This window comes from Eublepharis macularius, chromosome 4 (assembly GCF_028583425.1).
Source record: "Eublepharis macularius isolate TG4126 chromosome 4, MPM_Emac_v1.0, whole genome shotgun sequence".
Classification (NCBI taxonomy): domain Eukaryota; kingdom Metazoa; phylum Chordata; class Lepidosauria; order Squamata; family Eublepharidae; genus Eublepharis; species Eublepharis macularius.
In genome coordinates this window covers 87,330,773-87,402,861 of record NC_072793.1, presented here as the reverse complement: position 1 = coordinate 87,402,861, position 72,089 = coordinate 87,330,773, and positions in this window count along the sequence as shown.

The following is a 72,089-nucleotide window of genomic DNA, read 5'->3' as shown; positions in this document are numbered from 1 at the left end:
TTCACCTCTGGATACTTGGAGCTTTTAGAGTTCCAGCTTCCATTTCATTTAAACGTAGGAGGCCATCCGAAGTTTCAAAGATGGAATGGACAAACTACAGTACGCTGAGCACTTCTCAGTGGCTTGTTTATAGATCCAACATGTACAAACTATACAACCTATTTTTACTGTATACACTTTCAGGAATGCAGAAAAAGGCAAGATCCCAGTTCATGCAACATACACTGTATCAGTGTAGGGCCTATACATTGGTTGGGAACCTACAGAGTGTGTATCAGTGTAGGGCATACATTGGCTGGGGACAGACTATCTGACCCCCAATTGATCAGTATACCCAACATAATTGTTAAAAATTGACCCAATGAACAACAATGGATTTCTTTAAAAACTGTCATAAAAGAGGAGCAAGGCATTTTTTCTCTTCTTTTTCTTCCTTTAGCAGTTTTCTTACCTTACATGTTTCTTACCTAAATTCAGTCAAGAAGATCTATGTGTGCCAAGGCAGCCTTTCCCTAATATCAGCCCCTTGCAGGAACAGAAACCACAACTGTGGATACAAGCTTTCCACATAATATTGCTTTCCACAGGATGAACATTTGGATAGCCAATATTCCATAAGCAATAGAGTGTGGCTAAACAACATATAGAAGTGCTAGGATTGAACAGAAGAGCTGCAGTGGGTCTCCCCAGAATTGCTTCCAGGAAGCCAGTTCAGGACGGTAAATGCAAACCAGGAGGTGTAAGGTTTGAGGCAATGATAGCAAGACCTTTCCCAATAATGTTTTCCAGAGTAAAAATGTGTGTCTATGAGATTGTACCATCCCTTCAGCTTCAAAAGCATTATGGAATTTTGACATGGGCTCAGCAAGACACATTCATCCCATAAGCTAAAACCTGTAAAAAATACATTGAGGGAGAGGTAACCCTCCCAAGTGTTTTCTGTGTATGCACAGAAAACACAGTCTATGTCATTGAGGCAGTAGAGCTTCCATAAGGAGAGGCAAGATGGTGGTGCACAGGGAACTTTCATGTTTGAGGCTGGGGAAAGCCAGTTGAGCAGCCGTTATAACAGTAGAAAAGCTAGGGGTGTGGACACTGCCGGCGCCAGGGTTTCTGGCGCCTGCGGCAACCCCTCCACGCGAGCTGCCACGGACTGCACGATGACATCATCATGCGATGACGTCATCGTGCAGTGCAAGCCAGGGGCATTCGCTGGCAGATGGCTGGGGTGGCGGGAGGAGGCTGCTCCATGCTCCACACACCACCCCAGCAGCGGCTCCTGGCTGCTGCACCCAGCTGGGTCGTGTGGCAGCGGCGGCAGCAGCGGCATGGGGCTGGCTGGCTGCAGCAGCTGCAGGTCAGCCACACCAGCTCCGCAGCATGCACCTCCACCCCCGATACCCCCTCAGGCGCCTCTCCAGTGCCCTCGCGCCTGCGCCGGCCCTGGGTGTGGAAAATGGTTACAGCCATGTTAAAGCTGGAGGGCTAGGCTGGGGGTGGGGAACCAACACCACTGCGGCAGTGGCAAAAGCAGTAAAGGTGGGCTTGAGCAGGGAGGATGAAGCACTCACAACCACAGTGACAAGCTCCAGAAAGCCTCCAACATTTTCCCTGTAGGAGCCAAAAGGAGGCAGATGGGCTTTAAGACCATCTTAGGTGTTTTCCACACAGTCACTTTACAGTGACGGCTTTTGTCCATCTTTTCCCTGTTTTTTTCCCTTGCGCGCATTCTGTGATTTTTTTTAAAAATTTATTCCACATTAACTTAAAACATAACCATACAAAACCAATTCCACATAAACATAATCATACAAAACCCAAAATATAACAATTCCTAAGGAGTTCCATACATCTAGAAATTCAATAGTTCTTGACAATGAATGTTAGAAGAAACAATATCTTTTTTCTGCAAACATTGCACAATAGGGAACCATATTGCTTGGAAATTTTTTCGATAGGCTTCCAAATTTTGAATGCCTGTAGAACAATCCACTTTACCCAATATAAAATGGTTCCAGATGGAATCATACCCATTTTGTAGTGAGGGCCCTTTCTTATTTCTCCATTTCTTGGCAATCTCTATCCTAGCAATTGCTAACAAAGTTGTTATTTGTAACCAGCTTGTTTTTATCTACTTGTTTTAACAAATCTATTTCTAGAAAAATATTTTCTGGATTTCTTGGAATCTGTTGGCCCACTATACTTTCTATTTGCAATAATACTTTATTCCAGAACCTTTTAATGGTGGGGCAAAGCCAAAAACAATGTAAAAAGTCTCCTGTCTGTCCACACATGATTTTTTTAAAGACACATTATGTCCATGCAGAATCAAAAACTCCCCATTCTACTTCTCATGCCCCCCCACTCCTCAGCTCTTTGAACTCCTTTCCCGCCATTTTTATCAGTAAAGCGAGGTAAGGGTAATAAGGCTGTTTCTCCATTTGCTTCCTCCCGAGTACACGCGCACACACTTTTTTCCCCCCAAAGCCAGGAATGAGTCCTAATGTTGCTGCTTATTCCCTGCTGTCTTTAAAAACCAGGAAAGGGTTAAATGGCTGCTTTTCCCTTCCTCCCTTGGGGGTATGTGCCTACTCCTAACTACTGCTCACTCCTCCTGGCTTTAAAACCAGGAAAAGGTTAAATGATTGCTTTTCCCTCCCTCCTCCTAAGCCTTCTCCTAATGCGAAAGCGGGGGGGGGGGCAGTGTTTTGCACAGCCATTTGTGGAAAGGAATGAAGCAGCAGAATTCTAACCCTTTCCTGGCTTGGCTTTAAAAAAATTAATGAGAATGGAACAAGCACAAAAAGTACATGTTTTCCCCCATAACTCTGCCACAAATTGCCTCTCCAGTGCAGCCCAAACAGTAAATACCGGGGCGGGGAGGGGGGGGGAGCTCCAACATTGCAATGTTACAACATATGTGAAATTTTAAAAAATGACATCAGCTCCGACCCCCACAAAATGTGGCTACAAACAGACACATCTCAATTCATCAGCAGACACCAAATCACCTCAAGGTCGTGCAGCATAGAATGATGGGGCCCCAAGCCATTTCAGCACCAATCGGTGTGAATGCTCAGCATTGCCAGCTTAAAGTGTGCCATGTGGAATGGGCCTTAGAGACTGAAAAAAACTGCTGGTCTCTTCAGGTGCCATGGACTCAAATTTTGCCCTAGGGAGTGTGGCTCTGAGATGTCAAGGCTACCCATTGGGAAATTCTTAGTGAGGAGGTAGGAAAATTTTCACACCATGTTGTGATGGATTATCTAACTCCCACCTAATGTAGGGTCTCAGTTCTGTTTTCCTCATTAGCCTAAACAGCTGCAAAATCCCTACGGGATCTGTGGATTATAAACTCTGTGAGAGAGATGTATCTCTTACTGTACAATAAAGTATTAAGGCCTTGTCATCTGATCTTTTGCCTGTGAAACAAAGAACGTCTTTGAGTTAATTATTTTATTTAAAGCAAAGCATAACTTATTTGGCAAGAATTTTATAAATATACACAGACGCTAATTAATCCTACAGTTACATTAAAAAACCCTCATGCAATAAAAATCAGTACTCCTAACATTTCTCAAACGTAGGGCTCATCTCAGCCACTGGCTGCTTAAAAAACTGGTGGACAACGGCTTCTGGTTCCTGAGTGTGGCCATTGTCTCTCTGCAGACTGGCCTGCACAGCTATAAGCCAATGTAGGGTTCTCTGGAGGACTGTGATCAGCCACACCCACCCAAAGTGCCACTTTGAAAAGAAGGAAGAGGAAAGAGAAAGGTTTCTAGGAATGAGGGGGAAAGAGTTTTGGAAAAGGAGGAAGAAGAAAGTTAGATCAGAAGTTTATTTATTGTTGGTCTCAAGTGGAAAAACTTGATTTTCAGAGTGTAAGCTTTTGAGAGACCGAGGTCCCTTCTTCAGACACTAGAGAGCTCTGACTCTCAAAAGCTTGCACCCTGAAAATCTTGTTGGTCTCTAAGGTGCCACTGGACTGATTTTTATTATTATTATTTTATTAGTGCAAAACAGAAAGCAATCAGGAAGGGGATGGGGGGAACAGTCCTGGCTATAAAAACACTATTAGCAAACCTATATATAAATAAAAGATTTTCAAATATCTAAAAATGTCCATATGCAATTGCCTTCTATATGTGATACATTCAAATGTTGCTAAGTTTATAAGATCTTCAATCCAGTGATTTACAGGAAGTGGGCTTTTGTCTTTCCACTGCTGATGTAGAGGTCTTTTAGCAACTGTAAAGGCATGGGGGTCCATTTCCATTGACTATCAGTTAGATTCTAGGAGACAGGCAAGTAGTTTAACGGTACATTAACATCCTCAAAAAGAAATGAGTTTTCTAACAAAAAATTACTATAACTAATAACTTCTTCCCAAAAGGGCTGAATGACTAAACATGTTGTGAGCTGCTGCCCCACCGGTGCTGCCAGCCCCACCCTCAGCCATCTTCCTGGGTGTTGTCGGGAGGGCTTCCCTCCGCCACAGAGCTAGGCAGGGAGGTGGTTGACGTCACCTGCCTCCCTTCTTGCCTGCGGGCTGGGTTTGCTTTCTATCTCTTTCTCTCCTCTCAAGTTACTCCAGCCGTCGTCTCCTCCTTGGCATCCCCGGGAGCCCTCACCTTTATAGCGCCCTCATCCCCCACCCCTTTCCAGGGCAGCCAATCTGCCCTCGTCCCGCTCCGCTCTCTGTGCCTCTCACCCCTGCCACCTGTGCTCTTCCCCATGCACTGGCTCTCTGCCTGCCCATCAAGCCCCTGTCCCGCCCTATTCCTCGGCCGTACCCGGCCGCCCCGGGACTCCACCCCCAGTTCCGGCTTGGCGACTCCGCTGCTCTTCTGGCCGCCAGGGTGCTCTGCTCTGGTCACGGCTCCTCCGCTGCTGTGGAGCCTCTCGCCGGCAGTCCTGCCTCCTCCTCGCCCCGCTGCCTCTGTGCAGGGCCCATCCGAGCGGCAGGCAAGCAGCATGTCGCGTCTCGGCGATGGGGCGGGCACCGACTCTGCCGTCATCGTCCCCGGCTCCTGCCTCCCCCCAGATAAGGGTCCTGGACCCGGGGGGGTCGCTGGCTCCCGGGCCTGTCCCATCACGGGGGGCGGGGTCCCGGGCTGAAGTCCGGAGCGGCAGGGAGCCGTTCCGGACACATGTCCAAAGCACATGCTTAAGAGATGCATCTTGTGAATCACACCCACAGTTAGACATTGCATTTAAGGATACATGTAATCTCTTATTCTATCTCTTGCATTTAAAAGATAAAATACAGTTTCTAAGATAATCACCAAAGTGCTTTCCGAAAAGATCTACGAGATGGGGGAGGTATTAGGGTTTGCCTACCAGCCCAATTACATGATTCAGGACAAACCAAAGAAAATACTTCTTGACTCATCAAGTGATTAAAATGTGGAATTTGCTGCCAGAATTTGCTGCAGTGATGGCCACAGTACAGATGGCATTAAAAAGATATTAGACAGATTAATGGAGGATTGGTCTATTAGTGGCTACTAGACATAGTGGCTAAAGGGAACCTCCACATTCAGAAGCAGTAAACATATGAACACCAGGGGCAGGAGGCAACATCATGAGAAGGCTTTGGCCTCAATGCTCTGTTGCGGGCCCTCCATAGTAACTGGTTGTCCACTAAAGGAGAAAGGATGCTGGACCACCAGTCTGATCCAGCAGAGTTTTTATGTTTATTTAGATAACATTTTTCTTTTTTGATATGCAGAGAGGTTCTGTATATTTCAACAAGTTGATGCTACTCCTATGCAAATTCCTTTATTCAGTGCTATAATATGAAGATCATATTGTCAGGATGATAGCCTCAAGGGTGCTAAACTAGAGGAAATTAACACCTTGTAGTGAAGACTTCAGTGACAGTCAACAACACTGTCACTCTTTTCTAATTCAAACAAGTTCGTTTACTTTTATTGTTATAGTAAAATTTAGGATAGGTATTAAATCTGAATTTCCCAGCCTGTTGACTTATAAAGTGTAAAATATTCAGAGGACAACTATAAAGCTGTTGATGAATGTTATTAATTCACTTTCAACTATTCAGCAGCTTGCTCAATCTAAAAATCATCACATTACGTACTCTGTATACCTTTATATACATGGACATAGAATATTTATTGCATGTGGCCAAAGGTCGTCACAATCAAGTGAATAAAACTAAGGAAAACACATAAGCAAAACATAGACACCAAACAATAAAACTATGATGTTAAAAACATATAAAACTTACTTAAAACTCATAAACACCTTCATTATACATGGGTGCTCAACTATTAAGCAGAGCTTGAGCCCTGATTTTCTTAGCTGGCAGGGCAAACCGTGCTGCTCTCTAGATGTGTAGATCCAGGTCAGAAAAGAGAGTTAGTTTTTCCACCATACGGAAGAATCAATGTTTTTTTAAGATTTCCCCAAGAAATTCATTTCTGGGCTCTGTATTCAAAGGGCAGAACAAAATATAATGGAGAAGATCTTCGGAGACTGAAGCTTCACAAATGAAATGGACATCAGTTGGTATTTGTGTGTAACAAGTCCATCTAGAATGGCATGGTTTGAAACCTTAGAGGTTAAAGCCATTCTAAGACTAGGAAAGGAGACTTTGGTTGAATAAGAGGCTCTGCCATTATGATCCCTCTTGAACAAATTGAGCCAGGGAGAACATTTGGAACGGAGAGTTGTACTTCTGTCCAATGCAGCATCCATCTTAAAGATCCAGTTTCATATACTGAGACAGGGCAAGGGGAGACCCTGAAAGTCATCCACCAGGGAATAATGACGGCGGATATTGTTAAAGCCAGTGGAGCAAATGGCATCTGAATACAGCATTGAGTTGCTTTATCTTAAGAACGGACTCACCAGACTCACCTTTGCTTTCTCTAGAATCTAAATAAGGCCAAGTGCAAATTGTCAGACAGTGGCTTACTAAAAGTTGCAATCCAGACTATCTCTTGCAATTAGACATGAGTCCATTGGTTTCAAAAGACTTTACTGAATATAAACAACCCTTATAGTCCACTATCCAAGATGCAATATCTTGGCTGGTACATGAGTATTGTTACGAATGACAGGCAAAGGTTAAGGTACAGAATAGCATATCCCTGCAGGCCCCATCCTCCCCCCACAGTTCACACAACAAACGGCTTGAGGCTGAGAAAGTGAAAGTTTCCCAAGGCTGGAAAGGTTGTAGTCATAACATTCCTCTTCTCTAAGATAACTGCTACTGAACTGCTTGCCATCTGCAAAAGAAGCACTTAGAATACTGACAGGATTAAAATGGAGTCTCTTTGGTTTGAACATACAAGAAACATAGTCAGAACCTGACATTCTGCCCCCTCTAAAATGCCCTTCCCCCAGGTTTGAGAGGGTAGAGAGTGTGAAAAGATTTTAACAACTTAGGAGCATGAACATGAACAGCCTCCACCCACTCATCAAACCCAGAGTCAAAGTCCTTCCATCTGATGAGGTAAAACAGCTTATTACGTTTGATTTTAGAGTCCAAAATTTGCTGTACTTCGTAATGGACCTGATCATCAATTAAGGTTGGTATGGGAGGAGCACGGGTGTGCCATTGATCTGCTGGGGGGACCTTTTTCAATAAGCTGATGTGAAAAGTAGGATGCACGTGACGGAGATTCTTTGGTAAATCAAGTGCTACAGTCACTTTGTTGATGATTTTACGAACTGGAAAAGGTCCCAAAAACTTTAGTGCCAATTTATGGCTGGTTTGAGCAACTTTCAAATTTTTTGTAGACAAATAAACAAGGTCTCCAGGATGCAATTCCCATTCAGCCACACGATGGCGATCAGCGTACTTTTTGTAGTCCTGTTTGGCTTTGTTAAGATGTTTTTGAATAAGAGTCCATTGTTGAGCTGCCTCCCCCCACCATTCTGAAATGTCTTTAGAAGCTGTTGCGGGGGGAAGAGCTTCAAAAGGAAATGGTTTAAAGTGATAGCCTTAAACTACTTTGAATGGTGTTTCTCCGGTAGAAGCATGCACACTGTTGTAAGAAAATTCTGCTAAAGGCAATAAATCAATCCAATTGTCCTGTTGGAAATTGATGTAGCAACGGAGAAATTGTTCTAATATATGATTAGTTTTTTCTGATTGCCCGTCGCTTTGCGGATGATGGACGGAGCTTAAACCTTGTTCAATGCCCATAAGTTGCATAAGCTCCTGCCAGAAGTTGGCAACGAATTGTCTGCCACGGTCGGATATCACCTTTGATGGAAAAGAATGGAGTTTTACAACATATTTCAGAAAAATATCCACCAACTTTTTTGCCGAAGGCATGGTAGTGCAGGGAACGAAGTGGGTTTCTTTTGAAAATAGATCCACTACAACCAAAATGCAGGTGTGATTTTTGGAGGGGGAAGATCTGTGATGAAATCCATAGAAATAATTTCCCACGGTCTACTTGGGGTTTCAAGGGGTTGTAAGAGTCCAGGAGGCGTGCCTTTTCGCGTTTTGGCGCTGAGGCAAATGGGACATGAAGCCACATATTGTGAAACATCTTTGCGCATGCCCGGCCACCAAAATTGCCTTTGGACCAGATGAAGCGTTTTTAAATATCCGTAATGGCCAGCTGTTGGGGCATCGTGACAGCGTTGTAGTACTTCTTTTCTTAAACTATCTGGTACATAAAATCGATCACCCCAAAGCCATTCCCCTTGTTCAGATTGAATTAATTTCTCTTTGGGTACATTCTCCCCCTCCTTTTCCACTTCGCTTTTCAGTTTTTGTCTCCACCCTTGATCTGACTGAGGAGATTGCTTTGCGCGGCTGCGCATTGTGACCACTCCTCCTAATTGCATAGGCGAAAACACTGTATCCACTGTCTCCTCTCTCCTACTTTTGTGTTGGGGCATGTGCGATAGGGTGTCCGCAAGAAAGTTTGTTTTGCCGGGCAAGAATTAGAGAGTGAAATTGAATTTTGAAAAGTATTCCGCCCATCTCAACTGCTTGGCATTCAGTCTCCTGGGACTACGTAATGCTTCTAAATTTTTGTGATCTGTCCATACTTCAAATGGATGGCGGGCCCCTTCTAACCAATGCCTCCAAGAGGAGAGTGCCGCTTTTACAGCAAAAGCTTCCGTTCCCCAAACATTCCAATTTCTCTCCGGTTCAGAAAAATTTCGAGAAAGATAAGCGCAAGGTTTGAGAATATTGTCCTCCCCACGCTGTAGAAGAACACCCCAAATCGCAGTATCGCTGGCGTCCACCTGTACTATGAATGGGCGATTTTCATCGGGGTGTTGCAGCATTGGTTCGGATATAAATTGCTGCTTTAGAAGATCAAAAGCCAATTGGCATTGAGGAGTCCACAATAGTTTAGCGTTCGGTTTTTTGGCTTGTTCCAATTTGTTTTTGGTTTTTAATAGTTCAGTGAGGGGAAGGGTTATTTGGGCAAAGTCTTGTATAAATTGATGTATTGTCGAAGGCTTTCACGGCCGGAGAACGATGGTTGTTGGGGGTTTTCCGGGCTGTATTGCCGTGGTCTTGGCATTGTAGTTCCTGACGTTTCGCCAGCAGCTGTGGCTGGCATCTTCAGAGGTGTAGCACCAAAAGACAGAGATCTCTCAGTGTTTTTGGTGGCCGGGCAGAGATCTCACACTGAGAGATCTCTGTCTTTTGGTGCTACACCTCTGAAGATGCCAGCCACAGCTGCTGGCGAAACGTCAGGAACTACAATGCCAAGACCACGGCAATACAGCCCGGAAAACCCCCAACAACCATCTTGTATAAATTCTCTGTAGAAGTTGGCAAACCCCAGAAAGGATTGCAGTTCTTTACGGGTTGTGGGAGTTTGCCATTCATGGACTGCTTTCACTTTGCCTGGGTCCATTTTTAGCCCATTTTTGGAAATGCAGTATCCTAAATAACTGAGTTCAGTTTTGTGGAATTCACATTTCGATAATTTGATGGGCAATTTGTTGCACATTAGAGTAGTTAAGACTTTTTGTACTAGGTCTATGTGTTCTTCTTTTGTTTCTGAGTAAATGAGGACATCATCTAGGTAAACAACTACTCCTTTATATAAAAATTCGTGCAATACTTCATTGATCATGGACATGAAAACCGAAGGGGCCCCAGACAAGCCAAAAGGCATAACTAAGTATTCGTACTGCCCTAAGGGCGTATTGATCGCGGTTTTCCATTCATCCCCCTCCCTTATACGAACGTGGAAGTAAGCATCTTTTAAGTCCAGTTTTGTGAAGATCTTACCTTGTGCCATGACGTTGAGGAGATCTCTGATGAGGGGTATAGGATAAGCGTTTGTGGACAAGACTGCATTAAGTCCTCTGAAGTCAGTGCACAGTCTTAATCCTCCATCTTTCTTTTTCACAAACAATACGGGAGCAGCATGAGGACTGTTTGCTGGTCGTATGAATCCCCTTTGAAGATTAGTGTCAATGAACTTGTGGAGCTCCTCTCGTTTGGGCTCATGGGATACAGTCTGCCTTTGGGTAAGGCAGCTCCGCGGATGATTTCTACTGCACAATCTGTCCTCCTATGTGGAGGTAAAGTGTTAGCTTCTTCTTCTGTGAAGGCTTGCAAATAAGCTCTGTATTCTTTAGGTATTTGATTAATTTCTTCTTGGGTTAATAATGCTTGTTCCATGAGGGTAGGATTGTTACCCCAATTTTGGTCCCAACGATGATTTTTGCAGCTATCGTGTTTAAAGCTAATGCTTCCAATTGTCCAGTCTATGTCGGGGTTGTGGTCCCACAACCATCTGCTCCCCAAAATCAGAGGGTATTTAGCTGTGGAGCTAATTACAAACGATCTTGTTTCCCAGTGTTGTCCCATGCCTGTGATCACAGGTATTGTTTCAGTGGTGACTGGGTTCATATTTGTACCATCCATTTGTTCAAAAATAACTGGAGTTTCAAGTTCTTTCATTGGGAGTACTAGTCCATTCACGAGAGCGGGTGCAATAATGTCTCGGGAGCAGCCGGAATCAATAAGGGCTTGTACACGAATATGAGTCTTTCTTTCAGGATTAACCAATGTAACCAGCATGAATAATATGGACCCTCGAGGTCTTTCCACTATGGGAGTCGACTGGGGCTTGATCTGCCGTTTGGGTCCCTTTACGACAGATCCATCTCGTTTCCCGAGTTGGAACTCTCGGGTCCTTCTTCACTAGTTAGGGCAGTTGGATCAAGATCCATAATTTCCTCTAGCTCTAACCCTTTCTTGGGAGGATTTCTCCAGACAGCTCCTCGCCCCCTTGTCGTTCGTGGAGTTGGCGTTGGGCGGTATGGTGGGGGAGGGGTTGTGGAGACTGTTCGCCGTGGTGGGAACGGAGTTCTTTGCACAGGCCTGAATGGACATTGTGCCGCGAAATGACCGCTTTGGCCACATTGGAGGCATAGTCCTTGTTGCCATCTAGCATCTCTCGCTCCTCTGGCTGCGTATCCTGTTCCCCTTCCCCCTCTTGTAATTATTGAAGTCCGCTGGTGCCCAGTCGCTTGCTGTTGCTCTACAAGCCTTACTTCTTGCATGCGGTTTTCTACTTTGCATGCCAATTGAATCCAACCCAAGAGTGTGGGGGGATTATCTTGCATAAGGGCTCGGTCCAGCAATCTGGGATTCATGCCTTGTTTAAACAAAATTATTTTGGTGGATTCCTCACACCTTGGACATTTGGCGGCTAGTTGTCGGAATTTAGTAACATAGTCTCTGGCCGACATACTGCCTTGTCAAATGGTTTGTAACTCTGTTCGGGCTCAACTCTCCTCTAAAGGATCTTCATATTGGGCTCGGAATGCCGCTACTAGTCCCTGTAGGGATTCTAATTCCGGGGCCCCCAATTCATACAACGCTACATACCATTCCGCTGCCTTTCCTTGCAACCGGGATCCCAGATGTTCAATTTGACTAGCTTCGTCCTCAAATAAATGTCCCCAACGATTGAAGAATTGCAGCGCTTGTACGAGAAAAAATCCCAACTTCATAAGATCCCCATTGAACGTAGCTTCTAGCTTTACCCATCCCATCAGTAATTCTTGAGGTCTGGCAACAGGTGCCGGAAGTGGGTAGTACGGCAAATGCGCTGGCTCCTGTCTCGGCTGTAGATCAGGTCGGCGCGGGATGGGTTGCATTGGGAGTGGTTGGGGTCTTGGCTGTGGGGGTCTCTGCGGTCTCAGAGGTGGAGGACCTTGTGGCCTCGGTGGTGGTCCTTGCGGTCTCGGGCCCCCCCTCGTGGAAGTGGAGGGGGGGCTGGCGGCTGCAAAGGTAGAGGACCCTGCGGTACTTGCCTCGGCGCTGGACCCCGTGGGAGAGGTTGAAGGGGCGGTTGTTCTTGTGGTTGGAGAGGCGGTGGGAGGCCCAGAGGAATCTCCTCTGGTTGTATAGGTTGTTCCCCTGGGAGGATTGGCGGCTCTTGCAGCTGAAGAGGAGGTTGATCTGGCTGGCCTCCTCCTCCTTCGTCTCCCGGTGGACCTTCTGGAATGGGCCTTTCTGGCGTCTCATCCTGGAGATCCTGGGGTTGCTCCGGTGGTGGCATCATTGGTTCTTGTTGATCATCAGCCGGCAAGACCGGTCGCTCTTCCGGAGGAATTGGGTCCGGGCGTATCCCCAGTAAAATCCTTTGGAGAGCTGCCACCCCTCTAGTAATCGAAACTCTGGTACTCTCTTCTTGCGGAGGCTCCTCTCCTGAGCCTTTTACGACCAACACCGACAACAAATGAACCGCATGTGCTAAAGTCTCCTCCATGCTACTGATTCTTTCTTCCAATATCTGTACATTTCTTGGAGCTTTAGTGTCTCTGTTCTGCTCGGATGCATCCTGGGGCTGTTCAGTTGGAAATTGTGTAGTCTCTATATATTCCGCACAGGAAGCGGCAGCTTGGGCCACGGCCGAATCTCTCCCATTCCGGTGGCCCCTGTGCCTTCTCCTTCCTCAGATATGCCTGCCAGGATTCCTTTCGTTAGTCCCGTTATTGCTGAAATTCCAGCATCCACTGCTAAAGTTCGGCTTTGTAACTGCTGCCAACTGTGATCACTCGACTCGCGCTGTCCCGTCCACTGAGTGACTTCCGCATAGTCCCAACTCATCAGATCGCGACGGGAGGTTTCCCATACCTGGGTACTTTCAGAACCTCTCAGGTCCCATTGTATTTGGTCAGATTCTCTGTTCCAGTAATACCACGGTTGACTACTGGCCATTTCCATTGATGAACTGACCACTCGATTCCCATCCATTTGTGATCTGGAAAACACCATACTCGCTCTCCTCTCCCTCGTTTCTCTCGGCCTCGAACCCCACTGTCTCGGGGTAGGTAGTGATATCAGGGGTTCCGCCACCGCCCTTGGTCGAGCTCTCGCTCCTTCAGGCACGAGGGTGTACACCGTTGTACGGCTTGCCTGTCATTCGTAACAAAATGTCAGACAGTGGCTTACTAAAAGTTGCAATCCAGACTATCTCTTGCAATTAGACATGAGTCCATTGGTTTCAAAAGACTTTACTGAATATAAACAACCCTTATAGTCCACTATCCAAGATGCAATATCTTGGCTGGTACATGAGTATTGTTACGAATGACAGGCAAAGGTTAAGGTACAGAATAGCATATCCCTGCAGGCCCCATCCTCCCCCCACAGTTCTCACAACAAACGGCTTGAGGCTAAGAAAGTGAAAGTTTCCCAAGGCTGGAAAGGTTGTAGTCATAACATTCCTCTTCTCTAAGATAACTACTACTGAACTGCTTGCCATCTGCAAAAGAAGCACTTAGAATACTGACAGGATTAAAATGGAGTCTCTTTGGTTTGAACATACAAGAAACATAGTCAGAACCTGACACAAATGGGCTCTGATAGAAAGTACCCCAAGTTCAGCCCACTCTAAAGCCACTGGAGTGCCATGAGGAAAAGCTAGAATCATCTCTAAAAAGAGGTTTTGAATTGGTTCCAAGTTCAAGGTCAGATGTTCATTCCAACCCCAAATCTCAGCACCATATAAAAGCTGTAAGATGGCCTTACACTGGAAGTTTCAAGGTTAGCTCAACTAAAAAAACCTCCTTTTGAGGTGTAAAATTTAAAGATGGCCCTAATGTTTTTCAAAACTGAGGCTTTTGTTATGGCCAGGTATGCTTTCTATGAGAGAGTTTCACTAAATGCCACCCATTTAAATACAACATCCCTTCTCACTGCTGTCAGCTAGAGCATCATGATTTCAATAAAATATTTTCTCTGACCCCAGCAAATGCACTTCCACCCAAGGTTGCCAACCTCCAGGGGGTGGCTGGAGATCTCCCAAAACTCCAGGTGACAGAGATCAGTTTCCCTGGAGAAAATGGTTGCCTTGGGTAGTGTACGCTATGGCATTATACCCTGCCAAGGTCTCCCAAATTCTCCAGGCTCCACCCCTCAAATCTCCAGGAATTTTCCAACCTGGAGCTGGCAACCCTACTACCATCCCTTATTCTTTGCCCTTTCCTCTTATTGTACCTGGCTTGTGCCATATTCTATTTGTCTCATCTCTTTAGGCAGAAATCCAAGCAGACCAACTTGGGAAAAAATCTGTTAACCAGAAAAGCACTTCTTGGCAACTGCAACCCATTGAAAAATGATATTTACATCACATAGCTCCTATAATGGCATGCTTGGACTTTTCCATACAAAAACAAAGGCTAAAAACAGAGTTTAAAGAAATGCAGAAATTCACAGTATTATAAGAAATACTCTAGAAAAGCATATAGCTTTGTGATCCAAGTCATTAAAGTACTTGCATGCTTACATCAAATCAATACATTAACTACATTTTACAAATTTCCATTTTCATTAAATTTTAGTGTTGATGGAGGCATTATTAACAATCGTTGGATATTTCCAGTCTAAAGTAGTAGGTATACATGGTTAATTATGACTGTTAATTAGTTAAACGCTTGACAGCTGGTTGACATATAAACCTTTACAATTAGTTAATAAGTTTGAACTTCTGGACCAGACATTTCTATACAACAATAAATATGAACCTGTCAAATACTTGAAGATATTTGGTTCCTAACCTATCCTCCATACCTTTTTCCTCAATAATATATAAAATATATCTGACAGATAAATATACACATGTATACATAATTGGAATTAAATGCATCATAAGATTTAAATGTTCCAAAAGAGGTAGAGTGTAAATTAAAATTAATTCTAATTGCTTGCTTTCTGGCTTTCTCCTGTGGCATAGGAAAACTGCTGCAGGATCATCAAGGTACTTATTTCAAATGGTAATAGACTACAAAAATTTTACAAGATTCTAATACAATGATGACTGTCTGAATATATATCTTTTATGTAGTGTAGTATGGAATAACATGCTGTCAATAATGGCTTTTGAAAGCATGGTTCATAAAATGTATTCATTTAATTAAGTCTGTTGATTTAATTACAACTAACCAACCACTAACTGGCAAGAATGTAACTATGAGCTAAGGCTGAGATTGAGAGAACAAGTTAGGCAGGTCTGATCAGAATCCTACTCAGGTCTACTCAACCAGGCTTACTCTCAGAAGGTGTTTTTAGAATTGCAGTATAAGATATTAAATTCCTGATCCTAAGCACCTATACATTACTTGAGTGTAAGTAAAATATTCCTTATTTATAAGCGGGAATGGAAGATTTGCATACACTTACCGTGAAGCTTCCTTTCTTGGTGGTCCGGAAGTGGGGCAGTCCAAACTAGAGATGGGCACGATCAGCATTATGATAGAAAAATACCCATGATAATGGCGTTCGCGCGATCGGGACCCAGCAGATGGGTGCCGTCCACAGCGACCGATCCAGCGTTCGGGGGGGGGCTTCATCGGGGCTTGATTTGGGCCATCGGGATCTGATCGGGGATGCAGACAGGAGGAATGGCTGTTTTTCTGGCTGTCACTCTGTTTTCAACCTGCTTTTAAAACACTGTATTTTGTGGGAAAACCTCATTCACGGCTCTGTGTGTGTGTTTAAAATATGCTTTTGGATGACTGGCTGCTTGTTTTTAAAATTGGGTGGGGAGCAATGGAGGATTCTGTCCCTGTTTTTTTTTTTAAATCTGGCTGAAACATGTTGACGGGGTGTCTCTCTCTCTCTCTATTTGGAGAGGCAAGGACAGGTTAAAATCTCCCCCCCTCTGCTCTAAGTGTGTGTGTGTGTGTGTGTGTGTGTGTGTGTGTGTGTGTGTGTGTGTGTGTGTGTGTGTGAACAGTCTCCCCATGCCCGCCGGGCCCGGTGGTCGCCGCTACCACCCACCTTCCCACATAGCTGGGAACAGCGGGGCGCCCCTCCACTTTGGCCTCCCCGATCCGATCCACAGATTGGAAATGGGAGATGATCGTGTGGATCGGTGATTTGTGGTAGTCTCCAGTGCGGATCCACGATCAGCTTGATCGGTAATTTTTTTTGGATCGTGCCCACCTCTAGTCCAAACTCCTGGTAGCTCCTCCTCCTTCTCTTACGCAGGGCCGGCCAACTTTGCGATCCTAAGGGGGAGGGGCTTCCCCAGCTCTTCAGTTTGTATCCAAGCCCAGATCACCCCTCCAGTGTTCATTCTCAACTCCAAACTTACAGTTCTACAAGTCTAGAACACTAACATAATAACTTAGAACCAATAAAATACAACCTAGCATAAACCTTCCCCCCCACCTTGTCTTTCTTTTCTGTCTTATGTACACATTCCTGTCTAAGATAAACTGGGTGGGTTTTGTGGACTGCCCCACTTCCAGACCACCGAGAAAGGAAGTAAGTGTATGCAAATCTTCCATTCTCCTGTGGTCTAAAAGTGGAGCAGTCCAAACTCCTGGGATGTATGCATAGCAGTGTACCCTCGAGTGGGTATTTCCTGTTATTTTATTTTATCATTATTTTACAGTACATGGTGGAGCACCCACCTTCCAAATGCTGCCTCTGCAGATGCCATCTGGTCCACCTTGTAGTGCCTAGTGAAGGTATGTACAGATTTCCATGTTGCAGCTCTACATACCCTCTCTAATGATGGGAAGGCCCTATAGGCCGCTGATGTGGCTGCACCCCTTAGTGAGTGAGCTGTTATTCTGTCAGGAAGCTCCACCTTCCTAGCCTTATATGCCAAAATGATACACTCTCGTATCCATCTACTTAACATGGATGTTGTCACTTTCCCTCCCAGGGAACACTTCCTAAAGGAAACAAACATTCTCTCTGTCTTGTGAATGTGTTTGGTTCTGTCTATGTAGTAACTCAGTGCCCTTTTCACATCTAACTTGTGCCATTCCTTCTCCCTATCGTGTTTGGGGTTCGCACAGAAGGCAGGCAAGACTATATCCTCCTCCCGGTGAAAAAGTGAGTTCGCTTTAGGGACAAAGGTAGGGTCTAACCTAAGTACTACTCTATTGTTATGGAAGATACATAAGTCGCTATTAACTGATAGTGCTCCAATTTCTGACACCCTCCAAGCTGATGTAATTCCGACCAGAAAAATTGTCTTTAAAGTCAGCAGTTTCAATGAGCATGTTGCCATAGGCTCAAAGGGCTCTCTTGTAAGTGATGTAAGCACCAGGTTGAGGTTCTATGTGGGAAACCTATGCACTTGTGGGGGGTTTAACAGCATAGTGCCTCTCAGGAATCTCTTGACATGAGGATGTTTCGTGAGTGATGTTCCTTTCTTGGAACCTCTAACTGCTGAAATCGCTGTTATCTGTCTTTTTAGGGTGCTGGTGCTAAGCCGTTTATCCAGCCCTTCTTGTAGGAATAGCAGAATCCTCTTTACCGATGCTGTCATTGGATTTAGACCTTTCTCTGCACACCACGTGTTAAAGACCTGCCATGTGTTATCATAGCTATTGTTTGTTGAATTCCTTCGCGATGCCATCATTGTGGCAATCACCTTCTCGGAATACCCTAGTTCTTGCAGTTGGCCACGCTCAACCTCCAAACTGCTAATCTTAGGGAACCTGGATCCAGATGAAGTATCTTCCCCTGTAATAACAGGCCCTCCCTGTATGGAATCCTCCATGGCTTTTCCAGTGACAGTCTTCCCAGATCTTGGAACCATGGCCTCCTCGGCCAGAAGGGGGCAACCAATACCACTTCCGCCTGTTGTTCCACTACTTTCTGAATTACTCTGTGCAAGATCCGTATTGGTGGAAATGCGTGTCCTCGGCCAGTCTTTGCTCAGTGCATCTGTGCCCAATGCTTTGCATTCCCTCAGTCTGGAAAAGAAGTTCGGGACCTGAGCATTCTGGGGCTTTGCAAACAGGTCCAATTCTCGCTTTCCAAATCTTTGACATATTTGTTGGAATACCTGAGTATTCAATCTCCACTCGGACTGGTCCACTCTGTTCCGGCTTAGCCAGTCCGCCAGGTCATTTAGCTGACCAGCTACGTGTATGGCTTTTATGGACTTCAGATTCAATTCTGCCCAGAGGAAGATCTCCCTTGCCTCTTTGCACAGCGTTTTGAACCTGTTGCCTCCTTACTTGTTTATATAAGCTTTGGCCGTCATATTGTCTGTATGGACCATGATGTGCTGTCTCTTCAGGCAATCCTGGAGTTTCCAAAAACCGTTTTTTATGGCTCTCAACTTCAACATGTTTATACTGAACGTCTTCGTGTCTTTCCAAGAGCCTTGTATCATCCTGCCCTCTATGTGTGCTCCCCATCCTGTCAGGCTTGCATCTGTAGTCAGTACAAGTCTCTTTGGTTCTCTCAGCGGTGATCCCTCCAGGAATCTGCTCGGCTCCGTCCACCAGTCCAACTCCCCGGACAGGGCATCTGGTAATTCCACTATCATGTGCCATTTGTGTGAAATGGCCTTCTGATATGGTCGAAGAAATTGTTGCAGAGGGTGTGTGTGGAACCTCGACCATTGGAGTGTATCCTGGCATGACACCAACATTCCTTGCAGCTTTGCCAATTGCATCACTTCCACCTGTCTCTCTCTTTGAACTGACCTTATCATGTTCACAATCATCTGCTCTCTCTCCAGGGACATGAAGGCTTTGTCTTTGATCATGGCGACAATCACTCCCAGATGGGCTATCCGTTGTGCTGGCTCGAGTGAGCTCTTTTGCTTGTTGATGACAAAACCGTGCCTTTCCAGACATTCTGTAGTCACCCTCACTGCCTCCTGAGCTGACACCAGTGATGGGGCCTTGATTAGGATGTTGTCCAGATACAGGGACAGGGCTATTCCTTGTGTTCTGAGAAAGGCAATAAGTGTTACCAACACCTTGGTGAACACTCTCGGAGCAGATTTCAGTCCAAACGGCAGGGCTTTGTACTGATAGTGTTTCCCATCGTAAGTAAAGCAGAGATATTTCCGGTGTGCTACTCGAATAGGGATGTGCAGATAGGCCTCCGACAGATCTATGGAGGCCAGAAAGTCTCCTTTCTGTATGGCTCCAGTGGTTGACCTCATTGTCTCCATCTTGAATTTGCGTGACTTTATGTACTGATTCAGCCAGGTTAGATCCAAGACTGCTCTGACATCCCCATTTTTCTTTGGAACGATGAAAAACACTGAGTACACTCCCTGCCTCTGATGCTGTGTTGGCACTGGTTCCATGGCCTGAATCTCTAGTAGGTGTTGAATGGCTTCCTCTATCTTGACGTGTTTTGGTTGTAAGGAGTTCCTTGGAAGCTGTATAAATCGTCGTGGTATCATTTTGAACTCCAAGGAGTAGCCCTTGGATACTATGTCCAGTACCCATTTGTCCGATACAGATTGATTCCACTGGTCGACATAGTTTTGTAGTCTCCCTCCTATTTGAGAGACTGGCTGTTGATAGTCATGCTTGGCTGCCTTTCTTTGGGCCTTTCGCTTGTGCGGCTGACTTCCTGAAACTGAAGGATCTGCCTTCGTTCCGCTGTCTAGATTGCCACCTGTTTTTAAATGGTCTGTCAGTTCCCAATCTTGGTCTTCTCTTGCCCTCACAAAAGGAATGCCTGCTCTTGAACTTGCTGTCTCTTTTCTTTGAGGGCAGGACCTTTTTCTTTTCAGTATCTTCTACCAAGTATCAGTCCAAGGCTTCTCCAAATAACTTGCTTCCAGCAAAAGGAATAGCCGCCACTTTGCTGCGTGCTTGGGGGTCAACATCCCAGTTTCTCAGCCATGTGTTATGCCTTGCAGCCACATTGAAACCCATGGCTCTTGAGGACATCTGGAACGAGTCTAGTGTGGTGTCAGCTGCAAATGCCATAGCTAGAGCTATCTTCTTAACTTCGTTCTTGACCTCCTTGAGGACCTCTCTGCCTGCTGAAGCCAAGTCTGATGCCCAAGTGTATGCAGCCCTGGCAAATAAGAATCCCGTAGCCGAAGATCTCAGAGATGCCGCTGAGGCTGATGCCCAAGTGTACGCAGCCCTGGCAAATAAGGATCCCGTAGCCGAAGATCTCAGAGATGCCGCCGAGGCCTCAAAGTTCCTGCGCAGCACTTGTTCGATCTTTTTATCTGACGGATCTTTGGGGATACCTTCAGCATCCATCGGTAGGACCGATGAAGTGGCAAGGCTGGAGACCGAGTTGTCCACAATGGGAAGCTTGATCTTCTTAGCTGTATTAGGTGTCATGGAATAAAGCTTAAGAAATACAGAGTGGTACACCTTAGGCTTTGCTGGGTTATCCGATTCAGCCTTGAGAACACTATGAAAGGAAGTGGTACTCCTGTTTGCTTGGGTCCCATTTTTGGCAGGGCCCTTTCTAAGCCTTGCGGGTATGGCTGGTCTGCGTCCTGTGGGCCTTGATTTGTTTGTGTTATTTCTAGAGTCCTCAGCACCTTAGCCAGAAGCTTGTTATACACTTCCTGAGGAAAAAGCCTGGTTTGAACTTGGCTTGCTTCATCCTCTTCCTCCTCAGACAACTCTCCTTCCTCGCTCTCTAAAGATTGGTCAGAGATGTCTGAGGACGACTGGGTTTCATTGGAAGCACTTGAGTGTTGATATCTAAGTGTCAAAAGCCAGTGTGCAGAGGCTTTAGATCAGAACAATCAGTATGACAGGTAGACACATCAGGTGAAAAAGAGTCAGATGGTTAACTTAAGAGTCAGGAGACCATGAAGTGAATGACTCAGCTAAACTCATGCATGCATCTGATTGGGTGTCTACATGTATAAATAGCTACTATGTACAGTATGGTTGGGGCTTCTTGCAAGTCCAGGTGTAGGCGAAGCACTTTGTCTCTCTGGACTATAAACTGTATATGTATTGCTCCTTATTCACCTGTAAATAAATTGTATTATACACCTTTACCAAACAAACAAGGTGTGGACTCTTTGTGGATCCTCCTAAAGTTGGTGCAGTCACGCTGAGTACACACTATTCAACAGGGTTATGGGCCCAGATAGACTGCGCCAAGCTGAGGAGGCTCTACTGAAGTAGAGACACAGCAGAGTCAGTGGTGGATGTTGGCACCTGACGGCCGAAGTCCCTTGGAGGAGGATTTATTGGCTGTGTAAAAGTGCCGGAGACCAGGAGGAGGAGGAGGCCCTCAGGCCAGTGCAGCAAGTATGGCTCAAAGCACGGTCGTGTTGGTGGAGAAGCTGACCTCTGCAAATTACTCCACTTGGTCATTACGTATGGAGCATTTTCTAAAGAGAGAGGGGCTGTGGAAAAGTGTCAGCAATCCCCCAGCGGACCCCAATGATGCTGAAAAGATTGCAGATGAGCGTGCTTTAGCTCATATCATGCTGGCTGTGGGGGATGACCAATTGCTTCACATCAGGGACTCAGCTACCAGTTCAAAGGCCTGGGAAGATTTGAAGCTGATCCATGCCAGAACATCTGCAGGGTCATTAATCATGCTGACACGTCGCCTCTACAGACTTGCTCTCAAGCCCGGGGGAGAGCATGCAGAAGCATATAAACAGTCTGACGAAATGTTTCCAGCAACTGGCTGCTCGTGGAAAGCCCACGGAGGACTCTGATAAGGCATACATTCTGTTATCAAGTGTGCCTGATGTATATTTTCCTCTTATTGCAAGCCTTGAGAGCCTGGAGCCAGATAAACTCACTTATTCCTATGCTGTGTCTTGTCCTCTTGAGGAAGAGGCTCGTGTTTCAACATATGGAGGCTGGCATTCAAGGACGGAGCAACGAGCAGACGGAGGGGCCCATCGAGGGGTTTCTGCCACTGACGGCGGAGGAGTTGCCAGCAAACAGCGAGAGATCACCCAGCTGTCAGCAGCAGCCGTGAGAAGATGTTACAGTTGCGGCTCCACTTCTCACCTTTGTCGTTTTTGCCCGGACAGGAGAAGAAAACAACAGAAGCAGAAGCAAGGACGTGTACAGGAGCCTCGAATTCCGGATGAACATGCGAGGCTGGTCACTGCATCTACTGCAAATACGTGTTCCCAATGACTTTTGGACAGTGGCGCCACCGAATCTTTCTCCCGATCGGAGGAGGTGCTGTGTAATTTACAACAAAGCAACCTGCAGTCCATGTTGTTGGCAGATGGGAGAGAATCTTCAGTGAGTGTACAGCTCTGGAGGAGGACTTTGCACCTGTGTATTGTGTTCCCTCTTTGGACCATAATCTGTTATCAGTAAGTAAGTTGGCCCAAAAGGGATTTGAGGTCCGGTTTATAGGGGACAAATGTCAAATAAGCAAAGCTGGCAAGGTTCTAGCAAATGGGGAGCTGAAAAACAATGTTTATATTGTAGAAAATCGACAGGCAAAGGCTGACACGGTTACTAACAAATGTAGCCATGACAATTGTGTGCATTTATTGCACAGGCGTTTAGGGCACGCTAGCTTTGGGGTTATAAACAAAACTCTAACACTCCTGAAGGGAGAAAAGGTGTCAAGCTGCTCAGAGTTCCTAGACTGCACTGTTTGTAAAGCAGTCAAAACAAAGGCATTCCCTGTAGCTAAGAAAAGTGGCCGGGTGTCTACAAAGCCACTTGAATTGATTCACATGGATCTGATTGGTCCGTTCCCCAAAAGCCATTCTCAAAATTGTTATGCCCTGGCCCTAACGGACGATTTTAGCCGGTACTCATGGGTTTATGTCATGAAACACAAGTCTCAAACTTTTGATTTGTTTAAGGTTTGGGCAAAAAGGGTACAAAAGCAGTTGGAGCTGGACATAAAGGCCATCCAGTCTGACCAAGGGGGGGAATTCATGTCTGTAAAGTTCTCTCACTGGAGGGATCTAAATGGTGTCTTGCACAGGGTAGCAAATACAAGTGTGCCGCAAGAAAATGGTCTGGCAGAAAGGCATGGTGCCATTATACAAGAAAAAATGGCTGCTATGTTAGCTGATGCAAGTTTGCCAAAAACTTACTGGGCTGAGGCAATTATATGTGCCTGTTATGTGGTAAATCGTCTGTGGTCCCGTGCTGTGAATGAAATACCTTTTAGGTTACTTTTCAACAGGGATCCTAATCTAAAGTTACTAAGGGTGTTTGGCATGACTTCTTGGGTGCATATCCCTTTAAGGCAGCGCAGAAAAGGGGGCCGAAAAGCCTCTAAGCTGATATTCGTTGGATACCAGAGCGGCATGAAGGCCTACAGGTTTACCAATGAAAACAAAAAGATATCTTATAGCCGCTCCACCAGTGTATGTGAACATGCAAGTTGGAAAAGGCTTCACGGGTATGAGAGTGAAAGCCAGATTGCATTGCCAGTTACCGATGAAATGCCTGAAATAAGTCCAGAGGGGGACGTGAGTGTGAAGCAGGAGATTAGTTCTCCAGCCAGGCAGGTAACACAGGACACACAGAGGTCTAGTCCTCCTATACGTGTGTCCAGTCGTTCTAATAAAGGTGTCCCACCTCAAAGGTATGGTTTTGAAGCTGCAGCAAACTGTGTACTGGCTAAAGAGCCAGCTAATTATTCAGAACTTCTCACTTATGAGGGGGAAGAGAAAAAAGCTTGGCTCGAGGCCATGAAGGCCGAATATCAGTCTCTAACTGACCATGAAGTGTTTACAGTTGTACCTAAGCCAAAGGACACAAATATCATTGGCTGTAGGTGGCTGTATAAAGTAAAACGACTTCCCTCAGGTAATGTGCAGAGGAAAGCTCGCTTGGAAGCCCGTGGTTTCTCTCAGGTACAATTCCAAGACTATGATCAGGTATTTTCTCCTACTGTTAGGCCTGAAACACTAAAGTTAGCCTTATGTAAGGCAGGGGCTCAACATAAAAACATAGATCATTTTGATGTCTGTACGGCCTACCTCCATGCTCCTATACAGGAATGTTTATACATGGAGCAAATACCAGGGTTTGAGGTGTCAAATAAACATATGGTGCTCAAACTAAACTGAGCTTTGTATGGGTTACGTCAATCAGCACGAGCTTGGTTTCAATACCTGTCACAATCACTAAAAGCAGCAGGCTTTGAGCAGGGCAAAGGTGATGCCTGCATATTTACAAAAATGGTAGGAGGTTCAGAAGTCCAACTCCTTATTTTTGTAGATGATATATTGTGTATATATGAGACAGAAGAACAATTATGTTGGTTTAAACAAATAGCTAAAGATATTTGCAAGGTGAAACATTTGGGTCCTATCTCCAACTATTTGGGAGTGCAAGTGTCAAAAACCCAGGATGGATTTTTCCAACTGAATCAGAGAGATAAAATTACAAAGTTGCTCACAGAGTATGGATTAACTGAAGCACATGGTGTGTCCACTCCTATGACTACAGGGTATATCAGGGAGCCAGATGATTTTCCCTTGGAAGATGTACAGAGATATCAGTCATTGGTGGGCAGTCTTTTGTATCTCTCATGTTGGGGCCGTCCAGATATAACACAAGCAGTAAACATGCTATGCCAAAGGTGTGCTAAGCCTTTCCATAGGGATTGGATAGCAGCAAAACGCGTATTAAAATATCTTAAGGCTACTCTCAACTTCTCTTTGGTTCTGAAAGCCACTGAACCTATGCAGATCACTATGTTTTGTGATGCTAGTTGGGCAGATCGCCCTGACGGTAAATCCACTACAGGGCGTGGTCCTTCCCTAACCAGTCCTCCACCCTTCTCTTTTTTACTTTGGAATGAGCAGTGGTTTTACTCTGCCTTTTCCCTTCAGAAGGGCCTGGCCTTGATTTTTCCTGTCTGGGCGGAATAACCTGCTTTCTAAGGTATTTCACTGCCCCTGCTAGCCCTTTTTGAATTTCTGACCTTATCCAAGCCAGAATGTTGGCCTTTGCCTCTTGCCCAGAAAGGTCAGGGTCATTTTTCTCCTGGCTCTCCCCTTGAGCAGAGTGTGAAGACAACTGTGAGCTTGGAGACTCCATGCCTTTTCCATATTCCCGCCAAAGGGCTTCTCCAGGCTAAAAATTAAAGTGCAAAAAGCAGGGTTACTTGGATTCAGGCAGCTAAACCTGGGTGCCTACAGTAAAAACGGGGCTACTTTCCAGGCTCCTCTTAGCACCATACCTGCCCCCCCTCCTTGTTCTGAGGATCTTACCGTGTTTAGGCATTCCAGTGCTCAGTTTGGGGCAGCCGCCACTTTTTTGGTGCCAAAAGCGGCTGACGTTTGTTCCCGCGGCAGCCGCTTTTCCCGTGCTTCGCCTCGGCCCCTGCAGACACTGGGCTCTATTTCACAAGGGACGTTGGCTCTGCGGCTCACAACCACAGCCTGCTGCTGCGTCGCTGCTGCCTTCCCCTGCAGGCTTACGAGTGGGGGGGGGTGGAGGAACAGGTCCTTCCTTATTCCCTGCGAGCGAAGCGCTCAATCTTCTTTTCTTCCAAAGGATCACTGCTCTAGAGGAGCGAGAAGTGCATCTTCCCTGCTGAGCAGGGCCAGAAAAAACTGAAGAGCTGGGGAAGCCCCTCCCCCTTAGGATCGCAAAGTTGGCCAGCCCTGTGTAAGAGGAGGAGGAGGAGCTACCAGGAGTTTGGACTGCCCCACTCTTGGACCACAGGAGAATATTACATTTATATTCTTGGAAAAAAAATCATTATGCAAGTGTTAAATTGTATCATTAAATATAAAATTGGTGATTTCTATTTTTCATTTATTTACTTAGTTAATTTATATCTTACCTTTCTCTCCAATAGGGGCCCAAAGTGGCTTACATCATTCTCCACACCTCCATTTTAACCTCACAAAGTCCATCTTATCCTGGCAAAGTCACCCAGTGAGCTTCCATGGCACAGCAGGAATGCAAACCTGAATCTCCTGGATCATGATCAGAAGCTCTAACCACTACACTATGCAGGTCTTCCTATTATGCAACACAGATACTATTTCAGCAGCTAAATATCTATCCCAGGTACTACACAGTAGCACCAAGACCTATGTAAATGAGCAGTACTTTTCTATGCAAATAAATGCCAAAGTGACACTGAACTGTAGAGTAAATTTATTGGGAATTATCTATTTTGCTGAATGTTTACTTTAGCTACCACAAAAATGGGCAAGTCTGGTGGACCAAAAGGTCAAAACTACAAAAACCACCAGAATTATGATTTAATTTTAATTATGAAAATACGAAAGTGCTGTGCAAAAATGCAATACTAGTGAAATAACTTAATAACTACATAAATAGGTGTTCATATACAAAAAGTGAGTCCATACATTATATACAGAATGCAATAAATACAATCAACAAGTCACTGTCCAAAATATAGGAGTAAAGTGCAATGTTCCAGCAAGGTGGAAAAGCGCTGCTTGGTGGAGAGCCAACCAGGTGTCTTCTCATGGAGGTTCACAGTCCCAAAGTAAATACGTTATGGTGCCGACGGGGTATGGCAAGCAATATTTCTGTTTAACCCGTTTCGTGAGGCAAACTCACTTCATCATCGGGCATGAAGCAATTAGGACTGACTATGCTGTAACATGGAAGACGTGAAAAACTTATTGCAAGTATAAAACAGGAACAAACATCCCACTCCTTCTAATTAATAAAGTTGTACTCACAAATCCACAAGGTTATGGAAGCGCCTCTGGTTAGTCATTTTCTTGAATGCACACATCCTAATAATGAATTTAGGGTCTCTGTCATCGACCAGGTTGTTTGTCCCCATGCCACGGATCTGGGCAAATTATTACTGAAAGTGGAATCCAGATGGATATTTAAATTAGATACTTTTGCCCCGCACGGGCTTAATCAGGAAATGGATTTATCGTGTTATTTATAATTTCTCTGGATGTCTCCTACATTTAAGTTCCTGCGGGATCTCACCCATAATTCATTTAGTGGAATTAGACCCTTTCCTTGTGACCATAAAAAATTGTTGAGTCCCACTAATTGGTTACATAGTCCGCAGACCAACTTTGGAGCAGTGGGAGAGCAGAGCATAGAACCGTTGTGGATTTGTGAGTACAACTTTATTAATTAGAAGGAGTGGGATGTTTGTTCCTGTTTTATACTTGCAATAAGTTTTTCACGTCTTCCATGTTACAGCATAGTCAGTCCTAATTGCTTCATGCCCGATGATGAAGTGAGTTTGCCTCACAAAATGGGTTAAACAGAAATATTGCTTGCCATACCCCGTCGGCACCATAACGTATTTACTTTGGGACTGTGAACTTCCATGAGAAGACACCCGGTTGGCTCTCCACCAAGCAGCACTTTTCCACCTTGCTGGAACATTGCACTTTACTCCTATATTTTGGACAGTGACTTGTTGATTGTATTTATTGCATTCTGTATATAATGTATGGACTCACTTTTTGTATATGAACACCTATTTATGTAGTTATTAAGTTATTTCACTAGTACTGCATTTTTGCACAGCACTTTCGTATTTTCATAATTAAAATTAAATCATAATTCTGGTGGTTTTTGTAGTTTTGAATGTTTACTTTAGAGCAGTGTAAAGAAGTCCAGCAGTTGCACAGTTTGTGGTTACCCTTCATATACTATCTGTCTCCTAACCTTGAGAGAAATACGTGTTTGTAGAAAGAAAACATGCCATTTAGAAGTAACATTAAAGAGAAATCTTATATGGGTGAAAACTTAAGTGACAGTCAAAATTACGTTTTCTAAGATTGTTAGAGACACTTTTGAAAACAACATATAGACATTACATCAATATATATGCAATGTAAAAGACAGAGAAAGCAAATCTCTTAGATAGAATGTAGCTGAAAAGATGGTGGGTTCTTCCTCATTTTAAGCCCACCCCGCCCCAATACATCCATACTGCTTATGTGATTCCCACTTCCTCTTTTTATTTTCTCAACAACCCAGTAGTGGACAACCATCCTGCGAGGGAGAGGAAGGCCATTTTTGGCCTCCTCCACTGCTGCACGGGCCGCAGAGCAGTGGAGGAGGCCAAAAATGGCCTCCTCGTCCCACCTAGAAAAAGGATGAATTGTTTTTCTCCACAGAGAACCATGGAGAGTGTAGGAGGATGGGGGCACCTTCTTTGGGGGTGCATAACATGGCCCCCCAAAGTCAAATCTTTCTGAAACTTGGGGGGTAGTTAGAGGAGAGTTAGGAGGAGGTCCCCACCAAGTTTGGCTTGATTCGGTGAGGAAATGCCCCCCCAGGCTTCCAGAAAGCCTGGAGAGGGTTTTCCCATTTAAATCTATTACCAAAACAAGCCAAAATACCGACGCAATTACTGAATTGCGAATACCAAAACGGCTTGCCGTTTCAGTATTCGCGATTACTGAAACGGTTTCCTGATTCGGTTAAAACCAAAACAGGTTTACCGAATCGCTCAGGACTTGCACACCCCTAATAGGAAGTCTCCAAGTAATGTAATGTAGGAAAAAGTTGGGGCATGGAATGGGGAGTGATGTAAATAGGGGAAATCATATTTGAATGTTTTTAAGTAGGAAGTAACCTCAGAGGAAGAGGTGAGTTGGGGGGCGGGTTCCTGGAAATGACACCACAGGCAAAGGCAGATTTTGGAAAGTGCCTCTGAAGTGACATCACTTTGTGCTGTCACTTGCTCTTTGACCGAGAAGTGACATCACAGGGCATGACATCACAAGGTGATATAATTTCCTTACTAAGTACCCCCCCCCCCCCAAAAAATCTTCAGGTATTTCCTGAGTTGTACCAGGCAACCCTGTTGAAAGGCATAATTCTGGCAGGGCCCCAATAGGAGTGAGGCTCAACCATGAGGATCACCAATTGAGAACCATGGTCAATCATTATGTGAAAACCTCCCTTCCTTTATGAAGCTTGCACATGGTCCCAATCTGAACTGACCATCCAAAGACTGTGCAAAAGGATTAAAGCTCTAAGCCTGTCTCTGAGCAAATCTGGATCAGTTCCACATACAAATCTCACATACAGGCTGCTCAGGTCCACATACAGGCTACTCACACACTTTCGATCAGGCCCACATGCAGGCTACTCCCAAATAGCCTTCCCCCAGGCTATTTCAAAAGTTTTACCTGGGAACTTCCTCCCATATCAATGCATATCCTCCCATATCTATGCATATCTATGCATATCCTGGCCTCAGTACCGCTGTCAACTGTCCTGCTTCAAGGCATGGATGTGCCTCCATGTATTTGTCTTTATATAGCTTGGGAGAAAATTATACCATTTAGAATCCAAATGCAAAATAAATTTTAAAAAGAGTTGCCTGACTAGTTAAGAAGCCAAAATACCAATGTTATCAATATTAACTAAACATTTCTTTTAGGCAACCAGCATTTGATCCAAAATTTCATCCTGACCTATAAATTGCCAAGTGGCAACTCTGACTAGGGATGTGTTTAAAAATATGAAGAAAAAACACCAATGATAGTTCCATCACTGGTATATTTGACATACTTTCCCTTTTCTAAAGATACTTACTACTGGAAACGCTCAGTTTAAAAGTCTGCAGAATCACTTCATTAATATTTATTGCACATACTTTGCTAGCAACCACTTGCTAAAAATTAATCATTATGCTACACCATTTGCTTGCAGTTTAAAAAATTGTGGAATCATGTTACACACTACAGGTATTAAAATTAACACAGGGGCATATAACTTCATGGATGGTTCTCCCATTACAACTGAAATCTGATTCTCATTCTCTCATAATCTCCTTCAATGTGTCCCTTTTCCATACTGTACATCTGCCATCTATAATTTCCACACCTCCTACATTCATTTCTGAATTTTTAACTTTAAACCCTATCTATTTATTGGTTGTTTGTTTACTGTTCATGTTCCTATAGTTACTCAAACCTAACTCATTGACTTTAAAGGGCTTAAATTAGAGTAACAACATAGGATTGTACTGTAATTAGGGTTGCCATATGGCCTCCCCCCAAAAATGAATGGAGGCCCCAACACTCACCCAAGTGTTCCTCTTCACACATGCATGTTCCAGACACCAATGTGATGATGTCACTTCCTCAAAGTGATGTCATCACTAGCCTGGCAGCCAACCATACCTGTCAGTCTCTTCCCTGGTGCACACACAACTGGGCCAGCCAGCCACTTCCCCAGCTCACAGGCAAGTCAGCCGGCTGGCCACTTCCCCAGCTTGCAGATGGCTAGGCAAGCAGGCTGGAAACAGGGAGGCGGTAGCACAGGCAGCACAGGCTGAGCAGGCCTGCCAGCCACTTCCCCAGGGGAGCAGGAGGGAGGGGGCTGAGGTGGCACAAAAATACCAGACATTTATATATATGGTGTTTTAACTGCTTTTCCACCAGACAGTATAATAAAAAACCAGGCTGTCCAGGGGAAAAATGGAACCTGGCAACCCTAACTATTTTGTGTTCAGGAAGAACACAGAACAATTTTGTGTTCAGGAAGAAAACTGTTCTGTAATATGCATTCTCCTTAAATTAGTAGCATATGTTCCCAGGGAACTTAATTTTTAAGAAATTGAGGATTAAAATCAAGTAAAATATATTCCTGAGGACCATGTAAAAGACTTATTAGAAATCTAATAGTATACAAGTGGGGACCTGCAAGGACTTGTGGGGGTACTTCAGTTTTCTGTGTAACCCCTTCTCCACACTATTTCCTCTTTCCCTCCTCCTGGCAGCCTCTATATGCTCACCATTCCCTATGTCCTTTCAAACCCATTAAACAACTAACCTTTTATTTGCCCTCCATCTTCATCTATATTTACTAATTTGCTTTATTTATATATTGCCTTTGTCCACAATGTGGACCCAAAGCAGCTTACATCATTCTTCTTGCCTCCAATTATCCTCACAACACCCCTGAGAGAGAGGTTAGGATAAGAGTGTGTGACTGGATCAAAGTCGCCCAGTGAGCTTCCACAGCAGAGTGGTTATTCAAATCTGAGTCCTGCAAATCCTACTGTGAAATTCTAACCACTACACTACACTAGCTTTTTTTTGGGGGGGGGGGCTGCTGTTGAACAGTAGCAAGCAACCAGGCCTAGGTGAGTCACAGAGATCGTATGGTGGTAAGTTGCTTGGTGGTTGCTTTTTGGCTTTACCCCAATGAGTTCTTCCCCAAAGGATAAAACAGCCCTGGAAAGGGCCCTGCTCCCTCTACCTCCCTTTAATGGACAGAAACCAACCACAGAATGCTAGCTAAACTGTTATGGTTGCCTAACAACAGGCACCAAGGGCAACTGGTTAATGTTAAAGGATCTCTTTTTATTATTCTGCATTTTTTAAACACCCCAACGTTTTAGAGTTTTTTTAGATTTCAGATTTTTCTGCAAACTGAGGGCATTTTTTAGGTATGTAGGAAAAGCTGTCTTGTCCATCATGGTTCCAGTTTCCAGACTGAAGTATCTACAGATCAGGAGCACTTGGCTATTAGTATATATGATAATTAGTATAATTGCAATATTTTCATACCTAAATCTACCTCGAATCTGGGACCAGATGATCCAAGTAGCAGATGCTGCCTTTCTTTACACAGAAGCACTGCTGCTGCAGTATAAAGAATTAAAATTAACTTGTCAGGAGAACTGCTATTAATTAACTGAAATGACAAGCTAATATAAACTGAAAATGTCACATAACTATACCTCAGTAATAACTAACACAAAAATATATACAAACTTTAATCAGTTAGCAAATTTTGTAACATTGAGGGGGGGCACCTTAACAACAAATATTTATTCTACACTGACAAAAAGTGCACAACTTTTAGGGTTTTTTAAAATAAAGGACTGAAGAGATGTGTAATTGATTGTATAGCTTCCTCTGCATGACAAATCAAATGGAATAGAGTCTTTTTTCTCAATTTAACACCTTGAAAATTAATTATAAACAAATATTAGGGTCAGGTCATACTTACCATTCAAAATTTGGTTAAAACTCCATCCTGTTTAAGAAAAGCATTTGCTGTATTTAGCAAAAGCTAAGTCAGCAGTTATTGATTGCAGGTTTTAATCTGAATTGCTAAACATTTTTGTCTCCCTGCTACTCATGTTTTGGCATTATAATTTGGTGTTTTATGCTGATTTTTACAATTTTGTAAACCTGTACAAGAAAAAATCTAGACTGTCAGGTATAATTTTTAGAAAGAAAAGGTTAAAAATCTAGCATTGTTAAGTGAATTGCAGCTCGATTTCACTATTTATGCGCAATAAGGCTGCTGGAGAGAAATTTTTTGACAGTCTCAAATTATCAGCAAATAATGAAGCAAGCCAGTATAATTCAGGGCCAAGGCCTCATTTTGGGTAATAAAAAATCTATTAGATCAAAAAGCAAAGCGTTGCAAAAGCCTTTCATTTTGAAATATAAAAATGGAACAGGTGAAATCAGAAATGAGCTTAAGCTGCATGTTCTAAATTAAATTTCAGCTACATCATTTTCACAAATTCAGCTTTATAGAAACATAGAAGTTAAACTGCAACACATTAATACAAGTTCATCTAAACATGCCTCTCATCACGACATGATACTTTTTCAACAACAAGAAAAATCAAGTTACTGTTTATGGGACACAATGTTAAATAAAAAACAGTAAAGTTATCATCAAAAGGAAATTATACACAAAAATTCACATTTTTAAAATGCTAAGCCTTTTAGAAATAAATGATAAAATAAGTCAAAATCTACAAAGAAGAGAGGATGCTTTCTAATTCTTTTAAATTTTTCTAGCCCCAATCAATCTGAATACACCTGAATATACCTGGGTAAAGTAATGGATTTAAGACAAAGCGTAGTTTTTCTCTTGTGCTTTACTCCTTATGTTCCAACTCACCATATGCATATAAGTAAGCAAAAACTGACATCAGCATAGTGCTGTTGGCACTTCTGAGCATGCAGAATTAGGACTGAACTGAAAGAAGGACATTTTTCACAAGTGTTCATTTTCTCACTGCTCCCCCTCACAGCTCCAATAATTATTAGAAGGTAAGCTACCCTCCCTCCCCCAGGGAAGCTGGTTCAGGAGTAAAGTGTGGAGGGGTCCGGCTGGCTCTGACTATATCCTTGGTGGGCAGACCAAAGGGAAGAATTTGCCCTCAAGGTCTACTGGCCAGGATCTGCCCCACAAGCCAGCCTGCCTGCTGGTAGTGTTTGGCTGGCCAACTAATTTTAATCTGGGTTGCTGAGCCAAAAGGGAGCTGCCAGGCCTAGGATAATGGGGGTTGCCACATGATGCACCCCCATCCCACAGATTGCAAATGGAGCCCTGTGTAAGTCTGGGGCTGGCTACTTATTGATACAAATTCTTAAAAATTTTCACAGATAACCTGAATAAAAATGTGAAACCAGATGGGGAACTAAGGAGGGGAAAGTGTTAATTAACTAACATGAAAATCACCATGAAAAGGTATGGGGCTGGTTGGAGAGTATTATATTTATCCAATTGAAAATGTTACAAGACAAGCCAACAGCATCCCCCAAAACATCTCCATCTCCCTTCAAAGTTGAGTAGGTGGAGAGCACTAGCCAGGTCAAGACTACAGTACCTCTAGTCAAGTAAAATTTGAACGCTCATTGTTCAGGAATGAGATAATATGCCTTTATCATTTGGTCACCAAATCACTTTGATTATATACTCCCCCCACCCTCCACGTATAAAAAGCATACAATAAAATCACTTTTCCAAAGACTGAAGCCAACTGGTGTATTCTTAAAGCCCAATGAGAATCCTGTTGTGTTCATGCAGCACTTGACTTTTGCAAAGAAGTGCAAAAGCAGGTGGATTTCTGATAAAGTGTTTTGCCCTTTCAAAATAAATTTCTTCTATTTATAATCATTTTCATCCTATACAAGAAAATGTGTTTGCATTCTGAATTATACTAGATTAGATAACAAGCTATGGCTGGCAAAACAGGCTGACCTTTCAGAAAGGTTTGAAATATTTCCATCAACCTATAGTGGAAAACATAGTTTAACAGCCAGACATCTTTGTTCCTGATAATGTTCATGCATGTTAATTGTTCCAAACCAAACAGGGTTATAGTCTTTTCTGTTTCCTTATCTGATTAACTTTTTTATTTTAATGTTCAATACACTATTTCATTCTTTAACCCATTTAATGTGTATAATATATTCACATATATTTAATTAGTTTAATTTGCATAATATATTAGCAATGAAACTTAATTGTTTTTAGAGTAAACATAGGTTATGATCATTCTGATTGTCATCCACACATCTGCCCTATTTATCCATTTGTATGCTGCCTTGCTACCCAAATAGGGTCCTAAGACATGGGCAGAGAAGTCATGGAGAAGCCCAGGGCCAGATGAGGTGCACCCGAGAGTGCCTAAAGAACTTTACAAAGAGCTTGTAGACTCTTTGTCTATCATCTTCCATACCTCTTGGAGGACAAACCTCTGTTTCAGGGAAGATACTGAAACAGATATTAAAGGTGTCAATCTGCAAGCTTCTGTTGGACAACATGGTAATATGGGGAAGTCAGCATGGACTTGTCAACAGATGCTACCTCATCATGCTCATCTCCTTCTATGACCAAGTGACAGGCTTACTGAATCACAGAAATGCTTTTGATGTAGTTTATCTGGAGTTCAGTAAAACTTTTGAAAAGGTTCCTCAAGATGGGTAAACTGGTAGACTGTGAACTGTTCTCTAGGATGGTTAGATGGATAGGCAACTGTCTAGAAAATCTCACCCAAAGAGTAGTTGTCAATGGCATCACATCTGATTGGAGTGAAGTATCCAGTGGAGTGCCACAGAACTTGGTTCTGGGCCAGGTGCTTTTAAATATTTTTATAAATGATGTGGATAAGGGTGTAAAGGGATTATTGATTAAATTTGCAGATGACACCAAACTTGAAGGAGTAGCAAACACTGTGGAAGACAGGGATGGAATTCAACAAGATCTGGACACACTGCCCACACAAGAATGGGCAGATTTGAATAAGATGTAACATGGATACGTGCTGGGTTCTCCACTTGGGTAACAAAAATACAAAGCATGAATTCTGGATGAGGGGTATACTTCTGGGTAGCAATGTGTGTGAACAGGATCTTGGGATATAGGTAGATGGTAAGCTAAATATGAGCAGTCAGTGTGATGCAGCAGCAAAAAAGGTGAATACAATCTTGGGGTGTGTCAATAAAGATTTAACATCCAAATCACAGGATGACATTATCCCATTATATGTACCACATTGGTCAGTCCCCACTTGGGAGTATTTTGTGCAGTTCTGGAGGCCTCACTTCAAAAAGGGTGTGGACAAATTGGAATGGGTGCAGAGGAGAAGAACCAGGATGATCAGGGGTCTGGAGACTGAGCCCTACGAGGAAAGACTGAGAAACTTGGGAATGTTCAGTTTGGAGAAGATGGATGAATGAATTTATTTATTTCGGTTCACGACCAGCTTTAAACTAGTAAAATAAGACATTCCCTTATTTGGTAAGTATTGTACAAGTTAAAACTTCAGTTAAAATAGTACAAATATAAATATTATAAAATCTAATTAACATACATCACATATCTTATAACAGTTATCATAAATATAAATATAGCCCCGCATAAACACTTTAAATTAGGAAGCAGAGATCTTAAACAGCCACTATATGGTAACCTCCTAAAGTGGTCTGAATTAAAGCCCGGATACGCCTGGTTGGTGTTTGTTGTGTAATTTGATCACCATCGCACAAAATTTAGCTGTTGCCTTAGTAGTGGCTAAAGATTCGTCTTTTAATAGATTATCTAAACATGCACTAACTGTCACTGTGTCAATGGAGAAGATGAATCTGAGGGGAGACATAATTTCTCTGTTTAAGTATGTAAAAGTATTTAAAAGGTTGTCACTTAGGGGAGGGAAGGGAGCTGTTGGCAATAGAGAAAAGGACTCAAAAGAATGGGTTTAAACTACAGAAGGGAAGGTACCACCAAGACATTAGGAAAAACTTCTTCATGTTAATCCAGCAGTGGAATTGGCTGCCTAGTGATGTGGCGGGTTCCCCCCTCATTGGCGGTTTTCAAGGAATAGCTAGACAAATTTGTCACGGATGCTTTAGGCTGTTCCTGCACTGGACAGGGGATCGGTCTAGATGGTGTGTAAGACCCCTTCCATGATTCTATATCTTCTTTTCCAACCAACAAAAACACTAACAATAACAGTAAGCTTGATAACTGCAAAGATTCTCTTGTCTGAGGCTTGTTTAATAGAGCAAAACAGAAACAGCAACAAATCCCCTACTCCCGCAACTTACACAGATCATTTCTATGAGTTGTATAAGACAGTAACTTTTCTACAACAATTTTAGGGAGTTTTTCAAACAGTATATTGTATGATCATAATAAATTAAATATTAAAACTCTATAACTGGGTATGGTAGTAGAGAGTGACATCAAGTAATAGCTGATCCCCGTTGGAGTTTTCATGGCAACAAACTAACAGAAGTGGTTTGCCATTGCCTGCCTCTGCAACCCTGACCTTTTTTGGAGGTCTTCAATACAATTACTAACCAAGGTTGACCCTGCTTAGATTCCAAGATGTGATGAGATCAGAATTGCTTGGGCTATCTAAGTCAGAGCATAACTGGGTTTAACACAGGTAATATTTAACAGTTTGTATAATAACTCTATGACCTGGATAGCCTGGGCTAGCCCTATCTCATCAGATCTTGTAAACTAAGCAAGGTCGGACTTGGTTAGTTCTTGGATGGGTGACCACCAAGGAAGTTCAAGATTGCTACTCAGAGGCAGGCAATGGGAAACCACCTCTGTTCATCTCGTCCCTTGAAAGCCTTTCATAAGTCAGCTGTGACTTGCTGGCACTTTCATGGCAACTTCGCTCATCTGAACAGGGCCTTCTGCAGGTCCCACCCTTCACATGAGCAAAATAGCTGCCCATACATGTGCATTCTCTATGGTGGCTCCTACTTTATGAATGGTCTGAGTTGATTAGGAAAGCTATCACTCTCCTGGCTGGCTGTAAATGATGCAAAACCAAATTGTTCAAGAGGGCTTTTTGCTCAGATGGGAGGACTGTAGTATAACAGTGGCCTCAAGAAATCCATCAGTAAAGGGATAAGGAGGAACCAAAGACGTCACTACTGTTGCTATAAGTATGATCTTACTGAGTAGTTCCTACGCTGTTTAATATATCAGTCATGGAATCTGTCCATGCTCTGTTTTAAAACTGTTAAATCTTTAAACCTTTCTTTTCATTCTTTCTTTCTCTTTGAATTTTGCAAATTGCATGTATATACCTATTACATGTATATTGAAATGTTGTGCTGACTCATACCCAGGGCCGGATCGATGCGGGGGGCAGGGGGTAGTCTGCCCCCAGTACCACCAAAGAGGGGGCACGAGGCACAGCTACCAGTCCTGGGAGCACGCAGGTGGCAGGACAGGGGGCGTTGTTGCCACGTGCCCCCTGTCCTGCGGGGCAGGCAAAAGGCAGCATGGGGGGCTGGGGGCCAGCTCTGCACCATGTCGGGACAGCATGGCGCACGGCCAGCCAGTGACTAGACATGGGCACAAACCAAAAAAAAATAATGAACCTGCGGTTCGTTGTTCGATGCCACCGACAAACCCGAACAAATGAACTGTAACGAACATTTCCCGTTACCAAACCGATTCGTGGGTGTTGGAATGCCCCCCGTTGCACTTAGAGTGCCCATAGTCACATGGAGTTTTTAGCAGGTGCTTCTCCAGCCAGCACACAAGTTTGGTCAAGATTGCAATAGGGATCCTGGAGTTATACCCTCTCCAATCCGAGGCCCCCAGGAAACTCCCACTCGATACAATTAGAGCCACCAGTTGAAATTGGCCCAGTGTTCAAGGGGTTGGCTGTCAGAACTGCCTATCAGGGTTTGCAGGGATGAGATTGGAGTGCCCATGACTACAGAACACCTCCCTTCCCCCTCCCTCCCCCGAGTGTCTTCTCCCATGAAACCAATTGTAACCAATTTGCAGCTCCATGGTTGGAAGGAAGACCTGCCGATCAAGGTAAGCTGGGCTTCGATTCGGGTTTCCAGGGTGACAGAAGGAGTACAGACAGAGTTCAGGCATTCCTCAAGCTCCGTTTCCAAGGGAATTGATTGATGGTGCCTGACTGTCTGGCTTCATGAACTGCAGACAAACACAACAAACCGGGCTTCTAACGAATACTGGTCAGTGAGCCATGGACCTTCACGAACTGCCGGATCGCGAACAGAGAAAAGTTGCTTTAACAAGCACACAGTTGCATAAAGAATCATTTATATTTGCTATCTAATTTTTCCCCTTTCTAATTAGCACTTGCTAGACACAGGGAGACTAAATCCAATCTCAGCTAATCCTCTTTGTACACCAGTTAACAGGGATGTGCTGGAATATGAAAGACATGGAAAAATAAGAATCAAGTCATCTGAAGATGAAGCACAGTGATACATGTTCTCTCTCTCTCTCTCTCTCTCTCTCTCTCTCTCTCTCTAAAGATTTGATGTGAGGTCTGCAGTAGTGTAAGGGTATCTCTTTGCATCCTCCTGTGCCATATTTGTAAATTCATAAATAAAACACATTTTACAAAAGTAACATAGCACTTCCAGTGCTCTATCATCCAAGGAAACCAAAATCCAAAGGCTTGCATTGTCTTTGTAAAACATATTTTATTTCCAAAATATGTAAGAAACACAGGTGAAACTGTTCACTACTCTAGGAAGTGGGAAACAGGTAACAAAGTATAGTCCTTTACATAAAAATTATTCAGTTGACAATGCTAATTTTAACATACCTTACAAGCTCTGGCATACAAAACTCTGGAGTTCCAATTTTATCTATGGACTTCAGTCTGTTTTTCATAAAGTACAAATAAATAAATGTTCAGTACTATACATGGATGTATTGCTCCTAGATCTGCATATTCATAATGAGGTTGTAAGTATCCAAGTAGCACACAACAAGAATTCAATGGTAGCTTGTCATCCTGTAGCTTGTGATTTATTTTTAATATAATAAAATATAAAATCAATTCAATACATATAATCAATAATATAATCCAATATATAATGAATTCCAAAATTACAATACCTTAGACTTCATCTTAGTACATTTGGATAACATTTCCAATATCTAGTGTGAGTGAAAGGTTAATGACTTTTTATTTTTCGAAGATTGACTTTGATGTTGATAGAAATCAGTACTTTTAGACCATATTTCTTCAAGAATCACATAATTGAGATCCATATTCCATTCTTTTGGAAAATCATTATAAAGACTAGTTACAGATTATCCAATAAGCCTTTGAATAACTGTTCTTGTAGAAATCGAAAATATTATTCCTTGAAGAAATATAATTTATATTTTAAGCAATGTCTAACCTGGAAATATTGAAACTCTACTGGTCTCTTGGTAGCCATCTTTAATTAAATCTTCATACAAATATAATTGTTACAGCACTTCACATTAATTCTCTCCATTCCACTAAATTTTACTTTTCCAACATGTAACCTGAACAGAGATACAGTCCAGGATTCATTTTTCTCTTACATTTCTTCTATATTTGATAGATTTCTTAAATACATGGGTTATCAACAGTTTCTTTTTTTTTCTTTATGCAGTGCCTGGGGCATTCCCCTCCTAAATACCTGAACTTGACCATAGTAAAAATAAGTCCAAGCTAGACTGCTGGCTAGTAGCTAGGATCTACTATTCAGAACAAAATAGGAGAGCTTTCTTTTTCTAACCAAAGTTTTTTTTAAAAAATCTAGTGGGAAAGTTAGGAAAATTTGGGAAGCACTAAAAAACACCTGTGAAATATATTGTCTTTGGGAATCAGTGAAATGCTTTTAAAGACAAGGCTTTATTCACTCAAAGTATGTCATATGAGTTTTGTAAGAGTCTAGAGAAAAAGAGAATAATATACACAAATACAATTATTTTCAAATAAATATGTATTAATTTAATGTGATTGATTTTGACCATATGCTACAAAATGAACAATGACAACACACTATTGCAGTGTTCTCATTTTCAGTGTTACAAAATATTACTCAGTACCAAAATGCTTATTCTATTGTAACTATATGAGACTGTTTCTATCTAAAGAACACACTTTCATTTACTTACCATAAAATCTGTTTTTCTTTTTTCAGCTTTTTTCCTCTCTCTCAGATGGGAAAACCAACATGTGCTAAGATAGCATAGGGCATAACAGTTTGCAGCATGTTCTCTCTTTCTAGGATTGGGTATATTGGCAATCTTGCTAGTAGAAAATTAAGCCATTTATCATTTTAAATTTCATAAATATGCCAAATACCACAATGTATAATCTATTGACCTTCTAAATGATGCACTTTGTTTTTAAAGTAGCAAGTAAGTTTATGCCTAATAAGGAAGTATTGCATATATTTAAATGTCCCTCACCCCAAGTCGTAAAACACAGCCATCTACTATTGCATCAATATTTCTGGAAATTTTACATCTCTAATTCAGATACAACTCAACATAATATGTTAAGACCTTCACATTTGACAACAGTGTTTTTTCTGTCATTCCAGAAATTCAGACTGCCTTTCAAAAGAATACACAGAGAACATATATTCATGCCCCAGTGCGTGATGTTCCTTGACGTACAATAATGTCCCAATCAATTCTGCCCCCCTTCCTTCCTTGAGGTCACTATCAAAATAACTCTCATTTCCCTCAGCAACAGAACACTTGTCCCTTTTTCTGAGCCTTTTAGAGTCTAAGCAGATCTCAACAACATTACCAGTCCAGTGAGAGCCCTTGGATAAAAAGAGCTGTCTGCTTAAGCTCCTCAATTTATCAGAGCCTGCAGACATAAAAGAATGAAGTCAGCAAAGTTGAATTGCAAAAAAAGAAAACTGTTAACCAAACCACGCACACTAGGTATTGAATGCTCAATTAAAGAATATGAAAAATAAGCTATCCTGATGAGGCAGCACACAATCAACATCCTCCTTTAAAATGATGTATGGAACAACTCTACCAAAGATGGAAGAAACAGTATGATAGATGAAGCAAACTTTCTCAAAGGTAGCTTTCATTCTAGTAATTATCAGTTACCCTTTGAAACAGCTTTAAAATAAGGTAGCATTTTAAAATTAGAGATCCAGACCTCCCAAAAGCAAAACAAAAGTAGATGCATGGATGATAACATGAACTAAGAAACCAAAATGTAAAGCTTTCTTATGCAATCATCCTACTTAACAGAAAACACCAGTGGCAATGCATATACCCCATTTTTTACTTTGAAATCCATTTATGCTATGAAAATTTTTAAAAATTAGAAAATGTGAGATTTAATATTTTCACCGATTACTAATGTATCTTATTCTCAACATGGCTCCATCTGCTAATATTTAAATCTGCAGATCAGGGCCATATAGAGAGAAAGAAGCTCTTTCCACATAGATGGGGTTCAAGTTTACAGAAAAATCCCTCCCCCCCAAAATTGAAGGTTTAAATCCTCTCAAAAAGAGGAAGACCAGGTACAAAAGGCAGGAGAGTAAAGGAAGACAAATGGAACTGCTGCTGCCCCCCTCCCCACAATGCTGCATGAAGTATAGAGAAGGTAGTGAGACAGGTGGGAAGGAACAGTAGAGACCACCCCTTCTTAACATGAGCTACAGAAGCCTACAGACTTCTTGTGGGTCCCTGCTTCAGATTTTAATGAGTTTGAAATATTAGTAATAATAAACAGTTTTTATCACTCTCTTGCCACCAACATACAAATATCTTTTGCCTGACTGCAAGCAGGTGGGAGATAAAAGAAAAACTTTGGAAAACCCCAGGAACTATTTTCTGTAAATAAAATACTGCTCAATGCAGAGCCTTCAAATACTGCTCAATGCAGAGCCTTGAAAATATGTTATGATAGGCCTGCATATGGTTTTCCAGGCTTCTTTGCTCTTTGATAAGCCTGGAGGCTGCTCTCAAGAGCCCCCATTTCATTTATGTCCTTTGTTTAGAGTAAATTTCCATCAAGCTTAAAAACCACATTAGACACTCAGTCAGCCATAAAACCAGAAGTGGGCGAGAACAACCCTGTCTTTGAAAACCAGCTGGTTGACCACAAGCTTGCTACATGCTTGTTTCTACATAAAGATTTCCTGCGTTCACTGCCTAAATCAAGAATAGCTTGTTGTATCCTGAAATTAATCCATAGGAGTAAGGGGTCTCTTTAATCAATAAGCAATTATGCTTGCTTCAAGGAAAAGGCTGGGAACCAAGCATGATCATGGGTATACATTTGAACCATGAAGTCTAGAGTCATTAATCCAATAGCGGGAAGTCTATCCAGGATTGAGGACCTTAGAAGGTGTCAAGAAGCTTAAAGATCATAGATGGAAAAATATCAGATGCTGGAAGGGGAAGTTATCCAAATTAGGCAGCTTATCAATGACATGAGTCAAGAACTTGTGTTGGTAAAAATATCTAAGTGTATCGGGAACAAGCGTCAATGGAAATGTCCAATCATAAAGGTCCATATAAGTATGGGTACCCTGATAACATCTCAAATAAGGCCTCAAAAATAGAAGGGAAAAGGGTATAAAAAGGTGGTCAAAGGGGGGTGGAATCTCCTTTGCCAGATTTCTATTGACCAGTGAGTGATGTTTTATCAACTTGACCAAGCCTCATTGCAGGGTAAATGTAATGCAAGCTTGCTAAACTTGCGTCTGTTTTATATATTTAATAAAGCTATAGCCGCTTTGAAGACATATAGTTGTCTTGTCCCTTTCTTCTTCTGGCACCTTGAGCTCAAATCAAATTCCAGTTTAAGTGAGTAGCTGGTCCTTGGTTACTTCCACAATGGCCCCCCAACAGGAGTAGGACCTTCCTACTATATCAGTTAGCCCTTATCAGTTTCAAGGATCAGTTAATCCTTGAAAAACTGAAAAACAGTCCTAATTGAAAAATGGCAAATTTGAGGTGAACAGTGACTAAATCAGTTAACCAATTCCAAAGTATTAGAAGCCCAGTGCACACGACAACCCAACATATCCATGGACTGTGCAAGAAAGAGTGGGAGTTAGCATGTTGGCCCAATGTTGCCTCCACACAATGGTATGGTCATCTGCACAGGCAACCATATGGGGGAGTTTCCCTCCCCACAATCAGCAACATTCCAAAACCTGTGTTGCTGATCATGCGGAGAGTTTGCATGGCCACTCTATCCCTGTGGTTACCTCTGCACACGACCAGGAAATTGTACAGAGGCAGGGGACAAGGCTACTATGCTCGTTTGTGGTCTCCCTCCCCACATGTTTAGAGAATGTGTGGGGCTGTTCTGTTGTGTGCATTGGGCTAGAATTGTAGATACTTAGCCTACACCAACCAAAAATGGGAGCAAACCAACTATGAAAAAAATGATATAAGGTCAGGTAAGCACTAGGATTATAGAAGAACTGGGAGACAGTGCTGCACTTTCTGACATTCTTTGGGCCAGTACTATAAATCTGGGAGGGAAAACAATTAAATGGTTTAAGCAAGGAAAAGTCTGAAGAGGAAATTACACCTCTCTCCAGACCTAAGAGGAACAGTAAAGTGAAAAGCAATCAGTGCTGAAATCCAGCTGCCTTATTGGGGTTTTAACATAACTATCCCTCCAGGTGATACACTTCTGATACAGGTAACAGTATTCTTGTATACAATCAAAGTGTTAAAATACAAATATCTCACCTCACCCTTTCCACATTGGCTTAATTCTGACTTCCTAAAGGCAGGTGCAATTAAAAAAAAAAAAGAGATTGCTCAAAGGAAGCTGGAGTAAGTCTCTTGGAGCAGTACTGTAATTCACTTCCAATGGCTCTGCCTGTACATGAAAATTTAAAATAACATCTAAAATAATTATTTCATGTTGCTGATAAGTACATTTGTGAGCCAACAACATCTTGATTGAAGATCAAATGAGGACAGCTGTGGTGCACAGCCTCTAGACTGTGGAACAGTCTCCCTGAGCCCTCATAGTTCAGTGCTTCCTGACTGTAGTTCTCCTAGATATCTTCTAGTTGTAGATCCATTGCTATGGCAATCAGTCTAGTTGACTGCAGTATAGACACACTTCACTAGTAAGATCGTAAATTGGAATGTGAAAGAAGCTGCCATGGTTAAAAAGAAAATGTAGAGAGCCAGCTTAAGCAGGCCTACTCAGGACAGAGTCCCATTTTATTCAGTGAGGTATACTCTCATGAAAATATCCTTAGAATTGCAGCCATAATCACTTATACCTCAACATTCCCCCTCCAAATAGCAGCATTAATTGTCTACATTGCAACAGGTATAGGTTTGGGGGAGTTTGATGCTGGAATCTCTAATGTACACCTCAATGTGGTGCAGCATATAAACCTAGGGAAGCCATTTGTCTTCTCTTGTCTGAAGAATCAGGCAGACAATTCAGGATTCAGGGTGGAATTGGTATCACGCAGCCTTGGTCTTATGGGGAAAAGATAGTGAGAACAATGACAAATTCCACTATGACCAGAGAGTTTGAAGAAAAAAGTATATTCTACACCAAGGTCTCTGATAAGCTGTACAGTGGTAGCAGAGTGGAAATGAAATCATGTCCTGCCCTTCAAGCTCTGCCATCAGCAGGACTATGCCCTTCACTGCACTGGGCAAGGGATTGCAAGAAGAGGGGACAATAATACATAGTGTAATACATATTTTAGGACAACATCTTGGTAAAATATAAACTCCATAAGTAAAGCCACTTAGGTTAACCAAAGCCATGGGAATCATCCAGAAGAATCATTTCCAAAGAATTTAAACCCTGAATTTAATAAATGTAGAACAGGCAGTATGTATTAATGCTGTATGTGTCTTTATTGTGGAATTGGAATACATAATCAAAAAGAGCCAGTTTGGTGTAGTTGTTAAGAGTGCAGGACTCTAACCTGGAGAACCAGATTTGATTCCTCACTCCTCCACTTGAAGCCAGCTGGGTGACCCTGGGTCAGTCACAGCTCTCTCAGCCCCATCCACCTCAGAGGGTGTTTGTTGTGGGGATAATAACATATTTTGTAAACCGCTCTGAGGGGACATTAAGTTGTCTTGAAGGGTGGTATATAAATTGAATATTGTTGTTGTTAAAATTTGAGAGTAGTGGAGCAACAAATCCTAAGTATTGAAGATTGAGAACCTGAGAAGACTGGCAGAAATAACTTATGTCCTTTGAATAGGAACATAGGTGAAAGTATGAAAAAATGGGATAGACTAGATTCTCAGATAGCACACTGCAATTTTCTCATAGCTATTTACGACTGACTGTGTGAAAAATAAGTGGGAGTATTTATAAAGATACAAAATACTTGTTAACTGACAAGGTGTTCCACAGTGTTCATGTATTAACAGATGTGCACGATAACTAGGAGATGAATGACATAAATCTGCTATGGATTTATCACAAAACACAGCACCTGCCGAAGCTCAATTTTTAGAGCCCTTAAAACAAAATTTCATGTAGATATACTAAGAGCCGGGTATCACATACACAACTTTTTCAGGACTAGGATAAGGCTGTACTAACCTATCTTTTAGCTCTCATCATGGAATAAAACACAGTTTCCTGCTTCAGTCCCTGTTGTCATTAATTTATCTCAGTATGTAAGCAGATATACAAATTCATGAAATACTTTAAAAATGAAATATTTATAGTATGTACAGCGTGTACGATTAAATAGCCTTGAAAGCTTATTATAGATTGTGCTCCATACTTTGTGATATGTCATTTTGACAAGTTTCCAAAAAGAAAGTTGAAGGCAAAGTTTCTCACATGTACAGCCACCATACCTGTTTGAACTGTTCAGGATAGGTAAGTCGTCTTAGAGTGGTAGGTACAAAAACTGGAAAATTATTAGACAAAGGAAATAGAAATGGTTAAAGAAAGAAAATCATACTAATTTTTCTTCTAGCATCTTAGCATAAATAAGTGGAAGAGGCATCCCATGATTTCTAACAGAACCAATCTCCTTTAAATTCTGCAATCATTACTGCATTATAGGGGACAGGTTTCCATAAGGATGCACTGCTTCAAAATAATATTTTAATACATTTAGGCACAAATAGGTTTTTCTTCAACATCACGTGCACCACATCTTTTCCTCTCTTCCATGTCTCTTATTCACTGTATTAATCATCATCAGGCTGAATCCTTTACAATGAAAAAAACTGGAATGAATTAGGGATATGAAACATACCAATACACACATGCTAAACTATGTCCTTTGGTAAATTCCTTGATTTCAGCATCATAGATTAACTCGACAGGGACACAGTGAGCAACCTAAAGAAGCTTATGACCAAAAATTCTTTTTGTTCATGAACCTGCTTGTTTACATAACCCTCCCCCACAAAAAAAGATCAGAAGCAGCCTAATGAAGTAGTAACTGCTGATAAGAAGCCATGAAAAAGGCTAATTCCAACATAGCCATTTGCTAATCAATTTACAATACTGGCTATTGTGTGTATATTACCTGCTGTCCAATTTGCCCCTGACCTATGGCGACCCTATGAATGAAAGACCTCCAAAGTGTCCTATCATTAACAGACTTGCTCAGATCCTGCAAACTGGAGGATGTGGCTTCTTTTATTGTCAAGCTATCTTGTTTTAGGTTTTCCTCTTTTCCTACTGCCTTCCACTTTTCCTAGCATTACTGACTTTTCCAGAGAATCTTGTCTTCTCATGATGTGACCAAAGAACAATAGCCTTAGTTTTGTCATTTTAGCTTCTAAGGAGAATTCAGGCTTGATATGATCTAGAACACATTTATTTGCCTTTTTGGCTATCCATAGTATCCACAAAACTCTCCTCCTACACCACATTTCAAATGAATCAATTTTCTTCCCGTCAGCTTTCTTCATTGTCCAACTTTCATATCCATACAAAGTAATGGGGAATATCATAGTTTGGATTTTCTTGATCTTGGTCCTCAGAGAGACGTCTTTGTCTTTAAGGATCTTTTCTAGCTCTCTCACAGCTGCTCTTCCGAGTCTCAATCTCCTTCTGATTTCTTCATTGAAGTCTCCCTTTTGGTTGATGATTGAGCCAAGGAATAGAAAATCTTGAACAATTTCAGTTTTCTCATTGTCAACTTTAACATTGTGTAATTCCTCAGTAGTCATCATTACTTTTGTCTTCTTGATGTTCAGCTGTAATCCTGCTTTGGCTATTATGTTACCTCAATAAAGACACAGGTTCTGCACTCAGGTTTACAATCTAAAAAGACAACATACATAAAGGAAAAGTAGGAGAGGGACATCAGTTTGAAAGATATCAGTTACAATTTGGGGATCTGCCAGATTTATGAGGGAGGAAAATCCTATCCATCTTCCATTGGCAACAAATTTCTCCCTTCTCTACCCACCACCACTACTCCATTCTAGTCCCCAATCACTGACTTTTCTCCCTTCTCTTCCTATTCTTACTGCTGCTTTCTCTCCCTTTCCACCAGATTGCTGCTTTCTCTCCCTTGCCACTCCCTACTACGCTCTAATTTCTTCCTTCCCTCCCACATCTCTTTGTCTCCCTTCACTACCCCACTCCCTGATTCCCCTTCCCAAACTTGATTAGCACTCATTTTCTCCCCTCTCCCATTTCTCCCCAGTGACCACTTTCTCTCCATTCCCAGCATGCTGGCCCTATTTTCTGTGTTAATATAGGGGGGTTTGTTCAGTCATCAATATACTTAGCAATATGTTTGGAAATCAGGTATGTGGATTCAGCATTAACTGCTGAGTTTTGTTTTGTTTTTTAATTTTACTAATTTCATAATTCAGTTGATTTCAAGACCAGGCTATCAGATCACATCACCACCAAATATAATATAATGAACCCTTCACCTTGTAACTTCAGCAATAAAACAGAGATATTGTTTTTATATATGTGATAGAGCCTGAATAGCTTAATGCACCATCAAATGTATAGTTTTTAAAGTCATCTCTCTGACCCTGGCAGAGATAGATTTTAGTGTATTGTCTGCCATTCAAAGAGGCTTTGGACTCTACTTATATGTTCACAGTTGATTCCTTAATGCTACACATCTAAATAAGTGCACATATCACAAGCTCAGTGTAATGTGCAAAAGGGTATATAGCTATACATACTGAGGGCTAGTTAAGCAACTAGAAGAATAGTTTGGGTAAGAGAACGGTATATGGCCAGTGTCTCGTTTGTTGTCATCAAAATACAAGAAATTCTAAAGCATATAATATGCCACCTCCTACTCAAAACCAGAGTATTCACACAGGTTAGATAATGTGATGCAATGAAAGGATTATATGTTGAAATGATAGACAACAACAAGATGGCATATAAATTTTAATGTCCAAGCAGATTATTATGTACATCATATAATCATGAACACAGGTTCAGACTTTGCCACCACTACAGTACGTAAGACTACTCTTGAAAACTCCAGCAGAGTTATCATATGGAATATCCCCAGTCATGGTCCTAAATTTGCATAAAGAACTTTTGAATTCACTGCATTTTTATTTATTACAAAATGCTGTTCAGTGGCAGAAAGAAGAAAACATAAAGCACAATAAGTAAAAGGTCAAAGGCTTAAGCTTACTCAATTCTCCCTTGGTTTCTCTTATGCAGCACCATGCTCACTGTACTATTGGGTATTTCAGGAGGTTTAACACTTGACATTTCATCTGAAATGTCAGGCGTATTATTGCGAATCTCTTCTTGGTGTTAAATCTTTAGCACTGCCCTACTCTGTCCATTCTTCTCCTTCTCAAATCCTAGTAATGGGCAATGGGTTAGACATATTACTGCTACTCACCTTCTGTAGAAAATGCTCACATAAGAGAGAAGGTTTCTCTGTTGTTTGGGCTAGAAAAAGGCTATTTTTCCTACTTTCAGAAGAAAAGTGGCTAGATTAACTCCTTCTTCTGTAATATACTGTAGCTGTCAGTCCCTGGCAGTTAGGTCCACAAGTTCTCCACAGTTAACACACAGGTGTTCCAGTTGAAGTCACTTTATTAGAGATCCATTCAGTACAAGGTGCATAGACAGTGAAAAGTGGCAGAAGTGACATATGTGGGGCTAGCAATGTTAGTTATAAGGAATCTTCCCACCAAGGGAAAGAGGACTGTTAAGAGGGGGAGGGGGGCTGTAGTGAGATATTGTTTTAGAGCAGACAGTGAGAAAGATGAACTTATCTTTGGTTCTCAAGAGGCGCACCCCACGAGCCAGCTTCGGCTGTCTGTCAAGGACACTGGCTCAGCGGAGCGAGAAAGAAAAAGTAAACATTTGTAACATTTGTAAGATAACCCATTGGCATGGAGCAATAAAGAACTTCCCAAACTCTCAGAAACCAGAGGCAGACCTCATATACCTTCATGGCAGATATGCAGGAGGAATATAGGACAGCAGCCCTTTCTCATCTCATTCGGTCTTCTTTTCTTCATTTTTATCATCAAACAAGAGATACTACTAATGAAACTTTATCATGGCAGATCTAATTTGCTGATGATCTTACACTATGGATACTTATCGACTGATTGTTCAGCAAAATATAGGTGTTCTTTCTTGGAACATATGAAGCTGCCTTACATTGTGTTAGCCTGTCAGTTTATCTAGCTCAGTATTGTCTACAGTGAATGACTGTGCTCTCTAGGGACTCATGCATAAATGTTTTTCTTAAGATCCTTTAACTGGTAGTTAACTGGTAATTCAGTCCAAGAACTGAACTTGGCATCTTCTGCATAAAAGCTATGTACTGTCGTGCCTACCTAGGACTGCCAGATCTCAGCCAAGTGATTCTCTCTGGCCGTTTAAAAATTATGAGACAAGAGGGATGTATGCAGTGTGCTTTGCATCCTGTTTCTCCATATGTCTTGTCAGACACTTGTGGGTAAAAGTGAGGGATCCTGAAAAATTCCCTAGGCATTCAATGTTTGTGTCATCTATCATAACTGTGACATTTCTAGGTATTATATGTAGAGAAAGCCACAACTGTATTTTATCTAAAGTGAAATTTAAAGAAATGTTGGGACAGTCATGCTCAGGAAAATCATCTATAGGCAGTTCAAAATCAATTAGATAGAATTTACTAGCTCTATGTACGTATTTACAAGAGAACAAACCATATTGGGTAGGAGACACCTTAATATCTAAATTCACTTATACCTGATTTTTGAAATTGTTTATTATTTATTTTATTTATTCAATTTATATACCGCCCATCCCAGGGGCTCTGGGCGGTGAACAGTTAAAATTGATAAAAACAAAAACTAAAATCAATATAACAAACAAAAACTAAAATCAACTAAAATCAATATAAAAACTAAAATCAATATACTTTACATAAGTATAGAATGCCAGCAGTGGCAATGCAATCACTATTTATGCAAAGACTATTTAAGACCTTCTCTTGAAAGAGACTGATTTTCTGGACCCTCTCAAACTAGATTCAAGTCAGGGTTTGGAACAGAAACTGCTTTGGTCACCTTGATTGATGACCTCCACTGAGACATAGATGGGGAATGAGACCCTGCTAGTCTTGCTAGATCTCTCAAGGGCTTTCATTACAATTGATCATAGTATTCTGCTCAGCCACCTCTTGCCACTGGGACTAATGGGCACCACATTATGATGGTTTAAGTAATATCTGGGAAGTTGATCTCAGTAGTTGGTGCTGGGGATTCCTGTTCTGCCCATTGGCCTGTAGAGTTCCTCAAAGTTCAATCTTATCCCCTATGCAATTAAATACCTATATGAAGCCACTGGGAAAGGTCATCAGGAGGCTTGGGCTGCCGATGATACCCAGCTCTACCTAATTTCAAGGATTCCCACCTAATTCCAAGGATGTTGTTGATGTTTTGAATTGGTGCTTGGAGTCAGTAATGGGCTGGATGAAGGTGAACAAGCTGGAACTGAATCCTAATGAAAAAGGTTCTCTGGGTTAGTAGAAAGATGTTTTTATTTAGGATTGCTTTTAATTAACTTTGAGTCTATGTTTATGGCAATCCTGTCCTGGGATTTTAAACTTCTTCTTCTTCTTCTTCTTCTTCTTCTTCTTCTTCTTCTTCTTCTTCTTCTTCTTCTTAATAATAATAATAATAATAATAATAATAATAATAATAATAATAATAATAATAATATTGTATGCTGCCTTGAGTTCCTGCAAGGTATAAAGGCAGCTAATAAATGCTTTAAATAACAGAAACAAACAAATCTGATAAACTGTGCACAATTCATCAGAGCCACCCACATTTCTGAGAAACTTGATGGCAGGCAATGACGTAATGAATTTTTGGTGGAATGAGACAAGAGATTTTTTTCTGTATGACCAAATAAAACAGGACCATTACTTGCAAAAATGCAGCTGATTTTAGTGCTGCACAAAAATCATCACCAATATATCCAATTCTCAACATGGCCAAATTTGTAGGTTACATCTGGAGACTGGAGCGATGAACAAACAAGGCAAATCTTTCTACCAACCAGAAAAAGCCACAGGTTTGCAGAAAAAAATGAAATTTGAAAACATACATTGGAAGATTTTAAAAACTTCACATAATAGAATCAGCACCTGTAGCTTTAAGAAACTCAGTGGCCACTATGGCACTGACAACTGGGTTTCTTAAGTGAACAGCAGGAGAAGGGGGATGGGACATTTCCAGGGTTATTTTGTTCTTCAAAGGAGGACTCAGCGGGACCAGACTTCACAGCAACCACCAGGCATCACCCAACTTGAATGATTCAGTTTCAGACCAAGATCTGGGAGACCCAAGTTTGAATCACCACTCTGCCATGGAAGCTCATTGGGTGACCTTGTTACACAATCTAAGCCTAACCTACCACACTGTTATTGTGAAGATACAATGGAGGAGAGGAGAATTGTGTATATGTAAGAAGCTTTGGGTCCCCATTGTGGGAAAAGGCAAGGTAAAAATGAAGTAATAAATAATAATAATAATAAATATAGATGAAGACAGGGGCAGATAAAAGGTCGATTGGTAGGTAGGGGGAAGGATGCAAGGAAGCAAGAAAAGGTGAGGATATGGGGGTTGACAGGAAGAGGTGAAGAAATAGAGGAAGGAGGTACAGGGGAAATTGAGGTGCCTCCTGGAAGTCCTTGTGGGGTTCCCCACTGTGCAACTAGGCCAATCCCAGCAGCCAGCATCATGCTACTGGACCACAGTTTTCCTGGGCAGAGATTGCCACGGGAGAGGAGGGAAAATTGAAGATGGGGGGAGCAGATAAAGGTAAGTCAGCTAATGGATGGGAAGGAGAGAAGGAAACAGGAAAAGGGAACAGTCTATGGTAGATTTTAGAAAAGGGAAATAATGGGGATATCCTCCCCTGAAAGTCCTTCTCTCAGTAATGTTAATTTTAATATATACATGCATGTCAAAAACAGATAATAAAATATGACACAAATATTCTTTAAGATCTTTGGGGCAGCGGACTCTCTCTTACATCCTAAACAAGGGGAAGGTTCCATAGCTGAATAGTAGAACACATACATGCAGACGTTACCAGGTTCAATCAACAACCTTTCCCATAAAAAATGAATTTGGGCAGCAGTACAGAGAAAGAAAAAGTGCATATTATACAGTAGTAAAAGCCCAAGACAGCATTATTATTTGTTAAAATACTAATACTTATCATTTGTTATACAAAGCATTTTAAAGAATAAGATATAAATCTACTACATCATGAAGCCAAAATAATCAAATGATCAACACAACTTCATATGTTGCTTCAGCCAGCGCTCATGATATTTTTTGGATTTGGGTATCAAGAATACCATATATATTTGATATTCCCAATAATTGGGTAAAAAATACCAGTACAGTATTTGGATTTGTGTTTTATACGAAATTCTGATTATATTCCACTCCATTATGCCCCCTTTAAAGGGGACTGGAAGGGCTAGTTTTCAAGAAAATGACATCAAAATTTCAGGGATCTTAGTCCTGCCAGTTCATTAAATATGACCACCACCCTCAAGTTTTAAGCAAATTGGACCAAAGTATTCTTCAGGCCCCTGAAGAAGCTACTCTCAGCCACTCTCTATTGTTTCCTATGGAAGAAAAACGTAAGGCTTTTTCCAGGACACAGGAATCCATACAACCAATGGCCAAATGCCTCCCAATGCAGAAAGAGCAAACAAAGCCCAATGGAACCAACATCAAAATGGTGAATCCTAGCAGAACCAACACCAAACCAGAGAATCTCAGCAGAACTAAACTGAAGCATGGGCCCCTGTTACAAGCCCAAGAGAACCAGTTTCACTCACAGATGCCAGAAGAGCCCAGGGCCAATGCAACAGAACCAACATCAAATCAGAGAATCCTAGCATCCAACCTAGCAAGCCGGTAATACCGGCGTAGAAAGCCAGACTTAACAGGGGTATAATGCAAACAAGCAACCCTGACACAGATATACCTGCAGTAATGCTGCCTTCCTCCGCACTCCTCCTGTTGCCTGGAAAACCTGTGAAGTTTGCAAGGGAGGGGGGCAGGACAAGCTGCTGCAATCTTTAAAATGTATCTTAATTATTCAAGAACTTAAATACCAGTTTATCTGAATTTACCCAAATAAGATGGATATATATACTCAAATCATTCCAAAAAAGTATTTTTCATGTATGTATTTGCCTCAGGAACAACAAATTGCACACTCCTAATCTTATTTCTTCAGATCATGGTTGAGGAGTCTCATGGAACCTGCCTAGTAGCTCATGAAATCCTACAAAGCTGTCATTTTTCTTGCATCTTTCTGGAATGACCTGCTGCTGGTTTCAGTGTGCATGCAAGGACACAACCCTCCTAGCTGTCTTTATATGCATTCTGAGGAGCAGCAGGATGGAAAGATGAGCCACTCAGCATTGGAGGAGGATTCCTTTTTGACATAGGTCCTTTCCTTCAAAAGCTCTCCCTTTCCTTTACTGTCTTGCTCACCCTGACAGTGCCAGACCCCATTCATCTTAACAGTCAGACTTACAAACCTCTAGCCTTGTGCTTCCAGCATGGGCAACCATCAATCTGAGAAAGCTGAACTTTTGTAGGGAGAGGCTCCATGACACAAGCATAGATGAGAAGTGCTGGACAATTGGTTAGGAATAGGGGTAACAGGATTGGGCAGAAAGACAGAGGGAAGGCAAACGAGAGCTTTTGCAGAAAGAAGAACCTCTGATCCATATTATGCTGGCTTGTTGCTCATATAATATACCTTGTATGCTTGGCTTGTATGTTTCCCATTTTCTGCATGACTGATCTGCTGCCTAACACTCATGTGTACATAGATCTGGCTACTCCTTTTCCTGAGCTGTCATATGACTACAACTCAGTGGGTCCCATTCTACCACCTGTGCTTAAAGATGGGTCCAGGATCTGAAAAAAATTGGAGGCCACTGTCTTATAGTATGTTCGTGAGACATTCACTCAAGTGATAGACAGAGAACAAATTTTAAGTTCTTTTAACTACACATGCATACTTTCTGACAAAGAAAAGTGTCCTTTCAGACCTAAGACCAACTGTAAGTGAAGGTGGTGGCATGGAATGGAAGAGTTAAATGATGGTCATTCTGCCTCACTAATAAGAGCGGGGGAAAGGCAAAATTAACATTACTGAAAGATTGACAACCCTGATGTGTAGTCTGGCTCATAAATGTATCATGCTGCTTTCCAATTTAGGTTGCATCCTGATGATAGAATAAACCACCAACTGATTTCAGTCTTCTTAGGATTTAGCTTACCTCCATCCTGCGTGGCTGTTTCATAGCAACTAAAATTCTTTGCCTAGGTGACGGAACTTTATATTGTTTGTCATGCTGTTCCTGTCTACATAAGTCACAGCTGTGATGGTGTCTGACATTTTTAAAATGTGGAAACTTTTCAGAAGTTCCTGAAAACTAGAGGCTTGTTTTGTCACTCCTTGGGATCTCCCTTCACCCAGACAAAAATGAAAGAAAAAAAACTTGATATTCCATACTCTTTTAACAAGAATCTGCACAATACTGACCTACTTAGACCTACAGACAATTCAAGTAAAAAAAAAACCCTTGTTCCTGTATTTGTCCCATCGACTTCCTGTCTTAGGAAGTATCAGTCTTCCAAGTTGTGAAAAAGGGAACAAATTTGGAGGACAGGTTCAGTTTGCATAACAACACTGTCCTCCACCACTGAAACTCTTGAAAGTTGCCACTACAACTCTTGAAATGTTTGCCCTTTGGGCACAGGCAATTTCTCTCTCCCTCTCTTTTCCCCTCTGGAATTTCCTACCAAATCTACTTCTCTTGGATCTCATCCTTAGGCCTCATACCATTTCTCTCTCCCTCCCCCCCGCCACCCTTAGGTCTTGCACTGCAGCACCATTGTCACTATCAAAAGACAATTCCTCCTTCTCTATTCTCTGTTCATTCTACTTTCCCCCCTATGCCTGAAAGTATGCTTTGTTCCTCATCTCCTGGAATGTTGCTTCAAATGACTCCCCTTCCTTCCTGAATCTCCCTCTATCCCCCTCTCTCTTCCTTTTACTTTTCCTCTCATTCTTCAACATAGATACTTTATATGCCCTCATGGCTGATTTCTGTAAGAACTAACCTTGGGTGGACACATCTAAAGAATGTAAACTGCATCCATAAGGAAATGTTCAACTCCTTTCTATTTCAACTCCTATTTTCTATTTCTGAAGTATTTTTTTTACACATTGCATTGCTTTTTGAAATTTTCTTCTTTTCCTTGCTCTTTTTATCTATTTTTATATATCCAATAAAGACTGATTTGGTTAATGAAACTCCTGTTCCCCTCTGTCTCACTCTTCACCTCCAGGATATCACTAGAAATACATGCCTATGTATAGAAAGACATAGGATCAAGGAGTGCACGTGGACATATGTCTAAACATGTAGCCCCAGATAGGGTGGCAAAAAGATTAAGACCTTAGTTGTACTAATTCCCAAAGCTTCATAAGAGAGCCAGTTTGGTGTACTGGCTAAGAGCAGAAAGACTCTAATCTGAAGAACCAGGTTTGATTCCCCACTCTTCCACTTGAAGCCAGCTGGGTGACCTTGGGTCAGTCACAGCTCTTCTAGAGCTCTCTTAGCTCCACACACCTCACAGGGTGAGTGTTGTGAGGATAATAATTAAATACTTTGTAAACCGCTCTGAGTGGGCGTTAAGTTGTCTTGAAGGGCAAATTGAATGTATCTGAATAACAATTATTAGTATTATTATTATAATGTGCTATCAAGACTTAAGAACACTAGCTAGGAAAAATAAGCATTGTGCTATGAAAACACTGAGAAGTGAGACCTGACCTTCTTCCCTCTGCCTCAGCCTTCTAAATATACATGTGGTGTTCCAAATATATTTTGCAGGCTGCATTCTGAAATATTGCAGATTATTTGTATTTCCAAAAATTGTCTTATTAACAGGCTTAGAAGGAAGGCAAAAATAAATTACATATGAACAATTTTACAAGCATTTCATTTCGTCATATTTAAATGTATCTTATACCATACCTGTGATCTAATAAGACTATAAATAGAAACAATTTCAAAAATATTTTCTAGAGAAAGAAAAATTCTCTTCATGCCTAAAGACATTCTAAGAAAGCTTAATTTCACTGTTCCCCTTAGATTAGCTGCCACTTTTTTTTTAAAAAAAAGGGTGTTGCTATGTGCAGAATCACTTTGCTCTAGTATATTTATTTATTTAGGTTATTTATAGTCTGCCTTTCTCACTAACAGTGCAATCCTAAACAGAGTTACTCCAGTCTAAGCCCACTGATTTCAATTGGCTTAGACTGGAGTAACTCTGTTTAGGATTGCTCTGAAAGACTCAAGGTGTATTACAGAGTATGAGTCAGTACAGTCAGTTTCAAAGACATTTCAATAAACAATGCAATAGGGTATACAAATGCCAATTTGCAAAGATTAAAACCAGCAGAAATCCAATACAGAGCTGAAGGACTGCTGAAACAGAGTGAAGCAATTCTAAGACTGACACATTAAACAACTGAGCTCTACCCAGTAGGATCATATTTAAAGCAACAGATGGTACATAGAAGCACATAGCAATAAAGTCTATGTCCCTTTCTCTGTACTGATGGATGTCTTTGAGTGCACTTCCTTACAGTACAGCCAGTTATTTGAGTAAAAAAGCTCTCTTGAATAATTCCATTTTATTCTCTGTGTACAGAGGCAATTTCGCACACTGTAACATGTCGTTCTCAATTAGTTTCTACTACTTTTGGAGTTCTTTCATTCATGAGGTCACCATGGGTCAGAGGCAACTTGATGGCACAGAACAGACATACTTGTCACCTACCACTAATTAATACAGTCTCATTAAAACTGTTGATTAACAAGTACCACACTACAAACCAACAGACATTCAGTTGTAACATTTTTTCAAGAAATACATTTGTACATTGTTCCTTAGTTTCTTTCAACAGTTACAGCCACCAGTTGGAACCCATGAACATCACTACCTCATGGCAGTGCACTTGGTTATTGCTATGTTCTTAGTGGCTCAACCTACAAGTATAGGGACTCTTCACATAATCATTGTCCAGAAAGCCACTGGGAGTGTCAGGAGAGTCTCCTCAGGATTAGAAATAGTCCTTGGACATTGTAAGTACTGCATACAGGACCATTATGCAGAAGCAGTTTTCAGTTTTTGCCATTAGTGTTTGCATCCAAACGCAAAGCTTTTCAAGTTCATGACATGATAAATCTAATAAACAAATGTATTTGATACTAAGTATCCATCATAGACAGATGAATGCAGTGAAAACAAATCCATTTCTCAAGCAGCCTAAATGCCAAGTGAAATGGAAGGAATCTATAAAGACTTCCTATGCAATTCTTTGCTAAAATATGATTAGCTAAACTCTTTTAACTTTGATTTCACCAAAACTATTGAAATAGATATTTTAAATTTATTATTAATATTTTAAACAAGTAACAAATACACCAACAATATGTAATAGACTATAAATATACATTCTATAACTCCAAATGAATCTCAACAAAAACTTTAATGCCTTCCAATTCTCTTCTAGTTTTAAAATCTATCACTTTCAACAAGATGCCAAAACCTGAAGTCAATCTCAAGCCTTTGCCAGCTGAAAATAAAAGTTCATAATAATCAACCAAAGCTGAAGGCAGAAGGAAAGCCTGATTTCCATATACAAAGTATCTGATTTACATTACAAGCATAAACCATATTGTTTCAATGAGAAAAAAATATTTTCAGCCAACATTAAATGAGAAGCTATTCTTCTAGTGCTCTTTTCAGAACCTGTGTTGTGTAGCAAGTTGGGCAATATGCCAAGTAAAGCCATCTCTCAACACGTGAGGATGTCAAGGATAAAAGAGAGGCAGCAATTCCACAGAGACAGAGAATAATTCAGAAAAGGATACTTCCCTTATCATCAGGGAATGCTAGTTCTGCACTCGCAAAAATAGGATGTCAGAAGAATATTTGTTTCTGCAGAGACCCCTTGCTTGCATATCAAGAAAGACTATAGGAAATGCAAAAAGTCATTTTAATGCTTTTCTAAAGATTTCCAACCTTATCACCAAAGACAGCCACTATGATGAAATATTTTTCCTCACATGAGTGAATAGAAGTTTAAATACAGGCCAGAGCACTACTCATGCATGAAGGGGGGGGGGGTCTAATAAGTAGAGAAAACATAATACTCTAAAATCACAATGATTTGGTTCCCCAACTATGCTGATTAAAATCCTGTTAGATGGATTTATTGATTTATGAAGTAGGTTACTAAGAGCAAGAGTTAAAACTGGATCCAGTACCATGGACAGTAAAAGGTATACTCCACACACTGTTTTCTGCCTTCAATAGAACAAGAAAATAGCAAGGCAATCCTACTATATAAAAGGCTAACCGTGTTCCAGACAACTCACTTCCTACCCTGCTTCACCTCCAGAGGGCGCTGCCATAGAGGGAAGCCCAGAAGAGCCAGTCCATCCCTCAGAGAGCACACCACAGTGGGAAGCCCAGGCTGGGATCAGGCGCAGAGCAGGTGGCAAAGCCTGCCCCCTGTCTTCACCCAGCTGGCATCAGGAGCAGAGCATGTAGCACTGCCCGCCCCTGCCTTCACCCAGTTGGCATCAGGCACAGAACAAGAGGCAATGTCCAACCCTTCTGCACCCAGTTGGGATCAGTAGTGGAGGGTGCAAAAATGCCCACCCCCCTTCACCCAGATGGAATCAGGCGCAGAACAGGAGACAATACCCACCCCCCTTCACCCAGCCAGCATCAGGAGCAGAGCAGGTGGCAATGCCTGCCCCCCTTTACCCTTCCAGGATCAGGCATGGAGCAGGTAGCAATACTTGCCACCCACCTTCACCTGGCCAAAATCAGTCATGGAGGAGGAGGCAGTGCCCGCCTGCCTGCTCTCCACTTTCTAGACCCCGTTGTATTTTTCCCCACAACGGGCTTTGTTACTAGTAGAGGATATCCTAATAGTAACTGAAAACACAACTATTAAAGCAGTTCACTGGAATAGGTTAGCTTTAGTAACACTCTGAGCAAACCACAAGCAAACCAGAAGAGCACTATATTGAGCATTAATTATAGCATGTTTAGGTTTTTTTTAATATGCTACATACCTGTTCAGAAAAGGTTGCCAAATGGACAACTGAAATGAGGTTTTTGTTTTTATATCAGACAAAGTGGGCAGTGGCATGGACAAGAAATAGTACTTGGTTGCCACCACTAAACAGCAAGTAGGGCTAAAAGAGAGGTCCAATGCTCTTAACAGCAGGTCCTCCAAGTTGGATCCTTCTTCCATTTTTTTTCTCTGCATAAGATACTGACTAGCTATGATAGTTCTTCATCAGGGGCAATTTATGAGTATACTACTTTTAAATTCTTTGTGTTTGCTTTATTTGGGATTCATCAAGAACTGTTCTCCCTCCTTCCTTCTGTTCCCCTCAGTTCTTCTCTACTTGCCATCTTGTCCACCCAGCAGCTTTATCTATTCTTCTGAGCAGTCATTCTGTTTACTCTTCACCTTCCATACATCTCCTTTCTATTCATTTTCTTCTATTTTCCCTTACTTGTTCTAGCACACAAGATAGTGCTATCCCATACAGATAAATTCTTGAGAGGTTTGTTTTCCGTAACAACTTTATTTCCTTCTTTTGGTTTCACTTTGCCTTCTGTGTAACTAGATGGCATATACCTTTGTGTTCCGAGGACAAATTTATTAAAAAGTACATGGGCAGGAACCCTTCATTCACCCCACTGTATTGCTGAAGGGGAGAAGCTTGCTGTCTGTGGCAAGGTCCTATTGCATTTTTTCTGCATCTATATATAGCTAAAATTCTTCTCTTGTTCCATCTTCATCTCTTTCTTTCCTTTTACTGACACCTTTCTTTTTACTGTCACATATATTTTTATTCATAGTTTACATGTTACTATAATAGCTCTTAAATAAATCTCCAACATTGCAAAATAAAGTCTGCATAACTTAAAAAAAAATTTATCAATCTGTCGCAAAACTCAAATTTCTTTCTGAAGCTTTGCAGTCTGAGGATTAGCACAGTTGCTTCTTTCTATGGACTCACTCAAGTAAAGCAGCTTAAGCTTTTTTGCAGACATATCTGAGAACAATTTGAGTAATTCTTTAGAAAGGTACATTTGGACTAGATTTTTAAAATTTACTTATGATTCAATTCTAATTCATTTCTTTATTCTTGATGTAAAAATAGAAAGGGTTACTTAGAAGGGTGGAATAGAAAGGCTATTAGACAAGGCCTGGAGAATAAGCTGTGTGTGCATGTGTGTGTATATAAGGAACAATAAGCTCTACACTTCTTAAGGACACAAGCTACTTGTGGACTAGGATATCAAAACGTGATGTTAGACTTAAAAGCCCGCATCACAGGCTTTTCCATCCATCCCCTTGCTTCATTTTGGTTCTGTTGGACTTCCTCTTGCATTTTGGAGTATGCTTTTGGCCCCTGGCAGCCTTGCCTACTTGGGAATGTTACCCCCATAGGGCACAATGGAGAGTGGCTGGACAGCTTGTCCAGGGGGAGGGTTTTGGGAGGACTTCAGTTTGATTTTGTTGGACTTTCTCCGGACTGAGATTACATTTGGGAGTGTGCCTTTGGACAATGGCATTTTTCCCCATGTGTGTTTCTGCCCGAGAACCTGCTTGGAAATGCTTCCTCAGAGTGTTTGAGGGCACTTTCTTCAGGAGCTTGCAGAATTGGACCCGGGGTCCCAATCATCCTGAAACTTCAGGGGCTCTTTAGAGGACAATCAGGACTATGTTCCCTGCAAATTTGGTGGACTAAAATGTTACCCCTCCCATCTTTCCAGATATCCCCGGACAGTTTTCCTCATAGGAATAAATGTGGAATTCTCTGCTCTGTCGTAAACAGAGCAGAGAATCTTTACTCTTCAGGAATCCTGGATTTTTTTGAGAGCCCTAAAACCAAAATCTAGATTTCTCAGGTTTTTATTTTTTGGTGCACACTTTCTATAAAGGAGTATTTCTAAACTGGGACACAGAGGCACCTGTGATGGACTCAGCTTCAGATGCTGAGATTTCCAGTCAGTGAGCTATGATTGACATGTTTCCTCCCCCCCCCCCCCCATGGGGCTAGCCTGAAATGGCAGTCGGAGATGGAATGTTGGGGAAACTGTCAGTTGGAGTTAGAGAAAAAACAAGAGAGTGAGAGAGAGTTGGAGCCTGGCTTTTGACCAGAGAGGATCAGCCAGATAATCCTCTGTGAGAGGAAATAACGTTAGTGAAGCACTGTTAGTCCTTGGACTAAAGTGGGAAAAACCAGCACTAAGTCCTGCTTAGACTTGAAAGATCTGGGAATTATAGAGGGCCAAGGAAGTGGGTAGAGAGGAGTCTCCCCTTCAGTGCCAGGAACAGGGTTATAGCTCATAACTATAATGCCTGCCCAGTATCTAGGAAGGGTCTGTCTCAGTGGAGCACCCTAAGGTCTGGAGAGGAGGGAAAGTCATGTTGTGTTTGTGTTTGAGTATGTAAAGTGTAACATCTATGAAGCAGTGTCAACCTCTGAAAGAAGCCAGCAACCTAGTGTTATACCAAGTGTTTTGTGCCTCACACCAGTGAAGTTCCTGTACAAAAACCTTTCTGTTTCTTCAGTTCAAACACCTGCCTACCTGCCTTTTGACTTTAACCTACTGTAAATAAACCTTCTGTTACCTTTTGAACCTCCCCAAGCCTTGTGTGCCAGTTTCTGCTAAAGGGAAGTGCAAACCCCTGATCTGTTCCCTACTAAGACTTGGCTGGGTAACCATTTTTAATAATCCTTAAGGGTGGGACAAGAAGGAAAGTTGAAGCTTAACATCAACCACGCTACCAGAGGCTTCCCAGTCCAGTATACAGCTTCATAGGTTTAAAGAGGAGAAATTTTACCTCAGGGTAGGGGAAGGTCAGCCTAAGCCTGAGTTGGATGTGGGTTTGTGGCAGCATCCATTTATTAAATGACACACAAATAAAGCTGAATATATTAGCAGAGCACTAATACTTTCATTAAGTAATTTTTTGTCATGAAAACTCGTGACTTAAAGACAGGACATGCAATAGCATCCTGAGAATTACTGGTTTCCCTTCTTTATTCCACCACTTTTAAAATCACTTGTCTTAAACCAGCAGTCCATAGCACTCATACTTGATGGTTATCAGATGTTTTATCAGCATCAGCAGCAACAATTTCTTCTGGATGAAAAGTTTCCATGATTAACTTTCTAAATGTCAATTGCTTGATGCAGTCTGAATGCAGACTTGTTCATCTTGTAATAATAACATTTCCTATTGAACTGAAAATGTGTCCTGAATAAATGCTGAGAATAGAGCAGATTATCCATTTGGCAGTAGTGGTAGTCAAGAAAGGTTAAATTTTTCATTTCTGAAAAAAAGGTGCAAAAAAGTCCTACAGACTTCTACTACTGAAGAAACTGGCAGCATTATGATAATGACTGTTTTTGTTTAGCTCTTATGACAACCATTACTCTGTGGCTTGGTGTTATGGTTAACAGAAGATATAAGAAACAGCTGAATTGAGGGGAAACTTAAGATAAAAATGAGGACATTTAAGCATAATTTTCTTTATGCTTGAATATAATAGTCACATACAGATACGAACATTGTTCAATATGTGTGTGTATGTATATATGTATAAAATTTTAAAAGATATTGACATTGTTATAGTTGGTGAGAAACTCTAGTACATGGTGACAGTTTTTAACTCAACAAGAAAGGATAGGCCCTTTCCACACAAAGGTCCTGTTGCTGTACTAAGGCATCATTCTTCTGAAAACAACTAGAAACAAAATTATACATACAGTTCTGTGCCATGCAATATAGCGGTATATACCTCCAGAACAATCCCACCTGTGGTAAAATGATACTTCATCCAAGTATCTAAGTAACAATTTTCTTCTTTGTTTTCTGAATTTTGAGTTTATACTCTGTGAATGCTCAGAGTATAAACTTAAATTTCCCTTACAGTCTGTAGACAGCTCTCCCTCCTGCATCCCAGAGTTTGGTGGTGGGAAAGACATTAGTATGCTAATGAAGACAAGTGGCCTCACAGCATGTGGAAAGTGGAGTTTCAATGTGGCCAGATAGTTCTAGCCTTTTTTGTGTGTGAAGTTACAAATGAGAGTGGTTTTGAGGTTTAGTGTGCAGAAGAAGCCTATCTTGCAGAGAAGTAGTTCGTCTTAGACATGCTTTAGAGACTGGGAGGGACTTTCCTTGGGGACACAGAGAGACATGTAAAGAGACTTTGTGAGGATTATGAAGGAAACAGTTTCTGGCACATATTACATTTTCTCCATGTTCAGACCTGTAGTTTTGGTTGTTCATAAGTAAGATTTTATTTGTTGGATTAATTGATTGCTTATATACTTTAAGATGCTCTCTCCCACCAAAATTAGAGTTGTTTGAACACTAATAGCCTCATGCTTTGATTCACACTTGTCAAGGCATAAAAAAGAGGCAGGGAAGGCCAGCCTACTTGATAATGTTTCTAACAAGTGAGATTTCAAGAATTTCACCCTTTCCTCCACATTCGCTCTATTAAGGGGGGGGGATTCAAAATCTGAATTGAGAGACTGACCACCAGTCATCAAACTGCAATTCTACTAGTGGCCTCCTGGTGGCAGCAGAAAGTAAATCCTATTTGTGAAAGCGAATGAATGGGATAAAGCTGAACAGGTGGACTCCTCATTGGAGTCTAACAGTCTTGGGCCAGCTGAGTAAATTCCTTCCACTCACCTCCAGTGCTGTTTTCAGGAGCTGAGCATGGAACTTAGTCCCTTATCCCCCTGTGCTATAGTCTCTGGTAGGACTGGGCTTCCATGGCAATTTTAAAAGAAAAAAATGTGCTACATCCCTGTGGCAGTTTGGGAGACATAGTATCATGTAGCCTGGGTCTACAAACTCAGGTTCATTAGATGCAATAGGGCGTCCAGCCATTTGCACTATTGAAATTGATCTTTTAATTAATCATCTTCCTATGTCTTTTCCTCTGTGAGTCTATCCTTTGGTCTTTTTAATTACACCAAGAGAGTCATTACCAACAGTAGCATGAACCTGATCGCACTTCCTGCCAGATGCATAGTGCTTTGCAGTGTCACATTAAACAGGTCAGTACTGTTGTTTAGCCAAAGTCAAAAATATAGTCATAAACCAGGTTTGAAAAAAGTTGAAAAGACAGCACAGAAAATAAAGGATTACAACAGTTTAACAGCGATGTTACCAGTATTCTCTGTAACAGCCATATGAATAATTATGACAATTCAAATAAAATAACTAGTGCAGAAACAGACAAGAAAAACCTTACCATCTTGATAATTGTTCATGTCTCACTACTTTTCTTTTACCTTTAAGTTTAGATATAAAGTCAGTATCCAGATCTGGCCTAGTATTGGTAGAGTAGACTTTTTCTCCAATATTGGTGAAGTTGACCTTTTCTCTAGTAAATTTCAAATTACATTTTAGTTTCTTTAAGTAATATCATTGCTACTGATTTAAAAATTCAGACCCCATCTCCCTGTAAGACGTTTTGAATTAAAATTAATCATAAGCCATTTTGAATGAAAATCAAACATAAAAATGATCACTAAAACATACTACAACAACAGATAAAACACCTAGCCCCACTTACTTCTTTATGATGTGGTCTGGAAAAATAGTATCAGTCTGACAAATCACAGCCATTTTGTCACAGGAAAAAGCTATAAATCTCAAGCATTTAGCCCAAAGCTGAAGAGAAATGCCTTATGCAGCTTACAGAATCTGATAAATGAATGAAGTTTTTACAGCTCTTCTGGGAAACCAAAGGATGGGTGCTAAAAAACAATGCCCTTAAAACAAAGTACTGGGATGACTTAAAATGACAAGTAAGTCTATATGTAGAGAGGAAGACCTTCAGACATGTTTGCCCCAAGATATGACAGTAAACAGAGAGACAGAGAGAGAGAGAGAGAGAGAGAGAGAGGCACAACCAAAGAACAGTAACTTAACAGAAAAGCATATGTGGCTGACAGGTTAGATTAGGTTCTGAATTAATGACAAATACTACTTTCATTATTAAATACTAGTAACAAAGCCCGTTGTGGGGAAAAATACAACGGGATCTAGAAAGTGGAGAGCAGGCAGGCGGGCACTGCCTCCTCCTCCATGACTGATTTTGGCCAGGTGAAGGTGGGTGGCAAGCATTGCTACCTGCTCCATGCCTGATCCTGGAAGGGTAAAGGGGGGCAGGCATTGCCACCTGCTCTGCTCCTGATGCTGGCTGGGTGAAGGGGGGTGGGTATTGTCTCCTGTTCTGCGTCTGATTCCATCTGGGTGAAGGGGGGTGGGCAGTTTTGCACCCTCCACTACTGATCCCAACTGGGTGCAGAGGGGTTGGACATTGCCTCTTGTTCTGTGCCTGATGCCAACTGGGTGAAGGCAGGGGGCGGGCAGTGCTACCTGCTCTGCTCCTGATGCCAGCTGGGTGAAGATAGGGGGCAGGCTTTGCCACCTGCTCTGCGCCTGATCCCAGCCTGGGCTTCCCACTGTGGTATGCTCTCTGAGGGATGGACTGGCTCTTCTGGGCTTCCCTCTATGGCAGTGCCCTCTGGAGGTGAAGCAGGTTAGGAAGTGAGTTGTCTGGAACATGGTTAGCCTTTTATATAGTAGGATTACTTTATCATTTAGAGCTGAGAAATTATTTTCACTTTCTCCAAGTTAAAGATTCTGGGTAACTCATAAGGATATATTTTTATCTTTTTTTGCACTAAGAAGCTATCACCTCAACTACTTTTTATTTCTGCATTCTAGAGAAAAGGATTGACTGTTCTTCACTGAGAACTGAACTCAGCCTGTGATGGACGGCTTTTAGTTCTGCCTTTCATGCATCACAGTTAATCCTGATTCCCTGCTGTGCATGCAAATCTCTAGAGTTTCCAACCAATGGGAGTCTGGCGATTTCTCAGACAGAAAGAGAGAAATGATTGGGAAAATGAACTGTAATGGAAAAACTCCTTAGGCTCCCACAATGACGGGCTAGATGATTAGAGCTCAAGTACATGTATATATAGGCAGGAATAGGATAGGTATCATGTGCTAGACAGGTTAGGTCACCTCAGAGAAAAAGCATGTTAATGACTTGTGAGCAGAGTGAGGGGAAAATCCTGAAAGACAAGCTAACACTATTTCAAGAGTCTGAGATTCCTGGATTCGGTTTCGTTTTCTCGGCCATGTCGGACGCTCCTCTCTGCAGGTCCAGGAGGAAGCGCCTGAGCAGCCTGACTGGGCGGCTGATCTGCGAAGATTAGCCCCCAGGACTCCCAGTGAGGGAGGCAGGGTCCGGGACGCGGCAGGAAGAGCCCCCTGAAATCGATGCGGGGGGTAAATTGCCCATTTGTCCCTATGGAGGCCAGCAGATGTGCGCTGCACCTTGAGTGCTGCCGGGCCATGGAAAACGGCAAAGAGCAGAACTAGGCGGAAGCCTGTAAGTAAGCGAACCCCTTCTGTTATTACAAGCGCATGCGAAGGAGTGGTGGGATCTGAAGCTAAGAAGGCTCGTTCTTCCCCCTCGCTGAGTTTCAGAATTTGTTTGGCGCCCCCCCCCCCCTAAAATGGCAGCGAAAAAGCAGAGTCCCACTTTGGGCAAGTCAATTTCAGCTGCCCTGCAGGGGAAAGGAGAGTCGCTCGAGGATGGTGAAGAGGTCGGTTATCGAAGCCATAAAGCCCTTTGTTGACAAGCTGAATGAAACAGATCAAAGGGTGGGCTTAATTGAGAGCGAAGTGAAAACCATTAAGGAAGCAGCGGGGGGGGGCAGAGAAGTCTGCCCGGGAAAATGCGTCACTCATGAGGGCAACGAATAAAGAGTTAAAGCTGGTGGAGAACCAGCTGATCGGGCTACAAGTGGAACGAACACAGACAATTTTGCGCCTCCAGAATGTGAAAGAGGAGGAAAATGAGGATTTATGGGGTCTGGCCTCGGAACTATTGGCGACACCCGTGAAGGCAACTAAAGAAGAGGTAAAAAGCGCCATTTTGGAAGTCCGTCGGGCTTCTTCAAAATATGCAACGAAGCGTCAGCTGCCTCGCGAGATCATCATCGATTTTTCATCTAAAAGGATCCGAGACACTATCTTATACAACTCATACAATGCGGATCTGGACTTTCTGGGTAATAAAGTCAAGATACTGAAGGACGTCCCATTTTTAGTTCGGAAAAGAAGATTTAAGTATAAAAAGCTCGCAGCTCTTCTGAGGGAACGTGGAATAAAGTACAAATGGCTATTTCCGGAAGGTATCTGGTTCAGTTACAAAGATCAAGCTTACAAGATAACATCAGAAGATCAACTAAGGGATTTTGAGGACAAAAATCAAGAATTTCAGCAAGACACCAAGCAAGACGAAAAGGCGAAGTCTGAAGGGGGGGAGGGAACGAGCACTGCGGCTGCAGTTGCTCAGAGAGAATTGCGTCTGAGGCCCGGGGGGGGGGGGAGGAGGAAGACTTAATTTGAATTGTAATTTGTATTTTGCAAGGTCAACCACTCCATCAATATCATACAAAGTTTTAATTCTTTAATAATGGCAGTATGAAGGGAAAGCATTATGTGTAGTGTAGTGTTGTTATATGTTGCTGTTTTTTTCCTTTCCTTCCCCTGCCCCCTTTCTTTCCCTCTGTATTGTTAGTCAATGTAGCTAATAAAAAAAAATAAAAAAAAGAGTCTGAGATTCCTAAGTTTAGTCAGCCATTCCAAATATAATCTATCCATCTCTCTCTCCAACAGAAACAGCTTGTCATTTCTGTAACCTTGAGTGCATGGTACTGTAACTCTTCCTCAGCAGAGTTTCAGCTCTATGATGGATGGGGGAAACTGAGGAAGCACCCTGCCATCACACAGCCACATACTTAAAACTTTTCAAAAATAGTAGGCCAATGATTATATTATATAAGAAATTAAGGGGAAATTGTTTCTGAATGAATAAGGCATTAATCAGTAACAGAATGTGCAAGGGAACAACTAAGCTAGGAATATACTTCTAATTTTCATGCTTATTAATTAAGTTTCCTCTTCTTCTATTCGTGGCAGATCAAATAGCACAAAATAAATTTCCATAAACGGAAATATTCCTTTTCTCCTCCTCTCATTTTGCTATGCAATCACACCTTCTAATAACTTATCTGGAATTTTTTCAATCAGCATGTTGTTCTAATTGCACTGAAATTAATCAACTGTACTCTCAGTTGCAAACATCTAAAATTACCAAAGAACAGAGGACAGAAAACAAGTTCCTGAAGATCTCCTGAAATTTGACAATAAGCTATGCACTACATTTAGATCTACAGAGTTCTAGGCAAACTAGCTACAACAGATTGATCCTCACAAAGAATGCAGATACAGAGCTTAAGGAAGAAAAATATCTTTCTTCTTGGTTGGTATTACCACTTGGTGACCCTCGTTAATTTAATTTCCTTTATACCTCACTTTTCTTCCCAATGGGGACCCGAAGTGGCTTACAATGTTCTCTCCTTCATTTTACCCTCGCAACGACTCTGTCAGGTAAGTTAGTCTGAGAGTGTGTCTGACCCAAGGTCACCCGAGTCTCCCAGATCCTAGTCTAACACTCTAACCAGACAGCAGTCTGACACTCCAGTTAAGAAAGAGATTTAAGAAACACTCTTAGCCTCAGTCTCTCTTATTTACTGTATGGAGACAATGTTCATAAGTTTGCTGAATACTTTGCAGCAAATATGTCTGCCAAGTAAGTACATCTTGTTAGACTGCCAGGATTTTTAATTACTTAAACCTCAGACTGGATTTTCTCAACTTCACTATCTACCATCCTATTCAGGCATCTTGCTGAATGCTGTAAGGCTACATATCACCTGCTGAAAAAGTGTTTTATTTCCTTCTGTCTTGTAACTGTTTTTGCATCTACACAACAGAGGAAATACAGTTTCCCCAGGACCATGGTTAGGTCAGATAAGGAAGAGGGAGGACTCCATTTGCCACTCCACACATTGCACATTAGGAAGTATCATTGAAATGGTCAACATGGCACACGCCTGCATCAGAAAACACTACATGGCAGAGCAGGGTTTTCCCTAAAAAAAGTATTTATTTCTATGTTATCATATTCTTTCACAAACACATTCACTGCACATGCAAAAACACAGGAAGCAACCCAGCCAACAGGATCTTCCTGCTTGAACTGCCCAAGCTGCCCATCAAACAAAGATCATCATGATCACCATATTCAATCATGACACCAGCCAAGCCAGTAGTTGCTTGAGCATGGGTAATACTCACCTGGTGTACAGGATTGTTTTAAAGGAATTCAGAAAGATAACATGAATTTTGAACGTATGAAATCGTTACAGTATACAAATGCTTTAAGGACTATGGCATATGGTTTCTAATGCAAAATGAAGCAGTCATATTGGGCAGTAGAGATGGGCACAAATCGAATTATGACTCAAAATTCGTGACGAATCAGCCAATTTGTTCCGCGGGGAAAATGTGTTTCATGGGTGCCATGTTGTCCACGAACTTGATGACTTTTTTTGCTTATTCGTCCGCTTCGTTGTCTGTTAGAGAAGCCAGACACCCCGGCGTCATTCAATTGATTCCCAGGCAACTGAAATCAGTCCTTTGGTTGCCCCAATCTTAGCCCACAAACCTAGATTGGCAGCTGTTCCTGCCAACTGGAGAGCTCCTGTTCTACCCCATCCAGCAGAGCAGCAGGGAGAGTGGGGTGATTAATCTCTTAGGCAACTGAGATGGGCCCACAGTAGCCATGGGAACACCAATCTCTTCCCCCCCAAACCCTGTTAGGCAGGCCTGTCTGCAACCAGAGTGTTCCTGTTTTGCTCTATGTCATCATTTTATATAAAAGCCAAAGGTCTGTGTCTCGTGGTTTCAGTTCCAGCAGGAAGAGAGAGATGGAGGAACTGTTGCTGGAACTTGGAGTGAAAGTGTATTTGAGAGCTTTGGCCTAGATTTGGTGCTGGAAAAGAGACTGAAAAGCCACTTTCCAATGTCTTTTTCTTCTCCCAGTGGGGAGGTATTTGGGAAGGAGTGCCTTTTCCCCTTCATCCCCACCCCACTCCACCTTAGTCTCAGGCCTTTGTCTGGAACTTTGGCCTAGCTTTACTGAGGCCTCCTTTTTTTAATTTGCTTGTCTTTGTTTCTTGCTCTGCTCTTTTGAGGGCCTCATTCTTGCTGTTTTGTTTTTTGGTGGGTTTGGGGCTCCCCCCGCCTCAGGGCTCAAACCCTCACTCTTCTGGTTTCTCTCATGGATTTTGCGCACGTGTCTGGTGTTGCTTGCTCTTATTTTCTGCCCTTCTTTTGCGCATTCAGCTTTTGTTTTGTGCAACTGTTCTCCCTGGGCCGTGTCTGTGTAGTGCTTTGGGGGCTCAACATCCACCCCAGTCTCAGGGCAGCTGCCTGCTGCATTTTCCTCTGTTCTCTCTCCTCCAGTGCACTTCTCTGCTGCAGCTGGCTGTCTTTTACTGCCCTCCCTTAGTTGGGGGATTAAACTTTTGTTTGGGGCATCTGCCCTGCCTGGCCCGTTGTCTGTGTGATGCTTTTGGGGCTCAACACCCACCTCAGGGCGTTTCTGGTGGCCTCCGCTCCTTGATGCTAGGAGCAGTCACCAATATCTGCGTTACTGTACTGTCCCCGTCCAGGGGACCTGGTCTCTCCCCCCCCTCCAAACCAGGGGACGGCATCCTCACCTGCAACCATGACCGGTGGTGTGCGATGTCACTGTTTAACATTTACCTTGTACCACGTAGTATGTAACAGGATATATGTGATACGTAATATGTCATCCCTAAACCTATCTGACCTTATCTATGTGTATATCAAAAACTACTTTTTACCCTGTACCAATATACCACTGAAAAGTGAACTTTGTGCCTATAACCATGTATTACCCCATACCAATATACTAATGAAGACTGTACCATGTTCTTATCCCTACGCATTACCCCTTACCACTATACCAATGAAGAGTGACCTTTGTGCCTTAATGTATGTATTACTCCGTACCGATATACCGATGGAAGACTGTGCCATGTTCCTATAACCACGTATTATCCCTTAACGATGTACCAATGAAGAGTTACCTCTGTGCCTTAACCTATGTGTTATCCTGTTCCAGTATACCAATGAAGAGTGAACCTTGTGCCTTCAACCATGTTTCAGTCCTTACCAATATACCAATGAAAAGTGAACCTTGTGTCTTCAACTGTGTATCACCCCTTATTCAATACACCAATGAAGAGCAAACTTTGTGCCTGTAACCACATATCACCACTTTCCAATATACCAATGAAGAGTGAACCCTGAGTCTAAACCCACGTATTACCCCATACCGATATTA